Raw genomic sequence first — 61,117 nt, forward strand, 5'->3', positions numbered from 1 at the left:
GTCAGAAGTGGGATTCGAACCCACGCCGGGAAGACCCGACTGCGACCTGAACGCAGCGCCTTAGACCGCTCGGCCATCCTGACTTGATATTATTTAGGAGATTCTATTGGACTGCAATCACTACCATACTGCTCTTTGATGAAATGTAAATTACTGGTTTTGGATCGTTTCTAGGATTGGAAACAACGACTTATAATGACAAAAAGTATTTCTTTATATCTTCATTCTAGGGTAAGTAATACAGTACTTATTTTGTTTCAAATTATGGACATTTTCTTCGATGTGTGCAAGTTGTTAGTGAGAATCCTGGACAGTTATCACTTTTAAAACTTTGAGACATTTATATGATTATTATCTAATTATTAAAATCACCATTAAGACTGAGGATATTACTCAGCATTATATGAGTTATTTTGAGCTGTGTTTTATTTAACGGTATATAAAATTATAATATCTAATATCAGATCTTTTTATAACGATTATTAGCTATAAAAAAGAAAAGAGATTATTTTACGATACAACAAGCACTTTTGATTTTGTAGTGCGTCTTCAGTTTCGTTCACAGATACAGCGTTTACCATAGCCATTCCTACATCCGTTTCATTAAACACGTGTGGGTATGTTATCGTAGCATATATATCCTAAGTAGTCTAGTGGTTAGGATTCCACGCTCTCATCGAGCCGCCAGGGTTCGATTCCACGTTTGGGAAGGATGTTTTTATTCAATTCCATTAATTAGATTGTTTTTTCTGCAATATTTTAAACATTAACGAATTTTATGCTGAAAGTTTTTTTTAATTGAAAACAAATTCCACATGAAATACAATATGTCCTCAAAGCCTATCCCTTCCTATGCGATCTCATCTTATCAACAAAGTCGCCGAAAAGGTTAAACATCATGCGTTCATCAATCTGTATAACATGCAGATACGCATTATCACTTCGGTTCATAGAGGATCTAATAGAGACCGCAGAATCAAACCAAGAATAGATTCCTGGAAATCCCCCTTTGGGGCACAAGATTTCATAGAGAAGTAAATGTTTCGGAGCCTGCTGATTGGGTATTGAGGGCGCATCAGTTTCAAATGTTTAATGTGTGGGTTAGGCAATACATATACATGTAAAATATGTAAAGAAATTTTTAACTTTTGTCAAATGTGTTTCTGACATGAGGAGGTAATCAATATTGGAATTTCCTGAACATTTTGGTAAAATTTTGGTGCGGAATTCAACATAAGATGGCACCCGACATAAAAATTTAGCAAGATGGCAGATCTTAATTTCTTTTTATTCACAGGTATGCGACATGCCAATCTTCAAAATTAGTGACAGGTGACCAGACTTGAAAACTCCATTCAACCTGGACAGTGGCAAACGTTAACATATCGTATATAGAGAATTCATTTGATTCTGCGGTCTCTATAACATCCTGTAAATAGTCACGACCTCTTGACCTTTCAAATTGACCAATCAAATATCTACCTCCGTATTCCTAGACGTGAATTTTCAGCAGCCAAAGTAATATATAGAACTTTTAGAATTAATTTAGTGTATGTAGTCATTCCGTTCACAAAACACAACATCGCTATCAGAATAACCATGCTGTGATGAAATGTCGTTCTCAGTTGATGTAGCCAGATGGAGAAAAATGCATTTGAACTGAAATACAATGAGTATGAAAGTCATCATAGTATGAAGCCTCTGATGGGTTGTTGTCAAATCCTCCTGTATGGTACGAAAAGAGAATAAGGATATGTATTTTAATCGAATTCCGCATCGGCTTACTGTAAGAAATAAATATTATCTTGCAAAACGATTCTAAAGAAAAGTTTTATGTCAGAAGTGGGATTCGAACCCACGCCGGGAAGACCCGACTGCGACCTGAACGCAGCGCCTTAGACCGCTCGGCCATCCTGACTTGATATTATTTAGGAGATTCTATTGGACTGCAATCACTACCATACTGCTCTTTGATGAAATGTAAATTACTGGTTTCGGATCCTTTCTAGGATTGGAAACAACGACTTATAATGACAAAAAGTAATTCTTTATATCTTCATTCTAGGGTAAGTAATACAGTACTTATTTTGTTTCAAATTATGGACATTTTCTTCGATGTGTGCAAGTTGTTAGTGAGAATCCTGGACAGTTATCACTTTTAAAACTTTGAGACATTTATATGATTATTATCTAATTATTAAAATCACCATTAAGACTGAGGATATTACTCAGCATTATATGAGTTATTTTGAGCTGTGTTTTATTTAACGGTTTATGAAATTATAATATCTAATTTCAGATCTTTTTATAACGATTATTAGCTATAAAAAAGAAAAGAGATTATTTTACGATACAACAAGCACTTTTGATTTTGTAGTGCGTCTTCAGTTTTGTTCACAGATACAGCGTTTACCATAGCCATTCCCACATCCGTTTCATTAAACACGTGTGGGTATGTTATCGTAGCATATATATCCTAAGTAGTCTAGTGGTTAGGATTCCACGCTCTCATCGAGCCGCCGGGGATCGATTCCCCGTTTGGGAAGGATGGTTTTATTCAATTCCATTAATAAGATTGTTTTTTTTCTTCAATATTTTAAGCATTAACGAATTTTATGCTGAAAGTTTTTTTAATTGAAAACAAATTCCACATGAAATATAATATGTCCTCAAAGCCTATCCCTTCCTATGCGATCTCATCTTATCAACAAAGTCGCCGAAAAGGTTAAACATCATGCGTTCATCAATCTGTATAACATGCAGATACGCATTATCACTTCGGTTCATAGAGGATCTAATAGAGACCGCAGAATCAAACCAAGAATAGATTCCTGGAAATCCCCTTTGGGCACAAGATTTCATAGAGAAGTGAATGTTTCGGAGCCTGCTGATTGGGTATCGAGGGCGCATCAGTTTCAAATGTTTAATGTGTGGGTTAGGCAATACATATACATGTAAAATATGTAAAGAAATTTTTAACTTTTGTCAAATGTGTTTCTGACATGAGGAGGTAATCAATATTGGAATTTCATGAACATTTTGGTAAAATTTTGGTGCGGAATTCAACATAAGATGGCACCCGACATAAAAATTTAGCAAGATGGCAGATCTTAATTTCTTTTTATTCACAGGTATGCGACATGCCATTCTTCAAAATTAGTGACAGGTGACCAGACTTGAAAACTCCATTCAACCTGGACAGTGGCAAACGTTAACATATCGTATATAGAGAATTCATTTGGTTCTGCGGTCTCTATAACATCCTGTAAGTAGTCACGACCTCTTGACCTTTCAAATTGACCAATCAAATATCTACCTCCGTATTCCTAGACGTGAATTTTCAGCAGCCAAAGTAATATATAGAACTTTTAGAATTAATTTAGTGTATGTAGTCATTCCGTTCACAAAACACAACATCGCTATCAGAATAACCATGCTGTGATGAAATGTCGTTCTCAGTTGATGTAGCCAGATGGAGAAAAATGCATTTGAACTGAAATACAATGAGTATGAAAGTCATCATAGTATGAAGCCTCTGATGGGTTTTTGTCAAATCCTCCTGTATGGTACGAAAAGAGAATAAGGATATGTATTTTAATCGAATTCCGCATCGGCTTACTGTAAGAAATAAATATTATCTTGCAAAACGATTCTAAAGAAAAGTTTTATGTCAGAAGTGGGATTCGAACCCACGCCGGGAAGACCCGACTGCGACCTGAACGCAGCGCCTTAGACCGCTCGGCCATCCTGACTTGATATTATTTAGGAGATTCTATTGGACTGCAATCACTACCATACTGCTCTTTGATGAAATGTAAATTACTGGTTTTGGATCCTTTCTAAGATTGGAAACAACGACTTATAATGACAAAAAGTAATTCTTTATATCTTCATTCTAGGGTAAGTAATACAGTACTTATTTTGTTTCAAATTATGGACATTTTCTTCGATGTGTGCAAGTTGTTAGTGAGAATCCTGGACAGTTATCACTTTTAAAACTTTGAGACATTTATATGATTATTATCTAATTATTAAAATCACCATTAAGACTGAGGATATTACTCAGCATTATATGAGTTATTTTGAGCTGTGTTTTATTTAACGGTATATAAAATTATAATATCTAATATCAGATCTTTTTTATAACGATTATTAGCTATAAAAAAGAAAAGAGATTATTTTACGATACAACAAGCACTTTTGATTTTGTAGTGCGTCTTCAGTTTCGTTCACAGATACAGCGTTTACCATAGCCATTCCTACATCCGTTTCATTAAACACGTGTGGGTATGTTATCGTAGCATATATATCCTAAGTAGTCTAGTGGTTAGGATTCCGCGCTCTCATCGAGCCGCCAGGGTTCGATTCCACGTTTGGGAAGGATGTTTTTATTCAATTCCATTAATTAGATTGTTTTTCTTCAATATTTTAAGCATTAACGAATTTTATGCTGAAAGTTTTTTTTAATTGAAAACAAATTCCACATGAAATATAATATGTCCTCAAAGCCTATCCATTCCTATGCGATCTCATCTTATCAATGACAAAGTCGCCGAAAAGGTTAAACATAATGCGTTCATCAATCTGTATAACATGCAGATCCGTATTATCACTTCGGTTCATAGAGGATCTAATAGAGACCGTAGAATCAAACCAAGAATAGATTCCTGGAAATCCCCTTTTGGGCACAAGATTTCATAGAGAAGTAAATGTTTCGGAGCCTGCTGATTGGGTATTGAGGGCGCATCAGTTTCAAATGTTTAATGTGTGGGTTAGGCAATACATATACATGTAAAATATGTAAAGAAATTTTAAACTTTTGTCAAGTGTGTTTCTGACATGGGGAGGTAATCAATATTGGAATTTCATGAACATTTTGGTAAAATTTTGGTTCGGAATTCAACATAAGATGGCACCCGTCATAAAAATTTAGCAAGATGGCAGATCTTAATTTCTTTTTATTCACAGGTATGCGACATGCCATTCTTCAAAATTAGTGACAGGTGACCAGACTTGAAAACTCCATTCAACCTGGACAGTGGCAAACGTTAACATATCGTATATAGAGAATTCATTTGGTTCTGCGGTCTCTATAACATCCTGTAAGTAGTCACGACCTCTTGACCTTTCAAATTGACCAATCAAATATCTACCTCCGTATTCCTAGACGTGAATTTTCAGCAGCCAAAGTAATATATAGAACTTTTAGAATTAATTTAGTGTATGTAGTCATTCCGTTCACAAAACACAACATCGCTATCAGAATAACCATGCTGTGATGAAATGTCGTTCTCAGTTGATGTAGCCAGATGGAGAAAAATGCATTTGAACTGAAATACAATGAGTATGAAAGTCATCATAGTATGAAGCCTCTGATGGGTTGTTGTCAAATCCTCCTGTATGGTACGAAAAGAGAATAAGGATATGTATTTTAATCGAATTCCGCATCGGCTTACTGTAAGAAATAAATATTATCTTGCAAAACGATTCTAAAGAAAAGTTTTATGTCAGAAGTGGGATTCGAACCCACGCCGGGAAGACCCGACTGCGACCTGAACGCAGCGCCTTAGACCGCTCGGCCATCCTGACTTGATATTATTTAGGAGATTCTATTGGACTGCAATCACTACCATACTGCTCTTTGATGAAATGTAAATTACTGGTTTTGGATCCTTTCTAGGATTGGAAACAACGACTTATAATGACAAAAAGTATTTCTTTATATCTTCATTCTAGGGTAAGTAATACAGTACTTATTTTGTTTCAAATTATGGACATTTTCTTCGATGTGTGCAAGTTGTTAGTGAGAATCCTGGACAGTTATCACTTTTAAAACTTTGAGACATTTATATGATTATTATCTAATTATTAAAATCACCATTAAGACTGAGGATATTACTCAGCATTATATGAGTTATTTTGAGCTGTGTTTTATTTAACGGTTTATGAAATTATAATATCTAATTTCAGATCTTTTTATAACGATTATTAGCTATAAAAAAGAAAAGAGATTATTTTACGATACAACAAGCACTTTTGATTTTGTAGTGCGTCTTCAGTTTTGTTCACAGATACAGCGTTTACCATAACTATTCCTACATCCGTTTCATTAAACACGTGTGGGTATGTTATCGTAGCATATATATCCTAAGTAGTCTAGTGGTTAGGATTCCGCGCTCTCATCGAGCCGCCAGGGTTCGATTCCACGTTTGGGAAGGATGTTTTTATTCAATTCCATTAATTAGATTGTTTTTTCTGCAATATTTTAAACATTAACGAATTTTATGCTGAAAGTTTTTTTAATTGAAAACAAATTCCACATGAAATATAATATGTCCTCAAAGCCTATCCCTTCCTATGCGATCTCATCTTATCAATGACAAAGTCGCCGAAAAGGTTAAACATAATGCGTTCATCAATCTGTATAACATGCAGATCCGTATTATCACTTCGGTTCATAGAGGATCTAATAGAGACCGTAGAATCAAACCAAGAATAGATTCCTGGAAATCCCCTTTTGGGCACAAGATTTCATAGAGAAGTAAATGTTTCGGAGCCTGCTGATTGGGTATTGAGGGCGCATCAGTTTCAAATGTTTAATGTGTGGGTTAGGCAATACATATACATGTAAAATATGTAAAGAAATTTTAAACTTTTGTCAAGTGTGTTTCTGACATGGGGAGGTAATCAATATTGGAATTTCATGAACATTTTGGTAAAATTTTGGTTCGGAATTCAACATAAGATGGCACCCGTCATAAAAATTTAGCAAGATGGCAGATCTTAATTTCTTTTTATTCACAGGTATGCGACATGCCAATTTCAAAATTAGTGACAGGTGACCAGACTTGAAAACTCCATTCAACCTGGACAGTGGCAAACGTTAACATATCGTATATAGAGAATTCATTTGATTCTGCGGTCTCTATAACATCCTGTAAGTAGTCACGACCTCTTGACCTTTCAAATTGACCAATCAAATATCTACCTCCGTATTCCTAGACGTGAATTTTCAGCAGCCAAAGTAATATATAGAACTTTTAGAATTAATTTAGTGTATGTAGTCATTCCGTTCACAAAACACAACATCGCTATCAGAATAACCATGCTGTGATGAAATGTCGTTCTCAGTTGATGTAGCCAGATGGAGAAAAATGCATTTGAACTGAAATACAATGAGTAAGAAAGTCATCATAGTATGAAGCCTCTGATGGGTTTTTGTCAAATCCTCCTGTATGGTACGAAAAGAGAATAAGGATATGTATTTTAATCGAATTCCGCATCGGCTTACTGTAAGAAATAAATATTATCTTGCAAAACGATTCTAAAGAAAAGTTTTATGTCAGAAGTGGGATTCGAACCCACGCCGGGAAGACCCGACTGCGACCTGAACGCAGCGCCTTAGACCGCTCGGCCATCCTGACTTGATATTATTTAGGAGATTCTATTGGACTGCAATCACTACCATACTGCTCTTTGATGAAATGTAAATTACTGGTTTCGGATCCTTTCTAGGATTGGAAACAACGACTTATAATGACAAAAAGTAATTCTTTATATCTTCATTCTAGGGTAAGTAATACAGTACTTATTTTGTTTCAAATTATGGACATTTTCTTCGATGTGTGCAAGTTGTTAGTGAGAATCCTGGACAGTTATCACTTTTAAAACTTTGAGACATTTATATGATTATTATCTAATTATTAAAATCACCATTAAGACTGAGGATATTACTCAGCATTATATGAGTTATTTTGAGCTGTGTTTTATTTAACGGTATATGAAATTATAATATCTAATATCAGATCGTTTTTATAACGATTATTAGCTATAAAAAAGAAAAGAGATTATTTTACGATACAACAAGCACTTTTGATTTTGTAGTGCGTCTTCAGTTTCGTTCACAGATACAGCGTTTACCATAGCCATTCCTACATCCGTTTCATTAAACACGTGTGGGTATGTTATCGTAGCATATATATCCTAAGTAGTCTAGTGGTTAGGATTCCACGCTCTCATCGAGCCGCCGGGGATCGATTCCCCGTTTGGGAAGGATGGTTTTATTCAATTCCATTAATTAGATTGTTTTTTCTTCAATATTTTAAGCATTAACGAATTTTATGCTGAAAGTTTTTTTAATTGAAAACAAATTCCACATGAAATATAATATGTCCTCAAAGCCTATCCCTTCCTATGCGATCTCATCTTATCAACAAAGTCGCCGAAAAGGTTAAACATCATGCGTTCATCAATCTGTATAACATGCAGATCCGTATTATCACTTCGGTTCATAGAGGATCTAATAGAGACCGCAGAATCAAACCAAGAATAGATTCCTGGAAATCCCCTTTTGGGCACAAGATTTCATAGAGAAGTGAATGTTTCGGAGCCTGCTGATTGGGTATCGAGGGCGCATCAGTTTCAAATGTTTAATGTGTGGGTTAGGCAATACATATACATGTAAAATATGTAAAGAAATTTTTAACTTTTGTCAAATGTGTTTCTGACATGAGGAGGTAATCAATATTGGAATTTCCTGAACATTTTGGTAAAATTTTGGTGCGGAATTCAACATAAGATGGCACCCGACATAAAAATTTAGCAAGATGGCAGATCTTAATTTCTTTTTATTCACAGGTATGCGATATGCCATTCTTCAAAATTAGTGACAGGTGACCAGACTTGAAAACTCCATTCAACCTGGACAGTGGCAAACGTTAACATATCGTATATAGAGAATTCATTTGATTCTGCGGTCTCTATAACATCCTGTAAGTAGTCACGACCTCTTGACCTTTCAAATTGACCAATCAAATATCTACCTCCGTATTCCTAGACGTGAATTTTCAGCAGCCAAAGTAATATATAGAACTTTTAGAATTAATTTAGTGTATGTAGTCATTCCGTTCACAAAACACAACATCGCTATCAGAATAACCATGCTGTGATGAAATGTCGTTCTCAGTTGATGTAGCCAGATGGAGAAAAATGCATTTGAACTGAAATACAAGAGTAAGAAAGTCATCATAGTATGAAGCCTCTGATGGGTTTTTGTCAAATCCTCCTGTATGGTACGAAAAGAGAATAAGGATATGTATTTTAATCGAATTCCGCATCGGCTTACTGTAAGAAATAAATATTATCTTGCAAAACGATTCTAAAGAAAAGTTTTATGTCAGAAGTGGGATTCGAACCCACGCCGGGAAGACCCGACTGCGACCTGAACGCAGCGCCTTAGACCGCTCGGCCATCCTGACTTGATATTATTTAGGAGATTCTATTGGACTGCAATCACTACATACTGCTCTTTGATGAAATGTAAATTACTGGTTTCGGATCCTTTCTAGGATTGGAAACAACGACTTATAATGACAAAAAGTAATTCTTTATATCTTCATTCTAGGGTAAGTAATACAGTACTTATTTTGTTTCAAATTATGGACATTTTCTTCGATGTGTGCAAGTTGTTAGTGAGAATCCTGGACAGTTATCACTTTTAAAACTTTGAGACATTTATATGATTATTATCTAATTATTAAAATCACCATTAAGACTGAGGATATTACTCAGCATTATATGAGTTATTTTGAGCTGTGTTTTATTTAACGGTATATAAAATTATAATATCTAATATCAGATCTTTTTATAACGATTATTAGCTATAAAAAAGAAAAGAGATTATTTTACGATACAATAAGCGCTTTTGATTTTGTAGTGCGTCTTCAGTTTCGTTCACAGATACAGCGTTTACCATAGCCATTCCTACATCCGTTTCATTAAACACGTGTGGGTATGTTATCGTAGCATATATATCCTAAGTAGTCTAGTGGTTAGGATTCCGCGCTCTCATCGAGCCGCCGGGGTTCGATTCCACGTTTGGGAAGGATGTTTTTATTCAATTCCATTAATTAGATTGTTTTTTCTTCAATATTTTAAACATTAACGAATTTTATGCTGAAAGTTTTTTTTAATTGAAAACAAATTCCACATGAAATATAATATGTCCTCAAAGCCTATCCATTCCTATGCGATCTCATCTTATCAACAAAGTCGCCGAAAAGGTTAAACATAATGCGTTTATCAATCTGTATAACATGCAGATACGCATTATCACTTCGGTTCACAGAGGATCTAATAGAGACCGCAGAATCAAACCAAGAATAGATTCCTGGAAATCCCCCTTTGGGTACAAGATTTCATAGAGAAATGAATGTTTCGGAGCCTGCTGATTGGGTATCGAGGGCGCATCAGTTTCAAATGTTTGATGTGTGGGTTAGGCAATACATATACATGTAAAATATGTAAAGAAATTTTTAACTTTTGTCAAATGTGTTTCTGACATGAGGAGGTAATCAATATTGGAATTTCCTGAACATTTTGGTAAAATTTTGGTGCGGAATTCAACATAAGATGGCACCTGACATAAAAATTTAGCAAAATGGCAGATCTTATTTTTTTTATTCACAGGTATGCGATATGCCAATCTTCAAAATTAGTGACAGGTGACCAGACTTGAAAACTCCATTCAACCTGGACAGTGGCAAACGTTAACATATCGTATATAGAGAATTCATTTGGTTCTGCGGTCTCTATAACATCCTGTAAGTAGTCACGACCTCTTGACCTTTCAAATTGACCAATCAAATATCTACCTCCGTATTCCTAGACGTGAATTTTCAGCAGCCAAAGTAATATATAGAACTTTTAGAATTAATTTAGTGTATGTAGTCATTCCGTTCACAAAACACAACATCGCTATCAGAATAACCATGCTGTGATGAAATGTCGTTCTCAGTTGATGTAGCCAGATGGAGAAAAATGCATTTGAACTGAAATACAATGAGTATGAAAGTCATCATAGTATGAAGCCTCTGATGGGTTTTTGTCAAATCCTCCTGTATGGTACGAAAAGAGAATAAGGATATGTATTTTAATCGAATTCCGCATCGGCTTACTGTAAGAAATAAATATTATCTTGCAAAACGATTCTAAAGAAAAGTTTTATGTCAGAAGTGGGATTCGAACCCACGCCGGGAAGACCCGACTGCGACCTGAACGCAGCGCCTTAGACCGCTCGGCCATCCTGACTTGATATTATTTAGGAGATTCTATTGGACTGCAATCACTACCATACTGCTCTTTGATGAAATGTAAATTACTGGTTTCGGATCCTTTCTAGGATTGGAAACAACGACTTATAATGACAAAAAGTAATTCTTTATATCTTCATTCTAGGGTAAGTAATACAGTACTTATTTTGTTTCAAATTATGGACATTTTCTTCGATGTGTGCAAGTTGTTAGTGAGAATCCTGGACAGTTATCACTTTTAAAACTTTGAGACATTTATATGATTATTATCTAATTATTAAAATCACCATTAAGACTGAGGATATTACTCAGAGTGCATTATATGAGTTATTTTGAGCTGTGTTTTATTTAACGGTATATAAAATTATAATATCTAGTTTCAGATGTTTTTTATAACGATTATTAGCTATAAAAAAGAAAAGAGATTATTTTACGATACAACAAGCGCTTTTGATTTTGTAGTGCGTCTTCAGTTTCGTTCACAGATACAGCGTTTACCATAGCCATTCCTACATCCGTTTCATTAAACACGTGTGGGTATGTTATCGTAGCATATATATCCTAAGTAGTCTAGTGGTTAGGATTCCGCGCTCTCATCGAGCCGCCGGGGTTCGATTCCCCGTTTGGGAAGGATGTTTTTATTCAATTCCATTAATTAGATTGTTTTTTCTGCAATATTTTAAACATTAACGAATTTTATGCTGAAAGTTTTTTTAATTGAAAACAAATTCCACATGAAATATAATATGTCCTCAAAGCCTATCCCTTCGTATGCGATCTCATCTTATCAATGACAAAGTCGCCGAAAAGGTTAAACATAATGCGTTCATCAATCTGTATAACATGCAGATCCGTATTATCACTTCGGTTCATAGAGGATCTAATAGAGACCGTAGAATCAAACCAAGAATAGATTCCTGGAAATCCCCTTTTGGGCACAAGATTTCATAGAGAAGTAAATGTTTCGGAGCCTGCTGATTGGGTATTGAGGGCGCATCAGTTTCAAATGTTTAATGTGTGGGTTAGACAATACATATACATGTAAAATATGTAAAGAAATTTTAAACTTTTGTCAAGTGTGTTTCTGACATGGGGAGGTAATCAATATTGGAATTTCATGAACATTTTGGTAAAATTTTGGTTCGGAATTCAACATAAGATGGCACCCGTCATAAAAATTTAGCAAGATGGCAGATCTTAATTTCTTTTTATTCACAGGTATGCGACATGCCATTCTTCAAAATTAGTGACAGGTGACCAGACTTGAAAACTCCATTCAACCTGGACAGTGGCAAACGTTAACATATCGTATATAGAGAATTCATTTGGTTCTGCGGTCTCTATAACATCCTGTAAGTAGTCACGACCTGGTGACCTTTCAAATTGACCAATCAAATATCTACCTCCGTATTCCTAGACGTGAATTTTCAGCAGCCAAAGTAATATATAGAACTTTTAGAATTAATTTAGTGTATGTAGTCATTCCGTTCACAAAACACAACATCGCTATCAGAATAACCATGCTGTGATGAAATGTCGTTCTCAGTTGATGTAGCCAGATGGAGAAAAATGCATTTGAACTGAAATACAATGAGTATGAAAGTCATCATAGTGTGGAAGTTCCCTATGGAATGCATGATGTGGGCCTACTGGATGCGCGAGAGCATGTGATGGAGCTATTGTGTGTATGTGTGCTGTATTGGACGATTGTGAGTTAGGAGTGAGAATGTTTTACCTGTAAATATAATGATTATATGTTGTCGTCGCTGGGATCGCTCGTCTGTTGTGTACTATGTCTACCATGTTGTACGTGTGTATTTCCGTCGTGCGTTAGATGTCGTGTGATTGGATGTAAGTGAGGGTGGGTGTGTCTATCTGTCGGCGCCGGTGATTGGCCCAGCTGGGTCAATATACCACTGGCGCACATGTGACCGCTGGGCAGTCTAAAGTAGCTTCGTTGAGCTGGGGGCTGTCCAGTGGATGTTGTTGTATGTAGTCTCTGTGTGAGGGTTGCTTGTTGTACTGAACTTCAATGGTGAGTCCATGTTAAACTGTGTCACTGTCATGTCGTGTGTGTAATATGTGCGTGCATTGTTGGGAAGAAGCCGGGCGCTGTCCCTTTCTATTTGTATGTGTCCTAGCGGCGGCCTAGGTAAGAGGGCGGCGTGCACGTGTGTGTATAATGTATGTATGTCACCTTGCACCTACAGTATAAATAATTAATAAACTTATAGAAACGTTCACGTGAGTTCTTTGTTTCTTGCATCTGGTATTTATGCCTATAAGGCCCGAAACCCCTTGCCAGAACCTGGGTCAGGTGTGGTAAGACGTGCGATACGCTTACAAGTGGTGCTGTGAGCAAAGCTTGGGTTAATTTCGGGTTCTTTAATATGTATATTTTTATGTGTTGCATGTTTCACTCTGTTTTGTATGTATTTGCACTTTAGGTCGGATCTCTGTTTTTCAAATTACCTTTTTATCCATTGTTATTTAGTTAGTATTGTAGTTATAATTACTAACTCATTATGGCATATTCTAGCGGAGTTCAAGGTAGAACCTTTGGTGGAGGTGATATGCCTAAAACTCCTGTTAACCCGGTACGTTCGGTTCCTTCTTTGAATGGGGATAGTGGTAGGCATACTGTATCGGAGGGTAGTAATTTTACGTTCCCTGTTCAGACTTCTGGAGGTAGGTTACCTGTAGGTATTGGGCGTGGGCGTGGTTTACGGTTACATAGCGTGTCATTTCCTACTCAAGGTCAAATGTCAGTTGAGGCCCCGATTAGGCATAGGGCTAGCGTAAACACAGAGCACGTGGTTTCTGACCCTTTTCAAGTTCCCGGTATTTATAGGGATGAATCTTTTGAGGAAGGTGTAAGACCTGAAATGTACTCAACTCCAATAGTTAATGCGGGTGTGGAGTGTAGAGATAGTCTAGTTTCAGAGTCATTGGCTTATAGGGAGGTTCCATGTTGCCCTACATTTTCTCTATCTGTATCAACCTCAGGATTTGCCACAATTTACTCTAGTGCCAGCAACGTGAATGTTGTCCCTGTGAGTAGTGTGACAAGTACAACTGCTGCCCATCCAAATCTTTTGATAGAAGCTAACCCCAGCTACCCTCAGTAAAGCACTTGCCATCTGTAAATTTAGGCAATTTATCCGTGGGAACAAAAAGGAAAGAAAAGGAACCCCAAACGTATGACGGTACAACTAATTTCCAAGATTTTCTGATTCATTTTGAGCAAATTTCTAATTGGAATGGGTGGACAGATGTAGACAAGGCTCAACAAATTACTATGTGTTTAAGGGGGTCTGCCCAGAGGGTACTTTCAGAGTTAAGGCCGTCAGAGATGTCCAGTTTTGGGAGGGTGAAAGAGGTGATGATAAATCGGTTCGATCCTCCAGGTAGGGAAGCTGCCTATAAGTCGGAATTTAGAAATAGACATAGGAAAGAAGGGGAAAGTCTAGTTGTTTACGGGGAAGCGTTGAGATTAGCTGCCCGTAAGGCTTACCCTCATAGGCAACTTGAGTTGTTAGAAGGTGATTTAGTGGATCAATTTATTGATGGTTTGAATAACTATGACGTCGGTAGGCATGTTCAGTTCTCCCATGTTAAAACTCTAGATCAAGCTGTAAGTTCTGCTATCGAGTATGAGTCATTTAGTGCGAGGCATGTAGGTTCAATTCCTGTACGGAAACCTAGGGATTTAAATCCAGAAGCCCCAGCATTTGTACAGGCAGTGTCAAATGAGGCTGTTAAACCTAGTGAGGTTAGTACAGAGCCAGACTTAGCGTCATTGATTTTAGAACAGTTCCAAAAGTTAAATAGGAAGTTGAATTCCAGGGGTAGGAATCAGCAGGCTAGATCTAAGAACCCTAGTGGTGTACCTGTATCACAGAGACATTGTTATGTTTGTGGAGAGTTAGGGCATTTGTCCTATGATTGTGCTAAAAAGGGTGGTGAGCCGAAGCAAGGTTTAAACTAGACAGAGCTGGTCTCGGGGCCAGAGTACCAGCTCCTATTTCTGAGGGTGAAGGGCCCATTGTTGTGTTGAATACCATTCAGCCGAGTTTGTTTGCTAGTGTGGGAATAGGTAGTTCAAATCTTAGTTTACTAGTAGACTCGGGTTCCTCGGTAACTTTGTTAGATGTGGAGATATATAACAAGTTGAGGGGAAGGCACAAGCCTGAGTTAAAAAGTTGTAACCTTAAGTTGTCAACCGCCTCGGGTAGTAACCTGATAGTTTTTGGGAAAGCAGATTTCACATTTAGTATAGGGAGTCAGAGCTTTGTACAGGAAACAGTTGTTGCTACACTCCAAAGTTTACAGGGTATCCTAGGGATAGATTTCTTAACTAGCCATAAAGGAAATTTGAATTTTGGTGACAATACCCTACAGTTAGGAGGTCGTACAGTGAATCTAAATGCAGAGTCTGTTAGTCAGTGTGCACGCATTAGAGTGTCTAACACAGTATCTATTCCCAAGAACTCTGAGTGTTATTTTGCGGGTTATGTGGATGGAGATATAGAAGGTGAACTAGGCATTGTTGAACCTACCAAGTTAGTGTACAATCAGGGCCTTTTGTTGGCTAAGACTTTGATATCACCCCAGAAGGGAAGGGAGGTAACTCTGTCAGTTTTGAATTTGACTTCACAGGATATTAAGATACAGGGCAATACTTTTGTTGGTAATGTTCACTCTGTTGATCAAGTACATGAGGTTGTTGAGGAAAAGGTAGAGACAGGTTCGTGTCTTTCTGCACATTTACAGGATGTTTTGGATAGAACTTCTGATGAACTTAGCACAGATCAGAAATCAGAGGTTAGGGACTTATTACATGAATTTAAGGATATATTTGCTGGTCCTGAAGGAACTTTAGGGAACACTAAACTGGTAGAGCATAGTATTGATACCCAGGATTTTTACCCCATTAAAATACCTCCTAGAAGGATATCTCCTGCACAGAAGGAAGTTGTAGAGAAGGAGTTGGATAGTATGTTAGAGAAAGGTGTTATAAAACCCAGTTCTAGTCCATGGTCTGCTCCAGTTGTGTTGTGTTCTAAAAAGGATGGTTCCGTACGCTTTTGTATTGACTATAGGAAGTTGAACTCAGTAACTAGGAAGGATGCTTATCCGCTTCCTAAGATAGATGAGGCGATAGAAACTTTGTCGGGTATGAAGTGGTTTTCAACCCTAGATCTGGCTAGCGGGTATTGGCAGTGCAGTATGGAGGAGGGTAGTAAATCTAAAACAGCTTTTGCCACCCATAAGGGCTTGTATGAGTTTAATGTAATGCCATTTGGTCTATGCAACGCCCCATCTACTTTTTCAAGGTTAATGCAGTTGGTTTAGGAGGATTACAGTGGTCCAAGTGTCCTTGCTATCTCGATGATGTTATTTGTTTCGGTGCTTCATTCGAATCTGCTATGTCTAACTTGAGATGTGTTTTTGAGTGTCTGCGTACAGCCAACCTGAAATTAAAACCGAAGAAGTGTACTTTATTTCAAACTCGGGTATCGTATCTAGGCCATAGAGTGTCAGAAGCTGGTATAAGCTGTGACCCTGAGAAGGTGAAAGCGGTCAAAGATTGGCCCCAACCTGCATCATCAACCGAAATTCGCAGTTTTTTGGGCTTAGCGGGTTATTACAGGAAGCATATTCCGTTGTTTTCTGAAATCTCAGCTCCCTTAACAATGTTAACTAGAAAGGGGAAGGTGTTTTCATGGGACGAGAAATGTCAACATGCATTTGAGACCCTCAAAGATCTGTTAGTGTCAAGTCCGATTCTGTCATATCCCCAAAGTTCAGGCACATTTATTTTAGATTGTGATGCTAGCAATTTTGGTATGGGTTGTACCCTTAGTCAAATTCAGAAGGGGGAGGAAAGGGTCATCGGGTACGCCAGTAAAACTCTCAGTAGGTCCCAGCAGAACTATTGTACCACTCGTAGAGAGCTACTAGCCGTTGTTACCTTTTTGAAACATTTTAGGCATTATATCGCAGGTACCCATTTCATCATCCGTACGGATCATGCATCCTTAACATGGTTAAAAAACTTTAAGGAGCCAGAAGGGCTGTTGGCTAGGTGGATTAGTGTTGTAGACATGTATGATTATGAAATCCAGCATCGTCCAGGTTCTCAGCATGGAAATGCTGACGGGTTATCACGTAGGCCTAGGAAACAGTGTGGTAGAACAGAGTGTCCCGACTGTGTAACTTCTTCTGTTCATGTTGTCTCCTCAGTAGACGAAACAAATATGTCTGAAATGGAGAGCCAGCAACTTTTCTCAAATTGGTTAGATACATGGGGAGTTGTGAAGCTGAAGGCTGAACAAGCTAGGGACCCAAATATTGCTAAGTTTAAACAACTTAAGGCTGATAGGTCAACTAAACCAAAACGAGATGAAATGCTTGGTTTTTCTTACGAGGTGCGCTTATTTTGTCAAATGTGGGATAGAATTTCCTTACTAGAGGATGAGTTGTTATATGTGGTAGATAAAGGGCAAGATGGTAATAGTCTATACAGAGTTGTCGCCCCTGCTTGTGTTAGAGAGCAGATCTTGTATCAACTTCATGACAGTCCCACTGCAGGGCATTTAGGTAAAGATAAAACTCTGTCACAGATACGGAGAAGGTTCTATTGGCCTGGCCTGTCTGATGATGTGAGGAGATGGTGCAGAAAATGCAATATTTGTGCACAGCGTAAACCCGGTCCAGGTATGGGAAAGGCCCCATTACATCCCACACAAGATCAGGTATCCCGTCCACTTGATAGGATCTCCATAGACATCTTAAGTGGTATTCCTGTAACAAACAATGGTAACTGCTGTATAATGGTGGTGTGTGATTATTTTTCAAAGTGGGTTGAAGCATATGCCCTTCCAAATCATACAGCTATTACAGTGGCTGACAAGCTATGTTCTGAATTTATTAGCAGATTCGGGGTGCCATTTGAGATTCTAACTGATCGGGGTGCAGAGTTTGAAGGTCATTTATTTTCCCTTCTATGTCAGAGATTGGGTATAGAAAAAAAGAGAACTTGTGGTTTCAGACCCCAACAAAATGGTCTAGTAGAACGGTTTAACCGTACCCTTATCCAAATGCTAAGTGCTTATGTGAAGGCTGAGTATGACGACTGGGATGATCATTTACCGTATGTCCTTATGGCATACCGAGCAACAGCTCAGAGAAGTACAGGCTGTAGTCCGAACTTAGTCATGTTAGGTAGAGAAACAAACTGTCCATTAGATATAGTCATGGGAGTTCCCTCCCCTGAACCACATCCTGTATGTCCCAATCTATATGTGAATTGGCTTAGACATAGTATGTGTACAACGTTTGATTTTGTAGCTAAGCACCTACAGGAATCTGCAGAGCGTCAGAAAAATTATTTTGACCAGGGACTTAAACCTCGAGTTTATGAGGTTGGGGATTTTGTTTGGAGGTGGTATCCCCCAGCACTTTCATGTAAGTTAGGAAAGGGGTGGGCGGGTCCTTACAAAATAGTGGAAAAGCAGTCTTCATTGACATACATCATACAGCTTAAACCCAGCGCTCGTACGTCACCTGTTCATGTCGATCACTTAAAACCCTATGAGGGGGATCACATTCCTTTGGCTTGGGAGGAGAAAGAAGATGCTATATCTGAATCTCCCCAGGTCAGCCAAGACGATGACCTTGACAAATTTGACGACTTTGGCCATGACCTTGACAGTGACCGTGACATTGGTGGAGTAAACAATTCTCCCCCTCATACTCCAGTGAAGACATTTAGTCGTTTCGGCCGTGAGATCCGCCCTAAAGTTCTATATAGCCCCACATAGAGACCTTGTGTGTTGTCTGGTATTGTCTGTTGTTTTATGTTGTGCACCTGTAAACTGTAAGTGAAAAATAGAAAAAAAAAAAAAAAAAAAAAGTGGATATATGTGCAGTAGTTGTACAAACAGTATTACTAATTATGCCGTAATTATATATATTATATATAATAGGCAACCAATTAGTAGCAGATGAAAATTCTAAGAAGGCTGTTACCTGAGGGTAGGAAATTATCTTGTTATCTTGTACTTCATTGTTTTATTAATATTAAAGTGTCATTGATTATACAGTTAGTAGAAATGATTGGAACCAGAAGACCTCGGTCTGTATAGAAAGGTTATTTATTAAATTATTACAGATGTCAAATCACGCCGACGTGTTGGAGGTTACTGTGACGGAAGCGGAGGTCAAGGATATTTTAATAGATAAACCTGTTTGGGTGGAGGGGGGAATGACTTGTCCTGTGCCCCAGTGTGGAAATACGTTTTTCCGAGCCTACTATGGAATGCTTCGGCATTGGGTAGAAATACACGCTCGTACAGTGGTGAAATACTGGTGCCCGAGCTGTCGGTTCGCGCACATTCGGAAGAACCAGGTTTGCCGGCACCTCAGGAAGGTCCATCACACTCCAAATACCGAAGCCCCAGGGCTGTATATTCGTGAGGAGAGACTGATGAACCGTCGCTACATCTCCCCAGGCTCCGTCCAGATACCTGTTAAGAGGACTCCATTGCCTGATGAGGATCTCCTCAAGTATGTCGACGACATGTGGCATTAGACTGTTAAATGACATTTTTTCGTTTGATTGATCTGTTGTTGATTTATGTTGTTGAATGATTAATTGTTATATAGTATTGGCCAGTTAATTGTTTTATATTTTTGATATTAATATACTTTTTGATATTGATATACATACGCTGTGGGTAGAGATATACATACATATCTAACTGGAACCTTGAGGGTGAATAAATATTTTTTTGTTGGTAAAATTGTTTTATAACCGATTTACATAATGTTAATTGTTAATTTCTATTGTTGAATTGTTATTGTTAAAGTAAATTTTGAATATAATGGGGTCCTTCCTGGCCAATACACCTTTCTAAATGATTGTTTGATTTGTTTATTTATAGGAAAATGATTATTTTCCTAAAAAGGGAAGGTGGTGTGTGGAAGTTCGCTATGGAATGCATGATGTGGGCCTACTGGATGCGCGAGAGTATGTGATGGAGCTAGTGTGTGTATGTGTGCTGTATTGGACGATTGTGAGTTAGGAGTGAGAATGTTTTGCCTGTAAATATAATGATTATATGTTGTCGTCGCTGGGATCGCTCGTCTGTTGTGTACTATGTCTACCATTTTGTACGTGTGTATTTCCGTCGTGCGTTAGATGTCGTGTGATTGGATGTAAGTGAGGGTGGGTGTGTCTATCTGTCGGCGCCGGTGATTGGCCCAGCTGGGTCAATATACCACTGGCGCACGTGTGACCGCTGGGCAGTCTAAAGTAGCTTCGTTGAGCTGGGGGCTGTCCAGTGGATGTTGTTGTATGTAGTCTCTGTGTGAGGGTTGCTTGTTGTACTGAACTTCAATGGTGAGTCCATGTTAAACTGTGTCACTGTCATGTCGTGTGTGTAATATGTGCGTGCATTGTTGGGAAGAAGCCGGGCGCTGTCCCTTTCTATTTGTATGTGTCCTAGCGGCGGCCTAGGTAAGAGGGCGGCGTGCACGTGTGTGTATTATGTATGTATGTCACCTTTCACCTACAGTATAAATAATTAATAAACTTATAGAAACGTTCACGTGAGTTCTTTGTTTCTTGCATCTGGTATTTATGCCTATAAGGCCCGAAACCCCTTGCCAGAACCTGGGTCAGGTGTGGTAAGACGTGCGATACGCTTACAATAGCATTAGCCTCTGATGGGTTGTTGTCAAATCCTCCTGTATGGTACGAAAAGAGAATAAGGATATGTATTTAATAGAATTCCGCATCGGCTTACTGTAAGAAATAAACATTATCTTGCAAAACGATTCTAAAGAAAAGTTTTATGTCAGAAGTGGGATTCGAACCCACGCCGGGAAGACCCGACTGCGACCTGAACGCAGCGCCTTAGACCGCTCGGCCATCCTGAGTTCATACTATTTAGGAGATTCTATTGGACTGCAATCACTACCATACTGCTCTTTGATGAAATGTAAATTACTGGTTTTGAATCCTTTCTATGATTGGAAACAACGACTTATAATGACAAAAAGTAATTCTTTATATCTTCATTCTAGGGTAAGTAATACAGTACTTATTTTGTTTCAAATTATGGACATTTTCTTCGATGTGTGCAAGTTGTTAGTGAGAATCCTGGACAGTTATCACTTTTAAAACTTTGAGACATTTATATGGTTATTATCTAATTATCAAAATCACCATTAAGACTGAGGATATTACTCAGAGTGCATTATATGAGTTATTTTGAGCTGTGTTTTATTTAACGGTATATAAAATTATAATATCTAGTTTCAGATGTTTTTTTATAACGATTATTAGCTATAAAAAAGAAAAGAGATTATTTTACGATACAACAAGCACTTTTGATTTTGTAGTGCGTCTTCAGTTTCGTTCACAGATACAGCGTTTACCATAGCCATTCCTACATCCGTTTCATTAATACCATTAAACACGTGTGGGTATGTTATCGTAGCATATATATCCTAAGTAGTCTAGTGGTTAGGATTCCGCGCTCATATCGAGCCGCCAGGGTTCGATTCCCCGTTTTTTATTCAATTCCAGTAATTAGATTGTTTTTCTTCAATATTTTAAGCATGAACGAATTTTATGCTGAAAGTTTTTTAATTGAAAACAAATTCCACATGAAATACAATATGTCCTCAAAGCCTATCCATTCCTATGCGATCTCATCTTATCAATGACAAAGTCGCCGAAAAGGTTAAACATAATGCGTTTATCAATCTGTACAACATGCAGATCCTTATTGGCGAGGATCACCTCGCCATTGTGATCGTGGTTGCAAAATTCTCTTTCAGTCAATTTCCTCAATATGATTGGCTTAGAACTTGCTCGCAGATACTAGCGCTCCTAACGGCAGTGTATTCAACAACTTTGATTTTACCGGGAATTTTAAATAGCAAATTTTGAATATGAAAGTTACTGAAATAAGCGTATCTGTAATGTTGACATAGGAGAAGTAGATAACTGCTTTCATATCCTTACCATATACACTATCCAAATGATCTTTTGTTGGAAAATTTTCACTTGAATTGTTTACAATGAATCTAGACTTTCCGTCCCGAAAATGTTGTTAACAATGCATGAAGACGTTTCGTCCCGAAAATGCTTCGCTTCGCCCCACGCGTTTTGTCCCTACTAGTGACAATTATCCCGCAACGGAAAAAATGAAATCAATGTTTCACTTCAAACATCAAAATTTTTACAATAATGATTTTTGTAATTTGAATCATATTAGTTCGGGAGCAAATAAATCTCAGGACGAAATGGAGATTTGTTTATCACGGCTGCGTTATGCCACATGTACGTGTAAATCCACAATGGAAGAAAGACAACTCTAAGAAAATTTAGGATAAACTTTGTAAACTGATCAAATAGCGCGTGAGAGACGATGAACATTTTCTAAATGTCCAAGCTGGCGTAATCTTCCAACTTACGGCAGTTAATAAGGTATGAATATTTACCACATCCATAATTATCGATAATTTTATAAGCACATGTATACATTATCAGATTATATATAAAAATTAAAGCACGTATAGAGGTTGTCACTAAAAACATTTTAGCCACTTTCATCACATGTAGGCCTACAGGAGCTTGACGTTCTGATAATATATATAACGTATTCAGTAAACTACGTAATTAACGAAGTATTTTTGGTCCGAATGACAAAAATCATACACAAAATGTTCGTATAACTCGAAGTGAGATTTTTTTGGACTACTTCATTTGTAGATCGATGAAAATGCCGATTTCTTTTTCATAAATTTTTCCGTAGAACGGCACTTAAAAAGCTGTTTCAATCTACAACAAACGTGGAGAAAACGGTTAAATGTTTAGCAATTATCCTGAGTTATATTTTATCAACAATCATCAGAGATTAGTAATTAAAACTTACATAAACATACTCCCGATTCTCACTTGCATTGTGTGATCACTCGAGCGGAACTCATCTCTACCACCTGGCACAGTCTTACAAAGGGGTGTTCTCTTAACGCCAACATATTTATCAACAACAGGTAGGTGTTGTTTTAGGAAGCAATAGGAAGGCAATTATATACTGTTTCATATAAGCTGTCTTTATTTTCACCTGTAAAGTCACTTGAGATTTACCTGTATTTCAATCAGTATCATAGGTAACATTGGTGGGTTTTGGATAAAAATTCCTTCAATATATTCCGTATTATATACAACGTAAATTATTAATCAAAGATAATCAGTGCTTTAATATGCTAAGAATTAATATGGAGCTACATGTGGATTATTAAGAACGATGCATTTTGAGTTCCAGGTGAAATATTTTTTTACAAATCATATCTCAATTTTATCAGAAAAACAGGTTTCTTGATCAGTGTATATTCTAATGTAACAGTATTCTGTTTTGACATAGGAGTTCCAGTAGGGCTACATTCTTAGCCAACTTTCATTTCTTGTGACCGTGCATAGTTGCGCATGATTTCTCTTATCGCATAGACGTACACCGTGAAGTATTTGGTTAGAAAATGAGTGGAGAAAAACAATGTCACAAAAGTTTAAATTAATATTGTCGGAAATTTTGACCTGTTGATTACAGTTTAAGTTGGTAATCTATTGAAGCCGATACAAACACACATTATGATGTTTTATAAACATTGGTAATAATATATCATTGGGGTTTAATGTTCTATATGTATTTTTGATACAAAATATTTTTAGAAGTCACTTAATAATGTAAAAATACTAAATGAAATGAGATTGAAGACTGTTACTTAGGGTCCTAACCATATTCATTTTAATACACATTATAGATGTTAATGTTGCAATACTGGCAAAATTATTTCAAGTCCATATGTTGAAGGTCTTGTAATTCTCAAAATGTTGCAAACTTTTAGTGCTCAGAATACCAAATTAACAGTTTTCTTATTTTTTCTGTTTAAAGATTATAGTACATATACCAATTTGTATCTAGTAACAATGTTTGACCGAAATTCAACCATAGGAAAGAAATTTATATGTTATTTCTAACATGCACAAAAATATATAATTTTACTGCTCTGTTAACGGACAACAGTTTAATTATTGGGTGCTCTTTTGCTATAATGATATACAAATGTACATGTACATTTACATTATAATGTAACATCACGCTGATCTAGAAATACCATCTTAGGATAAGAAAGCAGGAAAATTATATAATTATGATAAATGATGCATCCTAATGCAACTTTCAAAATATATTGTATGTTCTGTTAACTTAAAAAGGTCAGTTCTGTTAACTTAAAAAGGTCAGTCAAGTACAAGTAAAATTTGGAAATCATATTTGACATAAATTCACTTACTCTTTGGTAGGTTATTAACGCAGATGTTACATGTACATGTACTATATATGTATATAAGGTCACTTAACAGACATATATGGAAGACCTTGTGGAAATATATCACTTTTCAACAGGCAAAAGGCTTATATTATTTCAAACTTTTAATCAAATTAGTGTTACACTAAGTTGAAACTGGATAATTCCTTTTTGGATTTTTTCTTTGATATTACTGAATGGTAAAGTTACTTCCATGTGAAATAAGTTTCAAAGAATTTTGCTTGATTTTAGTATCAATCTAATGAAAATCTAATGAGATTTATACCAGAGATTTTAGATATATCAAGGAAATCTTTAAAATTCTTGAAATAAAATCATTGTGAATTTAATTTAATTTCATTCATAGATTCAATTGTTATATTTTCATAGATATTAACAGAAACATATATTATGTATATATGTATCTGATATTAAATATGAACACTTATTGAAATGAAAATTAATCAATATACACTTAGATAAGTATCAACACAGGTAACTTTTACAGGTAAATTTACCTGTGGCATTGGGTCTGCCTTTAGGAAAAAGACTATAACCACTGTCACAACAAACTACCCTACAGCTAAATCCAAAATGTTGGCGTTCAGAGATACACCCCTTACAAATGCAATCACACAAAAGCCTACATGATCACTGTTTTTAGTGCGATTACATCTTTGAGTATGAACAATACTAGTTCTTTGAACTTTTTACTCGGCAAAATAAACTTATCACCGTGCCCATGCACACATGCATATGCATATACTTATACTTCTGTGTGCACATTATCAGATACATTATATGACAACTGCTGTATTACAATCAATTTATGAAGGACAAAACTCCAAAGAACAGGAAGACTAAAGAACAACAGAAAGTAAATTTCAATAATATTTACTCTAAACTGGTATTGTTATTTATAAAAAAAAAATGTTTAATTATATGATATTAGCCTTTTCGGTAATTACTCTGTTAATACGTTTATTGTTTTCTTGTGTTTTACAGAATGTCTACATGCAAGTATCATTTCAATTGGAACCAGTCCAGGAGAAAAAATGTGTGAACAAAATGAAAGAAATCATTTTCAACTGTGGTAGCTTAATACTGTAATAGTTTTTGATATGAAAATAATTACTATCATCATATTCAAATTCCATATATATAATACATTTAATGTTGTAAACATTTTTGATCCAAATAATTACCATCATCATCTTCATTCCATATATACAATACACATTAGTGTTGTGATTTGTGAATTTTACTTTAATATGCATATACTTGGTATTTGTTTATTTTCTATGACATCTACATGCTTGAAATAAAAAGAATAAATAAAACATTAAATTTATAACACAATATGACATTAGTTGTTAATATTTTTAGAAAACATATTAAGATTATTGTTAATAATACACTAATCATCATCTTCGTACTTACTTTATTCAAAATAAATTAGATATTAATTTGCATAACACAGATTGTCTTATATTTTCCCTCCTTGACTATCAATCTTCTCTAATCACTCTGAAAATGGTGATTTTACCTTTTTCGGTCGCCACATGAACTGCCTTAAATCAATTATATCCAATGCAATGAGACAACTGCATTTATTATAACGTTGTAAGGCAATTCTGCAAGATCAGCTTACATTGTTAATTTACATTGAACATATACCTTGATGACTTGGAATCTTATCTGGCGGAAAAAGAATGTTAATTGTCTGACAACTATTGACAAATTATTTACAGTTAATATTGAAATGTATCCCAAACTTTTATCATTTTATATGGCGATGACACTGTTCTACAACAAATGTTAAACGGATTTGAATAATATTGCATTACATTATTGCATTACATGGAAATTATAATCTAATATATCAGAAAGATAAAAGTTGTAATATTCTCAAAACGTAAATTGGCCCAACAACACCAGTTTACGTTATGGGATATAGAATTATTTTGATAAGAAGGGTATACATATCTATGTATATTTTTTAACATTAATGGTAGCGTTTTTAAAGAAAAGAAACAAACAATTAAATCAGTGTCTACTATTTTTAAGAAACAAAGGAATGTATCCCTTCCTGTTGATTTTAAACTGAAAATATTTTAGTCACTTGTAATGCCAGTTTTATTATACTCATCAGAAGTATGGGGATTTGAAAATACAAATATTGTAGAAAAAATCATTTGTAATTTCCTCAAGTTAAAAAAGTGTATAAAACAATTCATGGTTTATGGCGAGCTAACAAGATACCCAATTGATATTGTAATAAATGTAGAATGATTACTTTTTGGCGTAATGTATACTTAACATGAAAATAGACCATACGTTTTTAGCTCGCCTATTCGAAGAATAGGGGGAGCTAATGTTGTCACCCCGGCGTCGGCGTCGGCGTCAGCGTTGGCGTCCCATTTCACGTTAAAGTTTTTGAGCAAGCTTCTGTTTCGTCAATTGTTTAAGCTTATTATAAGTCATCATAAATGTTTCTGATTTTATTTTCCTAATGTGTATGGATGCTGAACGTGATAATACAACCAATTTTGGGCCCTTTAGGGTTTTTTTGAGTCTGATAATTTGTCATATTTCACGTTAAAGTTTTTGAGCAAGTTTCTATTTTGTCTATTGTTTAAGCTTAAGTCATCATAAATGTTTATGATTTTATTTTCCTAATGTGTATGGATGCTGAACGTGATAATACAACCAATTTGGGGCCCTTTAGGTTTTTTTTAGTCTGTTAATTTGTCATACTTCCATGTTTAAATAGTAAATACTTGAACAACAACTTCTTCTGAATAGGCGAGCTTTGCTGTTCTCCGACAGCTCTTGTTTAAATGGCTGTAAGATGTTTAAGATATTTTATCAGAGCTAGTTTAAATCATGTTTGGATATATCAATCAACTTGCTGTTTTACAAAAGACTAATTACAAAAACTTGTTAAAAGTAGACCAATTGACCAGTTTATTCAGAAATGGCATGACTATATTGATAAGTCTTCTTGAGGACTGATATATTCTATATTTAAGACATTTTGGCATAGAAAAATATGCCTCTTGTCTGTCTCTGCTGCAAAACAATACTTGTTAACTGATACTTTAGTCCCAGGAACTTAATGAGAATAGCAATTCAGAATGGATATTTTAATTGACATCAAATTAACAAGGAAAAGTTTAAAGATGCTGTAAAGTCATTTGGCATATAACACCATAGGAAATATTAGAATGGGGTTCCTAAGAGTTTAGTATGTGTTTCTCATTTAACACCTTGGTGTCCAAGGAATCCTCAAAAGTCCAAACTGGAAGGAACACTAGCACACTTTATTTCTTATTGTCCAAAAAAATGTTGACTTTAGAAATATATCCTCCAATCATTGAGACCGAGCCATTTAGTACTTTCAGTACTTTGATTATCACTTCGGTTCATAGAGGATCTAATAGAGACCGCAGAATCAAACCAAGAATAGATTCCTGGAAATCCCCTTTTGGGCACAAGATTTCATAGAGAAGTGAATGTTTCTGAGCCTGCTGATTGGGTATTGAGGGCGCATCAGTTTCAAATGTTTAATGTGTGGGTTAGGCAATACATAAATATGTAAAATATGTAAAGAAATTTTAAAATTCTGTCAAGTGTTTTTTTCTGACAGGGGAGGTAATCAATATTGGAATTTCATGAAAATTTTGGTAAAATTTTGGTGCAGAATTCAACATAAGATGGCACCCAAACATAAAAGTTTAGCAAGACGGGGCGAATCTTAATTTCTTTTTATCCACAAGTATGCGAGATGCCATTCTTCAAAAATTAGTGACAGGTGACCAGACTTGAAAACTTCATTTAACCTGGACAGTGGCAAACGTTAACGTATCGTATATAGAGAATTGATTTGGTTCTGCGGTCTCTATAACATCCTGTAAGTAGTCACGACCTCTTGACCTTTCAAATTGACCAATCAAATATCTACCTCCGTATTCTGTAGACGTTCGGTTTCAGTAGCAAAGTAATATTATAGATAACTTATTTAGAATTTAATTTTCGTGTATTGTTAGTAATTCCTGTTCCACAAAACAGACAACAACAGATAGCTATCTGGGAATTAACCATGCTGTGATTGAAACGAGTCGTTGTGTTCACGTTGATGTAGCTGCATGATGGAGAAAAAAAGCTTTGAAAATGAAATACATTGAGTATGAAAGTGATACATTAGTATGAAAAGCCTCTGATGGCGGTGTTGTCTCAACTCCTACTGTATGGTACGAATAGAGATATCAATGAAGGATATGTATCTTTAATTCGAACGCGAGCGCATCGGGCCTTACTGCTAAGGAAATAAATATTATTCTTGCTAAAAACGATTCTAAATAAAAGTTTTACTGTCTGAAGTAGGGATCTCGTAACTCACGGCCGGGAGGACACGACTGCGTCCCAGTAAAAGCAGCGCCCTTAGACCGCTACGGGACTTCCTGACTTCATACTAATTAAGGAGATTCTATTGGACTGCAATCACTAGCATACTGCTTTTTGATGAAATGTAAATTACTGGATTTGGATCCTTTCTAGGATTGGACACAAAGACTTAAAATGACAAAAAGTAATTATTTATATCGTCATTATAGGATAAATAATACAGTACTTATTTTGTTTCAAATTATGGACACTTTCTTCGATGTGTGCAAGTTGTTAGTGAGAATTCCTGACAGTAATCAGTTTTAAAACTTCGAGACAAATATATGTTTATTATCTAATAATTTAAGACTCCATTACGACTGAGGATAATTACTCAGAGTGCAATATATGACTTATATTGCGGTTTTTTTATCTAACGTAGTATATAAAATGATACTATTAAGTTCTAGATAATTTTTTATATAACGATTATTAGCTATAAAAAAGCAAAGAGAAGAGATTCATTTTACGATACATACAAGCGCTTTTGATTTTGTAGTGCGTCTTCGATTTTCGTTCGCACAGATTACACCGTTACCATAGTCCCATTTCTACATCCGTTTTCATTAATACCATTAAACACGTGTGCATATGTTTATTGTAGCATATTATATCCTAAGTGGTCTAGTGGTTAGGATTCCGCCCTCTATCAAAAGGTATATTGCTGCAGCATAATACATTGATGAGAGGTGGTGATTATTTCCATTTAATTGCAAATGATTTGAATTCTTATTTCTCTTAGATATCTAATTTTATACACATCGAATGATATACTCAAAAACCTTATGATTAGATAATTGACAAGTATGCTTTGTATGTTTTCAATTAAACGTTTTAAATGAAATGTGAGGAGTCTCAGGGGCCCAATCTCCGTGTGAGTCCTATTTGCTGGGGTAAAATTTAATAAGATTATCTTTAAAGTTTAAAAAAAGGATTTCTGCAGCTCTCACCGCGGCGGCCGGGGTTCGATATTCCCCGCCTTGGGATAGGATAATTTTGTATTCAACTTCTTCTTAATTCGGGTTTTTCAAGTTATCTTTTAGCATATAACGGATATTTATGCATGAAAGTTTTAATTGATATAACAAATATCCTCACATGAATATATGGGCTTTAGTCCTCAAAGCCGGACCCCCTACCTCTAGCGGCATCTTCATCTCTTCTTGACGATAAATATGGTCGCCAGTTAAAGTGTAAACATTAATCGCGTTCATCCATTATTCTGTATAAATATTGCAGATCCTTATTCTCACTTCGGTTCAATAGAGGATATCTAATAAAAACATCCTGTATGTCTGTCATCATACCTGGTGAACCTTTCAAAATTGACCAAATCAATTAGCTACCATCACGTCATTCCTAAGACGCTGGAATTTTTCAGCAGCCAAAGTCCATATATAGTAACATTTAGAAATCTTAATTTAAGTTGCTATGTTTAGTCATTCCTGTGTCATACCAATAACATGAGACCATTCGTCTATCAGAATTAACCATTGCTGGGATGGAAATGTCCGTTCTCTGTTGATGTAGCCTGGCAGACGGTGAAAGAAATCAAATGCTATTTGAACTGACTATACAATGTGTATGAAAGTAATCGTTGTTTGTATGCCTTCTGATGGGTTTGTTGTCTAAATCCTCACGTATGGTACGGAAAAGAGTACTATAGGCGTATATATTTAATCGAATTCCGCAGTACGGGCTTTCTGTATAGAAAGTAAAAACATTATACTTGCCAAAAAACGATTCTAAAGAACATGTTTTATGTCAGTAAGTGGGATTTCGAAATACCACGCCGGATGCTAACCGGACCGTGCGACCTGAACGCAGCGCCTTTTTTTTATCTTAAAAATATGATTTTAATTTCCAAGACATAGGGCCACAGGGGTTGGGGCCCCTGGGGTTCCTCACATTGCAAGCACTACAATCTATTCAACATAAAATTAATACAGGCATCAACAAGATAAAATATCAATATTAAAATATCACAGTTGTGACATCATATATCAGTAAGCTAAATATCACAGACATTGTACAAACAATGAAATCACAGTACAAACTATACCCGTACGGCTTTACAAATTTACTTTCACTCCATCCAATTCTACAGAAACAATTTTATTATTATTTTCAAAATACTTCATAAAGAGCCTTGCATTATCCTGTGCTTTATATTGATGAAATGCATACTTAATAAATTGTTTAACCGTGAATTTGAAAAAACGTAAAATTGGTACATTCTTTTCACCGAGCAACAACATGTTCCTCCTCTTAAAAATACAAAATCTTGCCACGCTCAGTATAAAATTAACAAAGAAGCCGTTTACATACTTCCATTTCTCGCCAAAACCCAAAATAATAAGACAGTCATAATTCAGCGAGTTCACATTCTCGGGACTTGCCTTGGAAAATAAATTTTCTAATAAACCAACCATATAAACCTTGAAGTCCGATAATTCCGGACAATGAAGAAACATATGAAAAATATCTCGGACTGTGTCTGACAAACCGGACAATCATCTGAATCTGAAATACCGCACTTTAGAAGTTTCTTTTTAGTAAAAACCGCGTTATGTGCTACTTTGTAATGAACTTCAACGCATTCAACCGGATAATGTGGTGCGTGTATGACTCGAAAAATACTATTTACCTGTTGACCCTGGAAGCTATTCGACCAGAACGTCACCGATATACGGGTACCGTGAAATGCATGCTGGCGAGTACACGGTAAATGTCACGCGTGTGTCGTGGGATAGTGCGTGACCCCGAAGCATTCAGTTTCAGTGATATAACGGGTTGTGTCAGACCAGTGTTCATGTAACAGTTGTTTATAACTGTTTCTACAAAATTAAGTGGAAGCTGCCTGAGAAGTCTCAGATATTTTACGGATATTTCCTCCCTTGTGATTTCCGGATATTTTTCCTGGACTATTTCAACCACTGCCTGGATAGGAAGAAAGAAAACCCTCTACAACTTCGTAAGTAAGATCCTTCAAATATATCAGACCTGAGTCTATGAATATTTTCTCAAACACCGTTTTACCATTTTCATTTACTATGAGTGGATTACAAAACATAGGTTGACAATAAACATTCTCGGGCCCGTTTTCAAAAATAATAGAAGAGTAGATATCGGACCAAGCCAAAAGCATATCTCTGTAAAAAAATCGGAACACATTGAAGCTGCTTCAGTTTAAGAACACAATTAAAAACTCCCAATCCGAGATTCATACCACCTATTTTTAGATAGAAAGTACTTGCATGTTTCTTTCCATTGTGATAAATCAGAATTGTAAAAAAGCCTGAAAACAAATTTAATTCTAAAGGACTTCATTTTGAGGTCTATATCCGGATATTGTAGTCCACCTTAAGACTTGAGCCCTATAAGAGTTTTAAAACCAACTAAGTGAGCTCCATTATTCCATAAAAAATTTAAACATAAAGTTTTGAGTTGTATTTGATATCTATCTGGAATACTTGCTACTGTCAATGTATACCAACACTTGGACAGCAACAGAGAAGAAATTACAGTAGCCCTAACCTGAATAGTTAATTTTCTCTGGGACCACATATTTAAAATATTGCGTATAGATGCAACTTTAGGTTCCCAATTCAAAGATTCACATAAGTTACCATTTGGACCCAAAAAAACAACCGAGTACTAGAATAGACTCTTGCAATAATTTGACCATTGAAAGCGTCCGATTCTGCAGCTGACATCTGTCCACAACCAATACACAATAATTCAGACTTGTCCCTATTTATTTTGGCGCCAGAAGCCCGGCCATATTTTTCAAAAACATTAAAAGCCTGGTCAATGGAAGTTTTGTTAGCCAGAGTCAGTGTAGAATCATCAGCATGCTGGAAAATTTTAGCAGACGTATTACTCATAGGAATTGAAATACCGCTAATCATGTCATTTTTAAGTATAGCTTGACCTAGGGGCTCCGCTACAAGTACATATAGTAATGCAGACAATGGACAGCCTTGTCTTACAGAATTCTTAATTGGGAAATATTTAGTAAGATGACCATTGCATTTCACACTGCTATAGATCCCATTGTAAAATATTTTAATCCACTTAATGAAAAAATTACAAAAGCCAAACTTCTCCAACACTTTGAAGAGATATGAATGGCTTACTCGATCGAACGCCTTTTCTTGATCTATTTTCATGATGTAGCCTTCTAAATTATCCATGGTAGCTAAATCTATTATGTCACGCACATTACTGATATTATCAGCGATATCGCGACCCATAATGCAACAGCTTTGAAAAGGCGAAACAATAGACGGGTAAAACCTTTTTCAATCGGTCAGACATTATTCGAGCTAAAATTTTATAGTCGACATTTAAAAGACTTATAGGTCTCCAATTTTTAAGATTAGACTTATCACCTCTTTTTTATAAATTAGACTAATTACCCCAAGCTTCATGGACCTTGACAGTTCCCCCCTTTCTTGAATTTCCCCTATAACTCGCAAAAATAATTCTTTGAAGTCGGGCAAAAACTTACGATAAAACTCCACGGTTAACCCATCCTGGCCAGGACTTTTATTACTAGACATACCCTTTAAAGCTAACTCAACGTCATCACCTGATACGGCAGCTGCTAAACACTTATTATCTTTGCAGGAGACTTTTTTGTCGATATTACATAAAAAAATCATCGGTTTCATCAGCTTCAACAGAGACACAAGAATACAGTTCATTGTAAAATTTATAAATCTCGTCTAATAAGTCACTGGTTTGGTGCAACAATTCACCATTAACATTTTGAAGTAGCTTAATAGAATTGAAATTTTGTCTATATTTTTCCAACTGCAGAAAGTAGGACGTACTGCGATCACTCTCTATAGCCCACTTAGCCTTTGACCGTAAAATTGACCCTTTACATTTTTCTTCCTCTAGGGCCTCTTAATTCAGACTTTACCTCGTGCATTTGTTGTACCAATACAGGGTTATGGGAGCCGGCTAACTTGGCAGAAAGGTCACTAATTTTGTTTTGTATCATAATAAACCTTTCGTTCAAAAACTTTTTTCGATCTCTACCATACAACTGTGATACTTTTTTAATACGATACTTTAAATTATCCCACCATACCAAGATATCCTGCTCCAATAATTCTTCCTGCTCTGCAGTAGATATAATATTTTTAATTTTCAGTACATAGTCTTCTTGCAACAAAAAAGAGTTATTGAGTACCCACATACCTGGGCCCTTTTTTACATTTTCAATATCCAAGAACAAGGTGACAAATCCATGGTCACTAAAAGATGTGTCCGTGTAAAAAATATTTTGTACACAGCTCGTTAATGCTTTAGATACAAGAAAAAAGTCTATACGACTTTGGGATAACTTGCCATTCCTGATCTGTTTTCTAGAATATGTTGGACTTTCTTTGTTTCGTTTTCTCCACAGATCAACCACTTTATACGTATTAATTATTTCAAGCAGACTTTTAACACCTAAATCATTCAAATGTTGTGTGTAGCACCGGACCGGTCTATTTTTGCTAGAGTAGTGTTAAAGTCGCCTGCAATCATAACGTTATCATAACTGCCATCATGAATATAATTATTTATGAAATTAAAAAAAATCAACTTTATCAGCTAAAACATTAGGAGCATAAACGTTAAATAAATTCAATGTATTGTTATCCATTTCTAATTGCAAATGTAAAAATCGTCCCTGACTTCCAAAATTTGAAACGATATTACATGTATTTTTGAAATTACTGCTTAATAATATAGCTACACCTTGCCGGCCATTATTACCATTTGAGTAGAATACACTACCATTCCATTTATCACGGACTTGATAAATAAATGTGCCTGTCCAAAAGGTTTCTTGTAAAAAAAACAATGTCTATTTTCTTTTCTTCAAAATTGGAAAACACTTTTTGTAATTTAAAAATATCACTTAGTCCATTACAGTTGAATGACACAAATTTTAACATGCAAATAACAAAAACAAAACACAAAAAGGACCCTATTTTTGTTTAGATTTCTTTGATGAATCGGTTGTATATGACAATTTTATGAATTGCTGCTTTGTTTTTCTTTTTCTGTTTTTCACCTGGATGAACGAACTGTCCTCCATGTCAGACCCAACCGAATCCTCACTTTTCTCCCAAAACACCCCTTTAAGAGGTGTTTCAGTAATCGTCTGAGGGGAAGAGGGGCTTGCCACATCTGGCAACCCCCTCTTCCCATGTTCTTCACTATTATTTAAACATCCAGTATCTACTACCAAAATGTTCTCGCCATCTGTATCTTCTTGCATTTTTCCTCATAGCTGCCTTCGTCATCGCCGTCAACATCATCGTCATCATCATCATCACCTGCTCCCCCCTCCTCCATATTGACGTTATTGTCGTCGTCATCATCATCAACCTCATCAACACCACCATCGTTCCCCACCGCTGGACTCTCCTCAACACAAACACAGATAAACTGACCACAGCCTGTGCACGTGTCGTCATCGCACCGGCATTCAAATTTCCCACATACCTCGCACAGAGCACGTGAATGACTGTCCCTAGAACTCTCCATGTCCTCGTCAACGTTGACAGGCGACATGTCACACATGCAATCAGCACGGACTATGCCACACCGAGTACAGGGTGGGGTCGTACAATTTCTCGCAAAGTGACCCTGTCCTTTACATTTGAAGCATTTAAACTCGGACAATCCCTAAACACATGATCCACAGAATGACACATAGTGCACATTCTCTTTTGATCGTTATGTACAACTCGGTAATATGCATTCTCAATTCTCACAGTATATGGAAGTGATGGCAAGCCGGGGGGTAGTTTGACCTTCACGATGCGCGTGCCGTCCGCTATGTCGGTACCCGGATAGCATCTACGTTTGATCGGAGAATGCACAGTCACTCCTAACTGCAACAATTTGTTTTTTATTTCATCATCCGAAATATAGGCAGGAATATGCAGAAAGGATACTACTAAATACGATTTTTACCACTTCTGTGACCTCACACGTACGCCCCTTCACTTCAACACCATTTAATAAAAATTGTCCGCTAGCCATTCCATTCATTGTCACTTCATACGAATCCCCACCCTTAGGCACACATGCATATAATGAAACCAACATCACATATTTCCTCAATTGCTCGAATAAGTTCCATAGGAAGGACTGATTTATTGTCCCGTACATTCACCAAGTACGTGCAGTCCTTCTTGTAAAATTTCATGCGGCCATTTTGGCCGCCTCCGGCCGAGTCCATCATAAAATGGCTCAAAAGCTAGAGCACCAGCCACAGAATTACATTTACACAGTTTTATACGAAGCACAAATGTATATGTTAATACAATGCAACAATTTGGATTATATACCCAAACGTAAAGGTTGACTTACGATTGAACTTTGTGATCAACGAAATCGCCGTCCATTCACATCCTAAACCTTGGTTTACAAGACCAGTGCTCTAATCCACTGAGCCTATGGAGGCGATATAAAACAACTTCGACAGCTGTTATAGCTGATCGTTTTATACAACAGATAACAATCGTTTGATACCGTGTCAAAACTCCAGTTAATTATGTCGCTAAAAAATCTGCACTAGAAATATATTTTGCCCCATGCATTATAATTTTATTAAATCTGTCTTCACATTTCAGTATTTATCGCAAATCCTATCCTGGTTTTTAGGACATTCAAAAAGTCCTAAATATAGGTCAAAATAAGAATTGTTTTTTATCTTTGCATATAACAAAAATATGTTTGATTGAATAAATTTGTTGATTTGTAAACCATGTGTTCGTGAGAAAAAAACCCGGAATGTTTGCACGTGCATTCAATTAATATACCGTAACAATCCAAACTATATTCACAAATACAGGTAAATCTGTAGGCATGCAAACAGACAATGATGCTCCAAAAGAAAGCAAAAATATCTCCTTTACATAGAAAGATTTGTCAACCTGTCTGCCACAGATAGAAAAAAGATGAAATACCAGGAGGAAAGCCAAATGGGAAAAGTGCTAGTTTGCTATTGGCTATATTTGAACTTACGTCCGTATAGAAAAAATACTATAATTGTTATATGCTATATCAGTTATTGTTTTGAAATCTTGTATAAAAACAGATAACAACTGATTGATACCGAGTCAAAGTAAATATCACCGTGTAAAGCTATACGTTATATTTGACAAGTGTCAAACAATGTTGGAAAGTCAATGTGTTTGGGAGGGCGACATCATATTGGAAACGAAAACAATTGTTATTGTTCCGCCATAAACCCTCCATCCTCGATATTCCAGGGGTTCCGATCACTTACGATCTCTACACCCCTGGACTATCTCATAGTGAAATTGAAGGCAGCTCAGCTCTGAAAATATTTGACCAATCACAGACCAGCAAAGATTTCCTTTGAGGACTTCAGAGATAACAACGCCTAACTTCAAGCCACACAGTCAACCACAGTGTGTCTTATACGGTTCTTTTGATGTACAATCAAAGGACTAAATTACCTGTTCTGTTCTGTTGCCTCCAGTTTTACGATGAGATAGTCCAGGGGGTGTAGAGATCGTAAGTGATCGGAACCCCTGGAGTATCGAGGATGTAAACCCTCTAAAAACGTAACAATCAACCCTACCCTCAACATCAGTGACAGGTAAATATTTAGATAGACGAGTTAGTGAAGTCGACTACAATTTTTTGTGCGAAAATAATTGTTGTCCATGCTCCCAAAGATTACAAGAAAAAAATTGCCTGTAACTGGTTGTCGCCGTGGAACAGAAGCACGCCTCACTATCCCCAAGCATCAATATTCCAGAAGTGCAGTGTATTTGTATAAAAATAATTTCTCTGAAGCCCACAGTGAGGATCGAATTCATGTCCCCTTGTTTACAAAAACCAGTGACTCCTAACCATTGAGCTATGGAGTTGATATGGACACCATTTTTTCAACAGATAAAAATTGATTGATAAGGTTAAACATTTAATCCAGATAACTTCACAGTTGGTATTTCCGCCAAAACTAATTCCTGATTATTCCTTTCTGATTAGAGTTTGATTAACCACTTTTAGATCAAATTAAGATAAAGTGTTTATGATCTTTTCGTATCACAAATAAATATATGTTTTTTCTCGGTATACGTATTGATAGTTCGCCATATGCTCAGCAGAAAGGGAGTGGGGCGACTGGTTCGCCAGTTGTCAGTATTATGTTACCAGGCGGGGTGTGTTGTTTGGTGATAAAGTACTTAATGAGAGCAAAAGTTCCACTATACAAGAAGACACAACATGAATAGTATCGCTGTCTTCTAGAACACGCACCTCGCATTTCACACTCACACATCCACGGGAGGCCATCCGTAAATATACCTGTATGGTCCGAGAACGAAATAATGCCCCATTTACCAATGATGAAATTCCAATCTTTTTTCATTTTCCAGGATCTTTACTAGGAATGTATGATCTATTCTGGGTAGATATTGATTTAGTCCGCTAAACCTGCCTATATTATTAGGCTTTTTAAAAAATTTTTTTTGCCTAATATATAGTCAGCTCGCGGACCTCTTAAAAATGTGAAATCGTAGGCCAGATTTGGCCTACGCTACGTCAGCGGTATATATTTCTAATATATCGTCCATGCAATGCCGGGAAAACGTACACATACCTTTATATTGGGATCTTATGTACTCCACTGCCACCATGTTACATCTCATTTATGAAATTAAACAACTCTGCACAATGAAATACTTCCGACACCCCTTCTTATTTCACACATTTGTAATGGCCGCCGTATACACATTTAGTAGAGCAAACGGCAGCCAATCAACTTCGCTTCCGGTTTTATTTAAAAAAAAACACGTGTAGTTGAAAGATAAACACAATTCAACTGTGTATATGCTACATGTATATGCAACGTGAATATCGCGAAAGTGATGCGGTACCAGCAATAGTCGTGTTCAATTTGAATATTTGACAACATGTCGTGTATATCGACCATAATTTCACTATAAAAACTCTAACTGGCTAGCATTTTGTTTATCTTTCAACTACACGTGGTTTTTTTAAAAATAAAACCGGAAGCGAAGTTGATTGGCAACTAGGGGCATAATGTCTGGGAAGTTGCTTGGCAGAGTGTTACTGGATGGAGAGGCACATTCCCGTGTGAACAGATCCTGAAGAGACCAGATTGCTAACCTACATTTTGGAGCAGTCGATGGAATAGACATCCGACGAACTCTGAAGGTAGGGCATTGAAATAGAATCTGCTGTCCCTTTGAAAGATTGCAAAAGGTGAGTAAATTGAGGACTTGATCTTCTTCTAACGTCTCCCTTAACATCGCTCACCGTTAGCCTTTAGTTGTGGACTCGTCTTTGGATCGGGCTATGAGTTCTATCCCTTTGCCAAAACACACCTTAGTCTATAAAAGTGACAATGCTTCTCTTGCTTTGCGGTCAGACTGGTAATCCTGTCTCGGCGAGGCTTTCCTCGCCCAGGCGAGCGGTCAGACTGGTAATCCTGTCTCGGCGAGGCTTACCTCGCACAGGCGAGCGCTCAACTCGTGGCCAAAATTGTAGTGGTGTTCAAGGAGACGCTAGGAACAAAAAAGTCAGTTAAGATTGATAGAAAATTAAAATATCTGACAAGGTTTCATCCCAAAATATGTAAAATACGAGCAAATAAAACACTTCAATATACATTAGATATTACACGCACATGTACACGTGTGTGCCATCGGTAGTTTCATTATGGAAGCGTCACTCGTTTGGGACAGGTGGTCACGTGCACGTGATCAGTCGAGTACTTCGGGTACGATAGTATACGTGGAGATATGTTGACGGGTTATTATTAGGTTTTCTATTCATTGGTGTGGAAAGTTCAATTTGTGAAACATCTAAATAACAGCTCAGAAGAGTTGACATGTTTGCTTGCTAAAACAAGCCCTACACATATTTACAGGTAAGGAGTTTGCTTATGTATCAGTTGGTGATACACAGTGAAAATCTGTTAGGTATGTGTCGATTCACGCAATTTATATAGGGGTCGGTGGTCGTATTGTATCCAAGCAGAGTTCAAACAAAATGGCGTCTGCCCGTCCTAACGCAAGGGGCTGTCAAAGAAACGAATTTTGAAAAAAAAAAGATCTCTAGTGTATATTTATTAACTTGCATTGTCATCTTTTAATTCAGGGAAATTGTTCGTTTTCCATTGGCTATATTTGACCTTACGTCGTACAAAATATATCTCATTATCATGGCAGTCATTGTCATGGAAACAAAAGACGCTCACTGAACTTCCTGAACTCTACCAAAGCCAGAATGAAGTTATTGGTATAAAAAATATACAAATCAAGCCCCCAGTGAGGATCGAACTCACGACCCCTGGTTTACAAGACCAGTGCTCTAACCACTGAGCTATGGAGGCGATATAAACAACCGCGACAGCTGTTATAGCTGATCGTTTTATACAACAGATAACAATCGATTGATACCATGTCACAACAGTTAATTATGTCGCTAAAAAATCTGCACTAGAAATATATTGTCCCATGCATTATAATTTTATTAATCTATCTTCACATTTCAGTATTTATCGCAAATCCTATCCTGGTTTTTAGGACATTCAAAAAGTCCTAAATATAGGTCAAAATAAGATTGTTTTTTTATCTTTGCATATAACAAAAATATGTTTGATTGAATAAATTTATTGATTTGTAAACCATGTGTTCGTGAGGGAAAAAAACCGGAATGTTTGCACGTGCATATATTAATATACCGTAACAATCAAACTATATTCACAAATACAGATAAATCTGTAGGCATACAAACAGACAATGATGCTCCAAAAGAAAGCAAAAATATCTCCTTTACATAGAAAGATTTGTCAACCTGTCTGCCACAGATAGAAAAAAGATGAATACCATGAGGAAAGCCTTGTGATCGACTTCATAAACTCACCAAAATGTACTTCTTTGATGGTGAGGTTGAACGTTTTGCTTTTAGTGTACCAAACGATGATGGTTTTCGCTTTTGCAAATCTGACATCACGCCTCAAACATATAGCTTTTCTTGCAATGAGACATTAAATGGGAAAAGTGCTAGTTTGCTATTGGCTATATTTGAACTTACGTCCGTATAGAAAAAATACTATCATTGTTATATGCTATAACAGTTATTGTTTTGAAATCTTGTATAAAACAGATAACAACTGATTGATACCGAGTCAAAGTAAATATCACCGTGTCAATCTTTACTTTATATTTGACAAGTGTCAAACAATGTTGGAAAGTCAATGTGTTTGGGAGGGTGACATCATATTGGAAAGGAAAACAATTGTTATTGTTCCGCCATATACAATCTAAAAACGTAATAATCTACCCTACCCTCAACATCAGGTAAAACAGGGCATTCAGAAAACAGTAGTATATTTGATGAGTTAATGAAATCGACTACAAAACTAAAGAATCTGTCTATGGAATACAATTTTTTTGTACGAAAATAATTGTTGTCCATGCTTCAAAGATTACAAGAAAAAAAATCATGTTACTGTTGTCGCCATGGAAACAGAAGACGCTCACTATTCCGAAACATCAATTTCAGAATGTATTTATTTGTATACAAATAATTTCTATGAAGCCCAAGTGAGGATCGAATGGTATGTTTGAAGTGTTTACATTAATATACCGTAATAATCAAACTATATCCCAAAATGTAGTAAATCTGTAAACAAACAAATACACAATGCTGCTTCAAATGAAAGCAAACATATTTACAAAGGAATGGCTCAAATAGAATGAAAATTTGTCTGCCACACCAAGAAAAAAAATCAATATCTCGAGGGCGACTTACTATCGACTTCACGAAGTCGTATATCAAATGTACTACATTTGCATTTTTTTCTCAAGGTGACATGTAAAACAGACACGATTCAGCAATGTCATTGTGCGATTTTTCTGTTATCATCATGACCAGAGGGTTTTTAATTTTTCTATACTACATCTGATTTACCCGAGTTTGTGGATAGGGTTGAACATTTTGGTTTAAGTTGGTGTATGTGCGATAACGACCCATCGATGGTCGTTTTCGCTTCTGCAAATATCACGCCCTAAACACAGTGCTTTTCCATGAGACGTTATTGCTGACAATGCAAGATAAAAAGCATACATTTGAGATAAAAAAAAATTGAGATAATTTTTTTTCAAAATTCGTTTCTGAGACAACCCTTTGCGTTGCTAAGGACGGACAGTCGCCATTTTGTTTTAACTCTGCTTGGATACAACACCGGGGTACCGACCCCTTTATAAAGCGCGTGAACCAGACACACGTGCAATCAGTCGAACGCTCGCTGTTCAAGGTGTAACAACTAACATTTGACCGGCTCTAGATCTACTGTAATGTATACCCCAGACGTATTTACGTATAACCTGAGGCCGTGCCATAAGAATAAAATTGTTAGTACGTTCAATGTTTTCTCAAATAAAGTTTCTAAGAACCATATATAGATCTAATAATTTGAATAAAAAGTAATGAATGAATTCATACTTCTTTCCACGTGCGAGATCCATTTTGATTATAACGAAAACAAACTCGGAAATTCTAATAGCAGATAACATTTTCAAACTAAAAATAAACACTGCACTCACCTGACAAGATTTCATTGAAGTAATATTGTCAGCTAGATCCCAAAATATGTAAAATATATGAGCTAATAAAACACTTCAATATACATTAGATATTACACCCACATGTACACGTGTGTGCCATCAGTAGTTTCTATATGGAAGCGTCACTTGTTTGGGACAAGTGGTCACGTGCACGTGGCCGGTCGAGTCCTTCGGCTAGATAGTATACGTGGAGATATGTTGACGGGTTATTATTAGGATTTCTATTCATTTGTGTGGAAAGTTCAATTTGTGAAATATCTAAATGACAGCTTAGGAGAGTTGACATGCTTGCTTGCTAAAACAAGCCCTACACATATTTACAGGTAAGGAGTTTGCTTATGTATCAGCAGGTGATACACAGTGGACAACTGCTAGGTGTATACATGTATATATATGTACATGACTGAGCGCACGTGTGTCGATTCTCGCGCTTTATATAGGGGTCAGCAGGCGTCTCGTATCCAATCAGAGTTCAAACAAAATGGCGTCTGCCCGTTCTTAGAAACGCAATAGGCTGTCTCAGAAACAAATTTTTGAAAATAAAAAACTTCATTATTTTTTTTAATCTCAAATATACATTTTTTAACTTGCATTGTCAGCTTGAAGTTCAGGGAAATTGTTCGTTTTTGGCTATATTTGACCTTACGTCGTACAAAATATCTCATTATTATGGCAGTCATTGTCATGGAAACAAAAGACGTTCACTGAACTTCCTGAACTCTACCAAAGCCATAATGAAGTTATAGGTATAAAAAATATCCACATCAAGCCTCCTCCTCACGACCCCTGGTTTACAAGACCAGTGCTCTAACCACTGAGCTATGGAGGCGATATAAACAACTGCGACAGCTGTTATAGCTGATCGTTTTATACAACAGATAACAATCGATTGATACCATGTCACAAAAGTTAATTATGTCGCTAAAAAATCTGCACTAGATATATATATTGTCCCATGCATTATAATTTTATTAATCTGTCTTCACATTTCAGTATTTATCGCAAATCCTATCCTGGTTTTTAGGACATTCAAAAAGTCGTAAATATAGGTCAAAATAAGATTGTTTTTTATCTTTGCGTATAACAAAAATATGTTTGATTGAATAAATTTATTGATTTGTAAACCTTGTGTTCGTGAGAAAAAAACCCGGAATGTTTGCACGTGCATACATAAATATACCGTAACAATCAAACAATATTCACAAATACAGGTAAATCTGTAGGCATACAAACAGACAATGATGCTCCAAAAGAAAGCAAAAATATCTCCTTTACATAGAAAGATTTGTCAATCTGTCTGCCACAGATAGAAAAAAGATGAATACCATGAGGAAGCCTTGTGATCGACTTCATGAACTCATCAAAATGTACTTCTTTGATGGTGAGGTTGAACGTTTTGCTTTTAGTGTACCAAACGATGATTGTTTTCGCTTTTGCAAATCTGACATTACGCCTCAAACATATAGCTTTTCTTGCAATGAGACATTAAATGGGAAAAGTGCTAGTTTGCTATTGGCTATATTTGAACTTACGTCCGTATAGAAAAAATACTATAATTGTTATATGCTATAACAGTTATTGTTTTGAAATCTTGTATAAAACAGATAACAACTGATTGATACCGAGTCAAAGTAAATATCACCGTGTAAATCTATACGTTATATTTGACAAGTGTCAAACAATGTTGGAAAGTCAATGTGTTTGGGAGGGTGACATCATGTTGGAAACGAAAACAATTGTTCCGCCATAAACCCTCTAAAAACGTAACAAACAACCCTACCCTCAACATCAGTGACAGGTAAATATTTAGATAGACGAGTTAGTGAAGTCGACCACAATTTTTTGTGCGAAAATAATTGTTGTCCATGCTCCCAAAGATTACAAGAAAAAAATATCCTGTAACTGCTGTCGCCATGGGAACAGAAAACGCTCACTATCCCCAAGCATCAATTTCATAATGCAGTTATTTGTATAAAAACAATTTCTATGAAGCCCACAGTGAGGATCGAATTCATGTCCCCTTGTTTACAAAACCAGTGCTCTAACCATTGAGCTATGGAGTTGATATGGACACCATTTTCAACAGATAAAAATTGATTGATAAGGTTAAACATTTATCCAGATAACTTCACAGTTTGGTATTTCCGCCAAAACTAATTCCTGATTATACCTTTCTGATAGAGTTTGATAAACTTATAGATCAAATTAAGATAAAGTGTTTATGATCTTTTCGTATCACAAATAAATATATGTTTGTCTCGGTATACGTATTGATAGTTCGCCATATGCTCAGCAGAAAAGGAGTGGGGCGACTGGTTCGCCAGTTGTCAGTATTATTTTACCGGGCGGGGACGTGTTGTTTGGTGATAAAGTACTTAAACGGAGCAAAAGTTCCACTATACAAGAAGACACAACATGAATATATCGCTGTCTTCTAGAACACGCACCTCGCATTTCACACTCACACATCCACGGGAGGCCATCCGTAAATATACCTGTATGGTCCGAGAACGAAATAATGCCTCATTTACCAATGATGAAATTCCAATCTTTTTTCATTTTCCAGGATCTTTACTAGGAATGTATGATCTATTCTGGGTAGATATTGATTTAGTCCGCTAAACCTGCCTATATTATTAGGATTTTAAAAAAAAATTTTGCCTAATATATAGCCAGCTCGCGGACCTCTTAAAAATGTGAAATCGTAGGCCAGATTTGGCCTACGCTACGTCAGCGGTATATTTCTAATATATCGTCCATGCAATGCCGGGAAAACAAACACATACCTTTATATTGGGATCTTATGTACTCCACTGCCCCCATGTTACATCCCATTTATGAAATTAAACAACTCTGCACAATGAAATACTTCCGAGACCCTTCTACTTCACACATTTGTAATGGCCGCCGTATACACATTTAGTAGAGCAAACGGCAGCCAATCAACTTCGCTTCCGGTTTTATTTTTAAAAAACCACGTGTAGTTGAAAGATAAACACAATTCAACTGTGTATATGCTACATGTATATGCAACGTGAATATCGCGAAAGTGATGCGGTACCAGCAACAGTCGTGTTCAATTTGAATATTTGACAACATGTCGTGTATATCGACCATAATTTCACTATAAAAACTTTAACTGGCTAGCATTTTGTTTATCTTTCAACTACACGTGGTTTTTTTAAAAATAAAACCGGAAGCGAAGTTGATTGGCAACTAGGGGCATAATGTCTGGAAAGTTGCTTGGCAGAGTGTTACTGGATGGAGAGGCACATTCCCGTGTGAACAGATCCTGAAGAGACCAGATTGCTAACCTACATTTTGGAGCAGTCGATGGAATAGACATCCGACGAACTCTGAAGGTAGGGCGTTTGAAATAGAATCTGCTGTCCCTTTGAAAGATTGCAAAAGGTGAGTAAATTGAGGACTTGATCTTTTCACTTTTTCCTTTATGACTTTTTCTTCTAACGTCTCCCTTAACATCGCTCACCGTTAGCCTTTAGTTGTGGACTCGTCTTTGGATCGGGCTATGAGTTATATCCCTTTGCCAAAACACACCTTAGTCTATAAAAGTGACAATGCTTCTCTTGCTTTGCGGTCAGACTGGTAATCCTGTCTCGGCGAGGCTTTCCTCGCCCAGGCGAGCGGTCAGACTGGTAATCCTGTCTCGGCGAGGCTTTCCTCGCACAGGCGAGCGCTCAACTCGTGGCCAAAATTGTAGTGGTGTTCAAGGAGACGCTAGGAACAAAAAAGTCAGTTAAGAAGGATAGAAAATTAAAATATCTCAATTTTAGTCGTCTTTTACGATAATATGATGTCTATGTACACAGATATGGAAAGACAGGTATGCTTGAGGGAATCGTGCTTTTGTCATCAAACTAACACATTTAAGAACATTCCGTTTTTGTATATTGCCGTCATGCACAAAACACTTACTTGAGTAAAAGTGTACTTAGCAAGCCTCCAGTGAGGATCGAACTCACGACCCCTGGTTTACAAGACCAGTGCTCTAACCACTGAGCTATGGAGGCGATATGGACAGATGTTACAACTCATCTTTTTATACAACAGATAACAATTGATTGATACCGTGTCATAGATACAGTCATTTGGTAAATGTATTTGTTTGATTTCCGATACAGCATGTTTCCTCTCTGAACCTATAGTTGTGATATTATACTAGCTATAGATGCATGACATACACATGGTTTTAAGGTGATAAAAATTAATAGGATGTGTTTGATTTTGATTATGTATTTTGCTCCTATAGAAAGAAAAACCGTTCACTAATCGCATTCTATGATTGAATCTAAAAGTAGATGTAGATACATCAAAATGTAATTCCACCATTTTTGACAAAATAAAAAACGCTGAATTACAAGTAGATATCTCCTCCATAGCTCAGTGGTAAGAGCACTGGTCTTGTAAACTAGGTCAAGTTTCATGAACATTCATCAGCTTAAAATTCTTCATAGGAAATCAATAGAGATTTTACGGAAGAGTCCTTAACTTCTTTTATGCTTTCTTATGGGGAGTTTAAGTTAAGGAATTATTTAAAGTAAAGAAACATTCGTGAAGCTGGGTCCTGGGCACTGCATACGGATAATGTTTTGTCAAAGCTTACGAGGAGTGAGTGTCCATGACGACAATCGAAACTGAGAGTTGCTGACAATGGATTTTCCTATAAACATAAATTAATGAAGCCTTCAGTTAGGATCGAACTCACGACCCCTGGTTTACAAGAGTTATGGAGGCGATATGGACAGGTGTTACAACTCATCTTTTTATACATCAGATACAATTAGTTGATACTGTTCTTTTCATAGACAAAATCATTGAGATATATTTATATTGGGTTTGAATATATTTCAGATACAGCATAATATAGTCCCATTCCATGATAAATCAATATATAAATACAGTAAATGTTGCAGCGGTTTTTTTTTTTTTTTTTTTACACAAAAAACCAGCTGACATACAAGTAGGCATCACTCGGATAAGTGACGCCTTCTATGTCCATAACGACAATCTTTTTCCTGCATGTTGGTAAGTCGTTAGAATTGTACCTGCTGGTCCTATTGCATGATCAAATATACCGCAGTCTCACAAAAACACACACTACATACAGCTATAACACGCTACACATCGCATACATGTTGGGTGGGGTGCTTACATGACACTGACTGTTAATAGACGTTGATTAATCAATCAAACAAACAAATTCCGCGTGTTCCGGGACCGAATTAATGACCCATTCAAAGGTCCATTTTTATGTTCACTTTAGTCGCTCAAATCTTTTGTGGATATGTACTCCTAAATAGTTCAAATCTAAGTAAAGCTCATTCACACTATAAAGTTATCCGGCTCGTATGGATAGCTATATTTATTGTTACGCTCTGTATTTATGAGCGTTATGTTATATTGGGAAGAGAAATGGCGTAATTTTTCGTACTCGTAAACACTAATAACTTATCAATCATAATCTATCCTGAAAGCAGGTAGCTCTGTAATACACAAAGAAGAAACCATCTAATATGAGTGACGTTAATGACAACATAATTATTTATTACATCGCCATGCAGTAAACATATCTGTGTTTAGTATCTGTCTATATAGACTCAATTTGGGATACATTTTCTATTCTTCTTATGACCGTCTTATCCCTTGACACTATCTCGGCCAGAGGACAGAACCAAGAACCTAGCACACAGGTGCGAGCGCTCAACCAAAATCCCAGCCCTGAGGCGATGTGAAGGGAAAGATAGGGAAGAAGACAGTCATTAATTAAGGAAGAAGGGAATTATAACATTTTTTTTTACCTCTACTTACAGGGCTTCTGGGGGTTTCTACTCGATATGTAGGCTGGTAAAATGGTCTGTCTGCACAGGATACGTTCCTATGGAAACCTGTTGATTTTGTGATAGTTCGTCTTTGTATATCACAGAGCTATTCTGTTTAGAGGGTATGGTGTGATTGGTACGTGCAAAAATGTTCTCTTCCAAATATAAGTTACGCTACGGAAGCCAATTGGTGCCAAATTAGAAATAAAATAAGTTTTGCCAATATTTGAAATAACATTTCATTTATTCGCAATCCTTTTTTCATATCTAAATTGGCATTAAATTCAAATTGTAGAGATTCAAGATGGCGACCAGTGAGGTCGGCGAGCCACTCCGCCTCCGGAATTATAGTGAACAATACGCTGAAGATAGTGAATTGGTATATACAAACCTGAGTTCACCTAATGTTGAAGGTTGTTCGAAACTGATATGTGAAGAAAATAAGAGGAATGACCCTGAAAAAGAACTTGTAAGTGATTTTGATATGTCAGACATTGTGAGCGCTAATCAGCTCTGTCAAAGCCCATCCCGAAGCCCTACCCATAGTGTCGATTTGTTATATAATTCACCCCCGACCAACAGCCAGATACTCTCCCAAAAAGGAAGTCCGTCCTATAACAAGGATCACGCTGAAAAACTAGATAAATCTTTGATACATCTGCCTCGAGAACATTATATAAAGACAATAACAGAGTTATGTGAGGGTTCCGAAGGGATAATCATATGGTACAGAAACATTTTGTGGACTCGTGCAAAGGAAATCCCAGGTTGTCCTAAAGGTAAACTCGCGACCAGAAAAACTACATCGAATAGTCAAAATTACGTCAAATACGCCAGAGACTGCTACATAATACAGGCGTTTATACTCGGAGATTCAACTGAAATTGAAAGTGTATGCAGTAAGGGTAGGGCAACCGAAGGGATAATATCGGACAGCCTGACCGCCGGTACCCCGCTAAATAGTGGACAACGAAATCGATATGAAACAAAGAACTCAAAATCATATGAGAATAAACTCGATGAAATAGACAAACAAGGTGTTCTTCATTCAATATGTGAACGTTTGAAAAGTGTTGAATTATCTCTGAAGCAAAGCCACAAAAATGAATGTCAGATGCTGAAAATATTAGAAAACATGCGAGGTGAAAACACGGAACTTCGGAATAATGTACAAGAATTACAAGATATCTTGTCAACAGTCGCCAAAGGAATGAATAGCGTTAAATCGTTCTCCGATGTGGTTATAGGAAGCCAGGAAAATGTAAACAACATTCCTAACGGTACCGGGCCTAATACAGGTAAAGGTGAGACGACCAGCTCGACAATCAACGAAGCGCGACGACAGAAACGGTGCGCGAGCAGTATGGACGCCCATACTGACCAAAACCCAACCAGTCCTGACCAGTGCCGAAATGTTCCGACTAACAACGCTAGCACTATTACAAATGAACCCCAAGAATGCGTAACACATTCTACCAATATACCCACAGATACTGTAAATGGCAATGCTCAAAACTACGAACCAAAAAGCGGGCATTGTAAGCCGTATGGCAATAAAGCCGGGAAATCTACAGAAAGTCAGGAAGGACGACATGAAGACAAACAAAGAAATAGTAAGCCTAAGATGGACCAAACAAACGAAGGCCAAGACATATTTGTTGGAGTTCAAAAGCGAAAACGCGCGGCGCGGTTTTATCTCAGTGGTATAGGCCACCAAACAACCAAGTCGGGCATCGTCAATTACCTACAAAGGAAACATGTTAAAATAACGGACATACGGATATTTCCACAGCGGTTTGGATCGTTTACGGCAAAGATAAACGTTGAACCCAATGCTGCCGCAATTCTCGAAAGCCCAGGATTCTGGCCAGAAAGCGTGGTATGTAGACCTTGGCTCCCCAATAGGGAATGGCAAGAAAAACTTGAATCCCAACAACCAAATGAAGATAGATCGCGATGGACAGCACCGCGAGACCGCAATGATAATGAACGCAATAGAGATTATTGGCATGATGATAGCGAGGATTATTACAACAGATTCAACAGAGGCAATGACAGTTCTTGGAACTATAATGATGCACGCGATAACTTCTATTAGAACACAGCACTCGAATAAAATCGGGGAAAGACAGACGTTTCATATGTCTAAATTAGGACTTCTCGCTGGTATCATGGTACTTACCGTAATGACATGGAATGTAAGGGGAATTTTCTCCTCTAGTAAAAGTGTTGTAAAACTACTACGTGATACGGACTGTGACGTAATGGCGATCACCGAACACAAATTGTGCCAGAAGTCGCACGGCTATCTAGACACGTTAGACGAAAACTACTATGCAGTATGTGCTAATTGTCATGAATACTCCAACGGTGGAACCGGCGCTGCTTTTCTTATTAAAAAGTCCTTACAATATACCATCCGGAAACTAGACGAAGTAAAGAATGGACGCATTGTTGCCATTGAAGTAACCGGTAAAACATGGAACAATCCTATATATATATTTGGCGTATATATGTATAGTGATTGCAATATAAATGCTTACTGCGAAACCTTACAAACTTTACACGATCTTCTTTCGTTCTATGACCAACGCGGTAAACTGATTATAGCGGGAGATTTTAATGCAAGGATCCTAGAAAATCCGACATATTCAATTGCAAGACAAAAGGCAAATGCTGTGAAAAATCTAGTTAATGACCTTAACCTGTGCATTCTTAACAATCAACCGTCCAGGACTGGACAAGAATATACCTTCAGATCTTGCCAATCGACGTTAGACTATATATTTATAGACCAATCAACCGCTGCTAGTGTTACAAGCAACCGAATACTAGATAATCGTGATATTGAAATAGCGTCTGACCACCTACCTATAGTCTGCTCAATAGATCTCAATATTGGATATTGTAAAGTACCAGAAAATAGTCCAAGGAACCACACATCTTGGAATAAAGCAAGTACAGACCATTTGATAGCATATCAGTTAGCTCTAACGGAAAAACTTGGCAACATCCGAGAATTTGACATGGATACACAACTTGGTATAGACGCGTTATATGAACAATTGTCATTATGTATGCTATTGTCTTCACATAAAACCATTCCAAAACGCCAATTCAAACAATTTCTAAAACCGTACTGGACGCCGGAAATTGAAAACGCGCATAATATGGCTCTTTATAAAAGACAGTTGTGGATAAACGAAAACAGACCGCGAGGGATGCAATTCAAAACATATAAAGAATACAAGGAGGCTAAAAATATATTCCGTAATATGCATCAAATTGGATACAAATCATATATGGACACAATTAACAACGAACTTGATAGCACAGCTGATCTCGATATAAGACTATTCTGGCGAACGATACGGAAACGAAAGAACCCAACGCCAGAAATATGTACATCATTGTCACTTGGAGGTGTTGATAGTAGAGACTCCATTGGAATAGCGGGCATTTTTGCAGACTTTTTTGAAAGCCTCTACTCGGATAACTCAAATGAGGAGACGGACTTCGACCCACCCCATAGGTACGTAGAGGAATTAGACTCGCCGTTTACGTTTGATGAGATCAACATATGCATACGACAGCTAAAACAGAATAAATCCCCAGGTATTGATAATATAACAAATGAACATATCAGATATGGAGGGAAATTATTGATAGAGAAGATAGTAGAACTGTTCAACTGTATAAGGATTTCAGGGAAAATACCAAAAACGTGGAAAATGGGAATAGTCATTCCAATATATAAAGGTGGACATAAAAAGAAGAACGATCCGAATAATTACCGTCCAATATCGTTACTACCGACCCTTTACAAACTGATGGAAAAAGTTATTCGTAATCGTGTCCTTCGATGGATGGAAACGGAAAATATCCAATTCCCTAACAAACAGCAACAAGGATTTCAAGAAGGAAAGAGCTGCACCATGGCATCTTTTAATCTCCACGAATGTATCAACGAAAATCTAGAACAAAAGAGTAATGTGTACGTTGCGTTTTTAGATACATACAAAGCTTTCGATACTGTTCAACATAAAGGCATGTTTCAGAAGTTATATGAACTCGGTATAACCGGAAACTTGTTCAGAATGCTTTACAACTCATATAAAGGAATCGTCAGTGCGGTCTTCCACAATAATGTCCAATCACGTTGGTTCAGTGTGAAAAGATCAGTAAGACAAGGAGGAATAATGTCAACTTTTTTTATACCTCCTCCATATAAACGATCTACTTAACCAATTAGAAGCATCGGCAGCAGGCGCGAGAATTCTGTCAGTTAAATGTGCTAACCCATGCCTAGCGGACGATATAGCACTCATTAGCACGAGTCCGAGAGCTCTTCAGTGCCTACTCAACATCGCGGAAGAATATGCGAAGACGTGGAATTTTACTTTTAATTCTTCTAAGTGTTCTATAATATCGTTTAAAAACTGTATTACAAATATCACATGGACATTGGACGGGAATATACTCAAGACGGTAAAATCAGAAGTTCATCTAGGAATTGAAGTATCATCGGATCTAAAGACCTCAAACGCGGTGGAGAAAGCATGCAAAAAAAGGAAGGAACATGTTACATGCCATAACTCGTATGGGATCAGACTGTGCATATACTAAGCCGTTGACCACTGTTAACATTTATAAGAAGGTAATACTACCAGCCGTGTTATATGGGTCTGAAATGTGGAGCAACTTAACGGCAAAAGACAGACAAACGCTAGAAATCTTCCAACACTATGCTACAAAAATAATTCTAAATCTTAGGAAATCTTCAAGGTCGGATATGTGTGAAACGATGCTCGGCATCTATAGAATCAATAGTGAAATTGAAAAGAGGAAATTGAACTTTCTACACTGCCTGATAAGTAGTCCTCCAAATAGCACAACAAAAGATATTTTCATTCGTAGACTTTTAAAATTTCTGAATTATGACGGAACATCAAAGATACAAGGCGGATTCGTGCCTGATATAGTCAACATTCTTCGCAAGTATAATTTAATAACATATATATCTCAATACGTAATAGATGGGAACTTTCCAAATCGACGCGAGTGGAAATATATAGTAAGAGCTGCAATACACATCCGTGAAAACGCACAACTTAAAGAACGAATGAACAATGACTCTGATTTTAATCGTTTTAAACATGTACACATGACATATAGTGAACCATATAAGCTACTAAAATTAGAAAACACCAATAAGAAAGAAGTATTATACGTCTGTAAAATGTTAACTTGCCCTCCTATAGAACACAGTAGCAAAATATGTGTGAAGTGTGGAAAACCTTCCTATGACGTCATTCGGCATTTCGTCACTGAATGTACTACCACATTCATTCTCAGGGACACGTTTATGGACAAAATAATAAATTACTATGGTGTACAGCCATATCTGACGTTGTCGCAGATGAGTGACGAGAAACTTTTAGTGTCTCTTTTTAAAGCAACACTTGGCGAACATGACTTTGGCAATGATGCTGTGGGCTGCGAATTCGCAAACGACTGTATATATTTTTGTATAAAGCAGCACAAACGTATTTTAACGCCGTAAACATGGAATGATACCATAAGATGTCAGGGGGATACACCCCTAGCAAAGAACATTGATATGTTGTTTAAGATACGAGACTTTCAAAATTTGATCTATATTGTATATATCAATTATTAATTTTGTTTTCTTTTTCTGTATTACACACTCTCATTTTTGAGGAATAAAGATTGATGATGATGATATAACAAGTCGTCGATTAGTAGATGCATTTACATATATGCAAAAAAATTCTGTTTGGAATCATAACTTAATCGTATGGGCAGGTTTTATGAAAAAAAAAGTCAGAAATTTGTTAAGCGGGTTTGATAAGTAGACATTCAAAGACCCGAGCCGGGCTTTGGATAACATAATCAAGAATCCTTGATATAATATTCACATATATGTGGTTCCAACCACCGCAGATATACAACGTACGTGGATTATTATGAACATTTTATTGTGTATAATTATGCAGTAATTGCGTAGAGATGTTCATTTATCTAAGACAGGTACATCAATATACATGTATGCATGGTATAAATCCCTGTTTTCAAGCGTTTTTCAAACTCATATCAGTGATTAAAGTTGTATGGTCTATCACTTTCGCTCTTTTTGTCATAGTGAAAATTGTTTAAGTGTTATACACATTTTCCCCGTCTGTCCGAGGTTTAAACTTTCTACTTTTACCACTTTTTATAAAGTTGCAGCACTGGAAGTATTTTTAATTATAGAAGTAAAAAAAAAAAATTAACGTGTACACGTCAAAAATAAGCTCGAAAGATGCCGAATCATTCCGAACTCTTCCGAACATCGTCGCGACAATCTCGAAGTAACACGAGAGATGTGAAACCAAATGTCAACAATTTTTTTCATAAACAAAACACGCGGTCGACCTCAGCAGACCGGATTTACAAAGAAAATAATGCATGCACATTACAATATTTAATACACACAATATTGAATTACGGCAATGTGTGAGTTAGATGTTTCAAATACTCGCTCTGTGGACATATACCAGCACGATTTGCTCATATTAGCCAGAAGGAAAACGTAAATAAACACATGTGCGTTTATGCTAGTAACCTGGATCACCACGTGCAGGACGTGTGGACATAAGTCACGTGGTCTGATTCGGAATGCCGACAAAAGCCAAAGGTACTGAACATGGCGGTGGTTGAAGGCGCTGTATTCAAAACCAGGAATATAATATCCCTAGATTTCGGCGCTCTTATAGGCCTACATATTCTTTTTGGGAGCTTAATCAATAAGTTACATGTGCATGTTCAAATATCAAATGCTTAAGCAATATATCGTTACAGTGAAAATTATCAGAAATACAATTTTAAGGATAATATTAAATAGTTATCGGACATGAACACAGGTATTTGTGTCTTCAAAATCGATATTTACAAACAGATAGTTTATATTAGATGGCAGACACCAAAAACCGCCTCTCTATCTTATGCGAGTAGAATACTGTAGGTCCCGTTGTCCTCGTGACGTCACAGGTCAGGGGTCCCGAATCGGGGTCAATGGCTTGGGGCTTCAGGTGTGTTCTAGAGAAAAGTCGCATTATCTTTAATACCGTAATCGCTATGAAACTCGTACTTTCTCCATTCTAAATTTTATCCAAAGACGCATCTATCAAGCCTTATATACCAAACCATTCCGTGTACACTTTAAGTGTAAAAATATATCGATCGCACTTCCATAGAAATTGTGATCATGCAAAAAAATGTGAAGTCAACCGTGAAATCGCCTCTGGACTAGTCCAATATACTCATTCAATGAAAACATTCCATACATAACAGCCAATCACAGTCGCCGTTTCGAAACTGCTTTGCGTGCGATGACAACTGCCTAACAAGATGGCGGCCCCCAATATTTATATGCCGAATACCCATTGCACGTTGCATTTTTCTGTTAATTGTTAAGTCAAATGTTCATTTAGCACATTCTCCTGTTGCTCATCTAAAAAATTGCATTTGTTAAAAAGTCATATTAGACCAGCTACAATTAATCACAACCAAGCAGAAAAGTTTTTAAACCTAATAAGCTGAAAAGTTTTACTTAAGTAGAAAACTTTTTTAACTTAAGCTGAAAAGTTTTTTTTAACTTCAGCTGAAAAGGTTTTTTAACTGAGGTAGAAAAAGTTTTTTAACTGAAGCTAAAAAGTGTTTTTGACTTAAGTAGAAAATTTTTTTTAACTTAAGCTGAAAAGTTTTTTTAACTTAAGAAGAAACGTTTTTTAACTTAAGCTGAAAAGATTTTAACTTAAGCTGAAAAGTTTTTTTGACTTAAGCTAAAAAGTTTTGGTTTAAATTAAGTAGAAACGTTTTTTAACTTAAGCAGAAAAGTTTTTTTGAATGAAGTAGAAAAGTTATTTTTAACTTAAGTAGAAAAGTTTTTTTTAACTTAAGCTGAAAAGGTTTTTGTAGCTTAAGTAGAAACGTTTTTTAACTTAAGCTGAAAAGATTTTAACTTAAGCTGAAGAGTTTTTTTTAACTTAAGTAGAAACGTTTTTTAACTTAAGCTGAAAAGATTTTAACTTAAGTTGAAAAGTTGTTTTAACTTAAGCTTACTTTTTTTTTAAATTACGTAGAAAAGTTTTTTTAACTTAAGCTGAAAGGTTTTTTTAACTGAAGTAGAAACGTTTTTTAACTTAAGCAGAAAAGTTTTTTTGAATGAAGTAGAAAAGTTTTTTTAACTTAAGTAGAAAAGTTTTTTTAACTTAAGCTGAAAAGGTTTTTTTAGCTTAAGTAGAAACGTTTTTTAACTTAAGCTGAGAAGATTTTAACTTAAGCTGAAAACGGTTTTTTTAATTTAAGTGGAAAAGTTTTTTTAACTTAAGCTGGAAATTTTTTTTTAACTTAAGTAGAAACGTTTTTTAACTTAAGCTGAAAAGATTTTAACTTAAGCTGAAAAGTTTTTTTACCTTAAGTAGAAAAGTTTTTTAACTTGAGCTGAAAAGTTTTTTCAGCTTAAGTAGACACGTTTTTTAACTTAGGCTGAAAAGATTTTAACATAAGCTGAAAAGTTTTTTTAACTAAAGTAGAAAAGGTTTTTTACTTCAGCTGAAAAGTTTTTTCAACTTAAGCAGAAAAGTTTTTAAACTTAAGCTGAAAAGTGTTTTTTACTTTAGCTGAAAAGATTATTTAATATACACCAGATTTTTTAACGAAAAATTATTTCTAAGGTATTTCAAATCCATAACCTTTATTTTTTTAACTAGCAAGATGGATATCTTGAAAAATAATGGAAGGTGCCATATTTACAATGTCTTCTAGAAGTTTTTTTGAATGAAGTAGAAAAGTTTTTTTAACTTAAGCTGAAAAGTTTTTTTTTAGCTTAAGTAGAAACGTTTTTTAACTTAAGCTGAGAAGATTTTAACTTAAGCTGAAAAGGTTTTTTTTTTTTAATTTAAGTAGAAAAGTTTTTTTAACTTAAGTAGAAACGTTTTTTAACTTAAGCTGAAAAGATTTTAGCTTAAGCTGAAAAGTTGTTTTAACTTAAGCTGAAAAGTTTTTTTACCTTAAGTAGAAAAGTTTTTTAACTTGAGCTGAAAAGTTTTTTCAACTTAAGTAGACACGTTTTTTAACTTAGGCTGAAAAGATTTTAACATAAGCTGAAAAGTTTTTTTAACTAAAGTAGAAAAGTTTTTTTACTTCAGCTGAAAAGTTTTTTCAACTTAAGCAGAAAAGTTTTTTCAACTTAAGCAGAAAAGTTTTTAAACTTAAGCTGAAAAGGTTTTTTTTACTTTAGCTGAAAAGATTATTTAATATACACCAGATTTTTTAACGAAAAATTATTTCTAAGGTATTTCAAATCCATAACCTTTATTTTTTTAACTAGCAAGATGGATATCTTGAAAAATAATGGAAGGTGCCATATTTACAATGTCTTCTAGGCAGAAAACATTTCTTGTTGGGGTTACCTTGAAGTAGTTGATTTGATACCGTTCAAATATTAATCTGAATTGCAGATAGAACGTCGTCGGCCATTTTGTTTTATGCAATATGTCTGTTCAAGCTTGTCGGGAACGTACAAATGAACTAGCCTAACCGATTATAAATAGAAGGGGATGGCAGGTGGAGTATTGGAAATACGATTTACTTATCTGCAACCTGATTTTTTTTAGCTGAAGTTGAATAAGGTTTATTTGCATTATCACTTTTTTCAGCTTAAGTCAAAAAGATTTCAACTTCAGTCAAAAAGATTTTGTTTTGACTTAAGTGAAAAAAGTGATAATGCAAAAAACTTTTTTTTAACTTAAGTTGAAATCTTTTTAGCTTAAGCTATATCTAATTGGCAGGATCTGACCCTAAAAAGGCTTGGGTTAGTTTGGGCTAATCTTTAAATCTGAAATAATTTTTTCCTTTGATGGCATCCTGTGTATCATTTTCAAAATATTAGGTATACAAAACAATATATAATCGGACAACATACAATCCGAGAAAGATTTTTAAATTCTTTATTGCATTTGATGTTTTGTATTATATGCGAATTCAGTAAAAGTTGAATGTTTGCCAATATTTGTTTTCTTTTTCTTAAAGTTATATGTCATAATGTGTCGTATCTGGACGGAAGTTTCCTTCAGTAATCTTTTGAAAACCATAAGGTTTCGTGAATTGAGCTGTGAAAATCATTCAAATAGGCAGAACAAACGTACACACATTAGTTACAATTCGTTTCGAATGGAATAGATATAAATGATTTTTTTAATCGTCAGTAAACATTTCCATATATAAACAAAAGAAAAACATAACAGGTGGGGTGGGTTATTAGGTACGATTACTATCTATTTTATATCCCTCATCTAGTGTAGTTTTCCTAATCAATAAAAACTGCATCTATGTAAGGATCGAATACATTGAAACAAACTTGTCTAAATCAATAAAGCAAAACAAATGCTAACACATGAAACAAATCGTAAAAAAGTGTTTCCCCTTATTTGCACATTACCTACATGCTTATCTTGATACATGGATTTAAAAAATCATTTTAGTTAAAATCAAAGTACTGAAAGTACTAAATGGCTCGGTCTCGATATTACGAGGAATATATTTTAAGGTCAATACAACTGTAGTTTTGTACAATAAGAAATCAATTTGGCTGGTGTTCCTTCCAGTTTTGGACTTTTGAGGATTTTCTTGGTGTAAAATAAGAGACACATACTAAAATCTTGGAAGCCCATTCTAATATTTCCTATGATGTTATATGTCAAATGATTTTATGACACCTTTAGCGTTTTCCTTGTTAATTTGATGTTAATGAAAATATCCATTCTTAATGACTATTGTCATCAAGTTCCTGGGACCACAGTATCAGTTAACAAGTATTGTTTTGCAGCAGAGAAAGACAAGGGGCATACTTTTCTATGCCAAATTGTCTTAAATATAGAATATATCTGTCCTCTAGAAGACTTATCAATATCACCATGTGATTTTTGAATAAATTGGTCAATTGGTATACTTTTAACAAGTTTTGTAATTATTCTTTTGTAAAACAGCAAGTTGATTGATATACATTGTATCCGAACTTCAATTCAAACCGGATAACTTGTTAGCTCACCATAGACCATGAAATTGTTTGTACACTTTCTTAACTTCATGATCGTTTCCCATACCTCTGATGAGTATAATAAAACTGTCATTACAAGTGAATCAAATATTTTCAGTTTAAGATGAACAGGAAGAGATACATTCCTTAATTTCTTATAAACAGCAAACACCGATTTAATTGTTTGTTCAGTAGGTTTTTTCCCTTTCTTTAAAAACGCTACCATTAACATTATTTTCTGTACCTAGATATGTAAACAATTCTTATAAATCTAATTCTGTATTCCATAACATCAACTGGGTGTTGTTGTACCGATTTACGTCTTGAGAAGATCACAATTTTTATCTTTCTGATATTAAGTTCTAATTTCCATGTTATGCAATATTGTTAAAACTCATGTAACACTTGTTGTAGACCATCAGATATTTCTGATATCATAACAGTGTTATTGGCAAATGATATGATAAAAAGTTTGGGATACATTCCAATATCATATACCGTAAAAAATGGTATAATTTTGCGCAGGTAATTTTTAGGGCTGAAAATGCTTAAAAAATCTACTATCAGTATATTTTGCGCATCAACCAAAAGGGGAAAACAATGTCCAGGGAGTCCCAAAACCGATGTATGGAGGTGACAATTTCAATGCAAAATATTCCCCAGAAATGCTTGACAACTTGTACAAAAAGTGTTGTATTTAGAAGAAATAACATATGATAAAACCGCATTGCGTTTGTTTTCTTTTATTGGCCACCGTAACCTGAAACTGAAATATCTAGCAGATGTCCAAAACATCGGCGGTCTGGTCCGCCGTACTCCGTGCACATGTCAATGTTTTGAGATATTACACATGAATAGTAATCAGGAATATTTGAAAAGAGTAGAATATATTTACTTAACTTGGCACAATAAGTAATTAGTGTGTTTGAGATCATTAGCAATCAAACAGCAATCAGCTAGCGGATACGTAGTTTAGCTTGCAACAATCACAGTGTGCATAATTTGTCAAGATTTGTAAGACAAAATATTCTTTTCCACCAGGTAAGATTCTAAGTCATAAAGGTAGATTGAAAATAGGAAGGGAGATAAAATAACCAGATAAATATTTGTAGCGGGATCAGACTGGGTTGATTGTCGGCGATCAGGTAGCTCAGTCGGAAAGAGCTACATTTTTCTTCTCTCCTGTTTCAGAATTGCCACGCACATACTCACAAAATAACAATCGGTTGTGGTGTTGAAAAGGGTCTCGTATGTATTTCCACAAAAAGGTGGGAAGGGAGTGTTGCAGGGACTGGACTGGGGTCGGATTATCGCTGACCCCGGTTAGTTAAAGTCGGTAGAAGCAACTCAGCTTGTGTTCGGAGGAGTCCCGGGATCGTAATCCCGGTTCTGCCGCTCTACATTTTCTCCTCTACTAGTATACTTTTGGTACCATTTACTGTGCATGCTAGTATATTCAAGGTAAATTCAAACAATGTTCGGCTGATCTGGCAGATTGCACTACTGTGTTATAATGATTGCAGTAATTGTATGTCTAAATTGGTGTGATTGATTTTAAGGCAGTTCATGTGGTGACGAAAAAAAAGGTATATCAATTACTTTTAGAGT

At 36.1% G+C, this 61,117-nt stretch overlaps 1 protein-coding gene and 10 non-coding genes across 11 annotated transcripts; all 11 read right to left on the reverse strand.

Moving 5' to 3' along the window:
* Trnal-cag (transfer RNA leucine (anticodon CAG)) lies at positions 1 to 83 on the reverse strand. The gene has a single exon. It is a non-coding gene; the product is annotated as a tRNA-Leu (tRNA).
* Positions 84 to 1,834: 1,751 nt separating this feature from the next.
* Positions 1,835 to 1,918, reverse strand: Trnal-cag (transfer RNA leucine (anticodon CAG)). Its single transcript has one exon. It is a non-coding gene; the product is annotated as a tRNA-Leu (tRNA).
* A 1,750-nt stretch (positions 1,919 to 3,668) lies between these two features.
* On the reverse strand, positions 3,669 to 3,752 carry Trnal-cag (transfer RNA leucine (anticodon CAG)). The gene has a single exon. It is a non-coding gene; the product is annotated as a tRNA-Leu (tRNA).
* A 1,753-nt stretch (positions 3,753 to 5,505) lies between these two features.
* Positions 5,506 to 5,589, reverse strand: Trnal-cag (transfer RNA leucine (anticodon CAG)). The gene has a single exon. It is a non-coding gene; the product is annotated as a tRNA-Leu (tRNA).
* Positions 5,590 to 7,340: 1,751 nt separating this feature from the next.
* On the reverse strand, positions 7,341 to 7,424 carry Trnal-cag (transfer RNA leucine (anticodon CAG)). Its single transcript has one exon. It is a non-coding gene; the product is annotated as a tRNA-Leu (tRNA).
* Positions 7,425 to 9,173: 1,749 nt separating this feature from the next.
* On the reverse strand, positions 9,174 to 9,257 carry Trnal-cag (transfer RNA leucine (anticodon CAG)). The gene has a single exon. It is a non-coding gene; the product is annotated as a tRNA-Leu (tRNA).
* Positions 9,258 to 11,004: 1,747 nt separating this feature from the next.
* Positions 11,005 to 11,088, reverse strand: Trnal-cag (transfer RNA leucine (anticodon CAG)). Its single transcript has one exon. It is a non-coding gene; the product is annotated as a tRNA-Leu (tRNA).
* A 9,863-nt stretch (positions 11,089 to 20,951) lies between these two features.
* Trnal-cag (transfer RNA leucine (anticodon CAG)) lies at positions 20,952 to 21,035 on the reverse strand. The gene has a single exon. It is a non-coding gene; the product is annotated as a tRNA-Leu (tRNA).
* Positions 21,036 to 35,168: 14,133 nt separating this feature from the next.
* Positions 35,169 to 35,984, reverse strand: LOC138312525 (uncharacterized). The gene is made up of 2 exons (XM_069253363.1): positions 35,907 to 35,984; positions 35,169 to 35,615 (listed from the first exon to the last, which is right to left on the reverse strand). Exons 1-2 carry the CDS (start codon positions 35,982 to 35,984, stop codon positions 35,169 to 35,171), a joined length of 525 nt encoding a protein of 174 aa, XP_069109464.1.
* A 4,272-nt stretch (positions 35,985 to 40,256) lies between these two features.
* Trnat-ugu (transfer RNA threonine (anticodon UGU)) lies at positions 40,257 to 40,329 on the reverse strand. Its single transcript has one exon. It is a non-coding gene; the product is annotated as a tRNA-Thr (tRNA).
* Positions 40,330 to 46,526: 6,197 nt separating this feature from the next.
* On the reverse strand, positions 46,527 to 46,599 carry Trnat-ugu (transfer RNA threonine (anticodon UGU)). The gene has a single exon. It is a non-coding gene; the product is annotated as a tRNA-Thr (tRNA).
* Positions 46,600 to 61,117: the final 14,518 nt, after the last annotated feature.

Source organism: Argopecten irradians, unplaced genomic scaffold, assembly GCF_041381155.1.
Source record: "Argopecten irradians isolate NY unplaced genomic scaffold, Ai_NY scaffold_0359, whole genome shotgun sequence".
Classification (NCBI taxonomy): domain Eukaryota; kingdom Metazoa; phylum Mollusca; class Bivalvia; order Pectinida; family Pectinidae; genus Argopecten; species Argopecten irradians.

Coding starts and splice junctions, on each gene's coding strand:
- LOC138312525 (XM_069253363.1), bottom strand. CDS start 35,984: ATGAATGGAATGGCTAGCGGACAATTTTTATTAAATGGTGTTGAAGTG. Junction 35,616..35,906: donor CGTGTGAGGTCACAGAAGTG/GTAAAAATCGTA, acceptor TCATGTGTTTAG/GGATTGTCCGAGTTTAAATG.